The sequence below is a fragment of the Dendrobates tinctorius genome, unplaced genomic scaffold (genome assembly GCF_039654945.1).
Source record: "Dendrobates tinctorius isolate UK_male_01 unplaced genomic scaffold, ASM3965494v1 ptg000103l, whole genome shotgun sequence".
NCBI lineage: Eukaryota > Metazoa > Chordata > Amphibia > Anura > Dendrobatidae > Dendrobates > Dendrobates tinctorius.
In genome coordinates this window covers 5,302,521-5,353,936 of record NW_027361771.1, presented here as the reverse complement: position 1 = coordinate 5,353,936, position 51,416 = coordinate 5,302,521, and the positions used below count along the sequence as shown (strand labels likewise).

The 51,416-nt window shown below is 44.0% G+C and overlaps 1 protein-coding gene across 1 annotated transcript; it reads right to left on the bottom strand.

Annotated features, from left to right (window-relative positions):
- Positions 1–20,556: 20,556 nt before the first annotated feature.
- On the bottom strand, positions 20,557–51,055 carry FADS6 (fatty acid desaturase 6). The gene is made up of 7 exons (XM_073587985.1): positions 50,923–51,055; positions 47,234–47,698; positions 38,515–38,681; positions 37,767–37,947; positions 34,929–35,113; positions 32,802–32,981; positions 20,557–24,700 (listed from the first exon to the last, which is right to left on the bottom strand). The coding sequence occupies exons 2-7, from the start codon at positions 47,559–47,561 to the stop codon at positions 24,551–24,553; spliced, it is 1,191 nt and encodes a 396-aa protein (XP_073444086.1). The 5' UTR covers positions 47,562–47,698; positions 50,923–51,055; the 3' UTR covers positions 20,557–24,550.
- Between the last annotated feature and the right edge of the window lie 361 nt (positions 51,056–51,416).

Below are 51,416 nucleotides of genomic sequence, written 5' to 3'. Positions count from 1 at the left end.
AATGCGGCGTGGCATGTATGCTTTCAGACTGTTGCACTGTCGAGATGTTATGGAAGCCTAGGTTGCTTTGATAGCAGCCTTCAGCTGATCTACCTTGTTGAGCCTGGTGTCTCTCATCTTCCTCTTGAAAATACCCGATAGATTCTCTATGGGTTTAAGGGCAGGCGAGTTTGCTGGCCAATCAAGCACAGTGATACCGTTGTTTTTAAACCAGGTATTGGTACTTTTGGCAGTGTGGACAGGTGCCAAGTCCTGCTGGAGAATGAAATTTACCCTCCAGGTAAAGCTAAGTTTTGTGTTTTTACCTTATCTGCTTCGTGTTTGTCACTGTCCCCTGTGTTGTTCCATCTGCAGTGGTGATGCTAGCACCCTTGCCGGCCAGTCAACACCTTGGACTACTACTGAGCAACAGTTTCTCGAATTACCGCGAGACGTCGCGATCCCGCGAGAACGTATGTCATCGCAGGCATTTTCGCAAAGGATTACTGGGAATGAGAGCGTGGAGAGAGGCGGGAAGGCTGCGCGGGACGTCGGAAGGTAAGAAGAACACCATTTTTTATTTTTTTTACATTTCATCTTTTACTACTGATGCTGCATAGGCGGCCTCAGTAGTAAAAAGTTGGTCACACTTGTCAAACACTGTGTTTGAAGAGTGTGACCAACCTGTCAATCAGTTCTCCAAGTGATGCTACAGATCGCTTGGAAAATGCTAGCATTTTGCAAGCTAATTACGCTTGCAAAATGCTAGTTTTTCAGCGGGAAAATCACAGAAATTTAAAATGCGATTTTCCTGCGGAATGGAATTCCGGAACTCTCGCGGTAATTTCTGCGAGAGTTCCGCTACGTGTGAACCTAGCCTGACTGTAGCTTAGCTACTGATGGAGAAATAATTTCCTACAAAACTTACAACTCAACAAGCTCATTGATATTTTTAAAATGTAAACAGTCAGGTACCCCAAGGCTTTACAACTATCACCATAATGTTTTAGAGCCTTATTTCTACATTAAAATAATGATTTGGATGTTCATATTTCAAAATCATGTAACATAGTGTCGCTCAACATATATACATAAAGCAGTACCAGTCCAGTACCAGTACTAACCCAGATGAATTCATCCTCCCAGTTGTGTAGCTACAGTCCAATAGATCCTGGTGCACACTTTGGACTTGGCCCTCACTAGCATATTGGCCAGATGTATGGGCCCTTATGGCATTCTACTGTAGATCCTATAGACATAAATATTGGCCCTCATGTATTAATGTTCCCTGTCCTGACCCTTTTCCAATTTTGTTACATTCAGTGTCTGGGGGTTTCCACGTATACCAAAGGTCTTTCTTTTCCTTCTGTCTCACATATATGACTGTGTGCCATAGCTCCCAAGTGTCCCGGATTCCGCGGGACAGTCCCGTTTTTGCCCCTCCCACCGGCATAGCTCCCAAGTGTCATCATGTGACTCCTGACTCCTCTCCTCCTGTGACCTCATCACAGGTCCTGTGCGCACAGAGAAGAGAACTAACTACACCCTAGCGTTCATTGCAGGCTGTGAGGAGCTGCGGTGATCAAGTGCCTCAGTGTGTGCAGGACTCTGCTGTGCTGGTTGTCATAGTGCTGAATGAGTGAAGTTTATGTGTGGGGTCAGGAGGGGTTTACAGGGAGGATGTAGCAGAGCCGTGTGTGTATGGAGCAGAGCAATGTGTGTACAGAGTGGAGCCGTGTATGTACGAGGTGTACGGAGCGGAGCCGTGTGTGTATGGAGCGGAGCCGCCTGTGTATGAGGTGTCCGGAGCAGAGATGCTTATAGATCGGAGCTGCGTGTACGAGGTGTATGGAGCTGAGCCATGTGTGTACGGAGCGGAGCCGCGTGTACATAGGTCCCAACCTTCCCGATTCCCACGGGACAGTCCCGATTTCGGGTCCGTATCCCGCCGTCCCGGCTGGGAAGCTTTCTATCCCGCGATCGCCGTGTATGACCGCAAAATACAGCACTCTGAGCCGCACATCACGTTCCACCGGAAGTGACGTGCTGTAAGCTGACTGCCAGAAATGACTGCTGACCTCATTTCCGGCGGTCAGCTTATAGCATGTCACCTCAGGAGGATGTAATCGTTTGGGACACCTCGGGAGGACAGAGAACCGGCGGCGCATCAGCGCTGCATACAGTACAGCATGTCACCTCAGGAGGAGGTAATCATTCAGGACTCTGCGGGAGGACAGAGAAGCGGCGGCGCATCAGCGCTCCGTACCAGGCTCTCACTCTAACAGAGATGATCATCCCAGATCCTGCCTGTCTGTCACATGCTGCCGCGGTGCATGGAGCGACAGCATGTGAGAGCGAGACAGGCAAGATGGGATCTCATATGTTAGAGAGTGAGAGCCTGAGCTGGGTAATGTATGGAGAACTCACTTGTCCACCGGGCCGGGGGGAGGGATTGTTTACAGCCGGGCCAGAAAGTGACGCAGACAGGGCTTAGGCGCTGCACTGTGCCAGCCATTTCTTTTCATATCATCCTCAGTGCTTTGGATGATGTGGAAACAAATGGCTGGCACAGTGCAGCGCCTAAGCCCTGTCTGCGTCACTCTCTGGCTGTAAACAGTGTCTCAATTGGCTGTCATGCCTCAGGACTGAGAGATTAGTATATGGCCACTCACCTAGTGTCTTGACTGTCACTGTGATCTGCTTGGTGAGAGGAGGGGGCAGGTTGATGAGCACCACCAGGTCCATGTCCTGGTGCAAAAGAAACAATTCATAGTGATTTGAAAAAAAGTAGGTGAACATGCAAATCCCCTTAAAAGGCATACAATTTAATTCAATAATATGTTAAAAAACACCTTCCCAGTGCAAAAAACTGGCGAATGCCAAAATAGAAAAAAGACCTGGTCTAAAGTGCAAGGTATCAGTTAGGCCTTAGTATAGGGCTGTGCAGCACTTTAGACCAGGTCTTTTTTCTATTTTGGCATTTGCCAGTTTTTTGCACTGGGAAGGTGTTTTTTAACATATTATTGAATTAAATTGTATGCCTTTTAAGGGGATTTGCATGTCCCCCATGTCCTGGTGCAGTAATACGTCATCGATGCCGCTGGTGTAAAAGGGCACAGTCATCTCCTTGGTGAGCTCTTTGGCCTTCTTCTGCATCCTGCCCCTTAAAGCCTTCACAGAAAACCCCTCCTCTTTTACCAAGTTTGCATTAATACTTTAATTCGTTACTTTTAAATACATTTTTTTTCTGTTTATAATTATTGTTTATGAAACAGTGTGATCAGCAGTGCTAAATGGGTGCGGTTGGGGCGTGGATATAGGCGTGACTACTAAAATGGGTGTGGCTAGGGGCGTGGACTAAAATTTGCAGCAGCGCGCATAGCGCGCCGCAGCCTTTGTCCATCTTTGCCTTCTTCAAAAGTTGGGAGGTATGGAACACGTATCTAGCCCTGTGTCTCACTCGTTTTGTGTGCACTCCATTCTGTTGTGGTGGGTTTGGGTTTCACTCTGTGTATAATTGAAGGTGTAGTTAAGGACACTCAAGGTCAGCCGACGTTGAGTGGGGGCACCATTGTGTAATTTTAGGGTGCCAACCTCCGCAGTCAGGCAGGGACAAATCAGGGTCAGGTTAAGGATTTGCCTAGTCTGTATACGAACCTGTGATTTAACACCTCCCCTGGCTTGTTCATCCTTGTGTGAGTGTTAGGGCTCAGTCATAACACTATTATTATGTGCCTGTCATGGTATGCCTAGGTTACTTTAGGCAAAAACCCCGGGACCCCTGCGATGTCCCTCAGACTAGGGGAACCCTGTCTGTCCCTCTACCCAGGGTTTACACTGAAGGTGTGCCTGCCTGAGCCTCCACCCTGTCCCTGTCTCCTGTCCAGCCCTAAGCTGAACCCACCACCCTCCACCCAGTGAGGGGACCAGACACCAGACCCCACAAATACGTATGGACAGGGGTAAAAGAAACACCACACAGTTAATACACAAGGGAATACAATAATGTGCAAGGGCAACCAAATATATATATAACAGATTGGAGAAAGAACCACTGAGGGATATACTGCACCAGATATCAGACGCTCCAACACCACCACTGCTGACCGGTATTGCTAGTACTAGGCTAAAGCTATAGTCGGCGACGCCCATAGTCAGGACGAACTATTTAAAGACCAAGGGCGTGGCCCAGCCCTCAGCCAGCATGACAACCTGGTTAACCCTATCCCGACTGGAACAGAATACCCAACAGGGTATTACCGCTGTCTGCCGGACACCCTGGTGTGAACAGTGTCCGACATGACAGTACCCCGCCTTCTACGAGGGACCTCCGGAACCTCACCATGTCGAGGACCTGGCTTGTCCGGATGGCGACGATGGAACATAGTAACCAGTCGATCAGCATGAATGTCAGAGGCCGGCACCCATGTCCTCTCCTCAGGACCATAGCCACGCCAGTGGACCAGGTACTGTAGAGTGCGACGCACAACCCTAGAGTCCACCACTTTGGACACCTCAAATTCCAACGCGCCATCCACCAAGACGGGAGGTGGTGGCCCGGGGGAACCATCCACCAAACCCACGACCTTCTTTAGCAATGCTTTGTGAAATACATTATGAATCTTATACACAGCCGGCAACTCCAAACGAAATGCCACTGGGTTGATCACTGCGGAGATTCTAAATGGGCCAATGAACCTGGGACCCAACTTAAGTGACGGTATCTTGAGCTTAATGTTCCTAGTAGATAACCACACCCAATCACCCACACACAGGTCCGGACCTGGCACACGTCTGCAGTCAGCCACCCGTTTGTACCTGGAACCCACCTTCAACAAGCGCTGCTTGACTCTCCTCCAAACAGACGACAATTGAGCTCCCAACTGGTCCTCTTCAGGGACGCCAACTGAGCACCCCTGACGCAAGGTGCAAAATTGAGGATGTTGACCATACACACAAAAAAAAGGAGATTCCCCAGACGATTCCTGGCAATGGTTGTTTATTGCGAATTCTGCCAGAGGAAGAAACGCTGACCACTCTTCCTGATTGTCGGAAATAAAGCAGCGCAAGTATTGCTCCAGGTTTTGGTTCATCCGCTCAGTCTGTCCATTCGACTGAGGGTGGAAAGCCGATGAATAAGATAATTTGATTCCAAGGCGAGAACAAAAAGCTCTCCAAAACTTTGCCACAAACTGCGTACCTCGATCAGACACAATGTCAGACGGGACACCATGAAGTCTGACCACCTCGCGAATAAATATCTGAGCAAGAGTCTTAGCATTGGGCAAAGACGGTAAAGCAACGAAATGTGACATTTTGGAGAACCTATCAACAATTACCAAAATGACCGAGTTCCCTGCCGAGGCAGGCAAGTCAGTAATAAAATCCATGGAAATCTCAGTCCATGGCTTACTGGGCACCCCGAGAGGCTGCAAGCTACCAGCGGGACGGGAACGAGGAGTCTTGGCCCGTGCGCACGTGGTACAGGCAGCCACATATGAGGCCACATCCTGCCGGATTTTAGGCCACCAAAAACGACGCGATACCAGTTCCAGAGTGCTCTTAACCCCTGGATGACCTGCCAGTACCGTGTCGTGATGTTCGCCCAACACTCTAGAGCGTAGATGTAGCGGCACAAAAGATTTATTAGCAGGTAACCCCGGCGGTACCACCTCCTGAGCCTCGGCAATCTCTGCCTCAATCTCTGTCGTGATGGCAGATACCACCACACCCTTTTGGAGAATAGGCACCGGCTCTTCACATAACTCTCCACCAGGAAAACACCTGGATAAAGCGTCTGCCTTAACATTCTTCGACCCAGGTCGATAGGTAACAATGAAGTTGAACCGGGTGAAGAATAATGCCCAGCGAGCCTGTCTGGAGGACAGGCGCTTAGCAGATTCTAAATAAAGCAAATTCTTATGGTCGGTTATCACAGTAATCTGATGAACAGCCCCCTCCAAGAAGTGTCGCCACTCCTCAAATGCCAATTTGATGGCCAATAGTTCCCTGTTGCCAATATCATAATTATGCTCCGCAGGGGACAGCTTCTTGGAGAAGAAGGCACACGGATGCAACTTGGCCCAAGAAGGGCCCTGAGACAGTACAGCCCCCACTCCAACCTCCGACGCATCCACCTCCACGACAAACGGTAAGGAGACATCGGGCTGCACCAGAATGGGCGCTGAGGCAAAACTATTCTTGAGGAATTCAAACGCCTGTACCGCAGGCTCAGACCAGTCAGAAAAGTCGGTACCCTTCTTAGTCATGTCAGTCAGTGGTTTGGCAATCATAGAGAAGTTCTTAATAAATTTCCTATAGTAATTGGAGAAGTCAAGAAATCGCTGAAGCGCCTTAAGATTATCAGGCCGATCCCAATGTAGTACCGCCTGCACCTTTGCGGTGTCCATCTTAAAACCTGAGGCGGAGATTATATAACCCAAGAACGGTAGCTCCTGTATGAAAAACACACATTTTTCAAGCTTGACATAGAGCCTGTTCTCTCTTAGCAACTGCAGAACCTGTCTAACATGCTCTATATGTGTATCATGGTCGCGAGAGAAAATGAGGATGTCGTCAAGATAAATTATAACAAACCTCCCCAACAACTGAGAGAAGACATCATTAATGAAGTGTTGAAAGACCGCCGGTGCCATAATCAACCCAAACGGCATTACCAAACTCTCAAAGTGACCCTCAGGGGTATTGAACGCTGTCTTCCACTCATCCCCCTGACGGACTCTTATAAGATTGTACGCCCCCCTGAGGTCCAGTTTGGAGAACCACCTGGCACCAACCACTTGGTTGAATAAATCGGGTATAAGTGGCATAGGGTAAGGATCACGGACCGTAATCTGGTTGAGTTCTCTGAAATCCAGACACGGGCGTAAACCGCCATCCTTCTTTTTAACAAAGAAGCAGCCAGCAGCCAGAGGAGAAGAGGAAGGTCTAATATGACCCTTGCTCAGGCTATCCGCAATGTATTCCTTGAGAGCTAGCCTCTCGGGACCTGAGATATTAAACATTCTAGCTTTAGGTAACTTGGCCCCTGGTTTCAACCTAATAGCACAGTCATAGGGGCGATGCGGTGGTAGTTCCGAACAACCCTTCTCAGAAAATACATCCGCATAATCCAGCAACGGCTCCGGGATACTGGGGGTCAAAGCGGAAATACATGTAGCCAGGCACCTCTCCTGACACTCCCTGCTCCACTGAATTATGTCCTGGGTCTTCCAATCAATAACAGGATTATGCATTGACAACCATGGAAAGCCCAGAACCATCTGAGCCGGTAAGTTACTAAGCACCTTACAAGTTACCCGCTCTGAGTGTAATACTCCGATGTGGAGTTGTATATCCAACACACACTCTGTGATCTCCCCTTGAGACAACGGGGAAGCATTGATGGTAACCACCCGGATGGGGTTCGGCAATTTCTCCACCGGAAATCCCGCTGTATGCGCGAACCTCTCATCAATGAGATTGGCAGCTGAGCCACTATCAATAAATACTGTAATAGAGAGCATTTGCCCCCCAAGTACCACCCTAGCAGGGAGCATACACTGGGAAACCATGACGGAGGATACACAAAGGCTCAGACTAGACTCCTCCAAACCCTCTGAGCCTATCAGTTTTTCGCCGGCGCGCCCTTCTTAGGTACCAGGGGGCAAGCGTTAATAAAATGTCCTCCTTTGCCACAAAAAAAACAGAGCCCCTGCCTTCTGTGCCAAGGACGTTTAGGCTTGTTACTCGGTGACTGTGCTATACCAGCGATCTGCATGGGTTCCACGGATTCACCCGTGCCAACCTCACCGACCACTCCCCCACCTCCCGGAGGCAACGAAACCAGCGCCCCCTGACGGAGACGTCGGTCTATGCGTACTACAAGTGCCATCGCAGCCTCCAGAGAGGCAGGAGTCTCGCACATTAGGAGAGTCTGTTTAACCCTTCCAGAAACCCCATGCAAAAATTGACTTCTAAGCGCAGGGTCATTCCACTGCGTGTCCACCGCCCAGCGCCGGAATTCCGTGCAGTAATCCTCAGCTGGTCGATCACCCTGTAGCAGTGAGCGTATCTTAGACTCTGCTAAGTTTAATCTATCCGGATCGTCATAGATCAAACCCAGAGCAGAGAAAAAAAAATCTACAGATTCAAATGCCTGTGAGTCTGAAGGGAGTGAAAAGGCCCAGGCCTGTGGGTCACCACTCAGCAAAGAAATCACCAAGCCCACGCGTTGAGCCTCATTGCCTGAGGAATGTGGACGCATACGGAAATACAACTTGCATGATTCACGAAACACCGTGAACTTACCACGATCACCAGCAAATCGTTCAGGAAGGGGAAACTTGGGCTCAGCTGCCCTGGCTGCAGCCGGTACTGCAGGAGCTGACAGGCCTTGTTGCTGTACCGCCCCCCTGAGTTCAGTGACCTGTATGGATAGAGCCTCCAGCTGCTTGGTTAGGGAAAGTATAGGATCCATAGTAAGTAACCCCTATATTCCCTATCTATGCCTTCTTTTTTTTTTTTTTTTTTCCTTCTCACGTTATTATTTGGGCTGACTATAATGTCATGGTATGCCTAGGTTACTTTAGGCAAAAACCCCGGGACCCCTGCGATGTCCCTCAGACTAGGGGAACCCTGTCTATCCCTCTACCCAGGGTTTACACTGAAGGTGTGCCTGCCTGAGCCTCCACCCTGTCCCTGTTTCCTGTCCAGCCCTAAGCTGAACCCACCACCCTCCACCCAGTGAGGGGACCAGACACCAGACCCCACAAATACGTATGGACAGGGGTAAAAGAAACACCACACAGTTAATACACAAGGGAATACAATAATGTGCAAGGGCAACCAAATATATATATAACAGATTGGAGAAAGAACCACTGAGGGATATACTGCACCAGATATCAGACGCTCCAACACCACCACTGCTGACCGGTATTGCTAGCACTAGGCTAAAGCTATAGTCGGCGACGCCCATAGTCAGGACGAACTATTTAAAGACCAAGGGCGTGGCCCAGCCCTCAGCCAGCATGACAACCTGGTTAACCCTATCCCGACTGGAACAGAATACCCAACAGGGTATTACCGCTGTCTGCCGGACACCCTGGTGTGAACAGTGTCCGACATGACAGTGCCCCATCTTGGACTCCTTGCTGTAATAATGTCCCCATTTCTGTAATAAAGTCCACCATTTTGTCCTCTTCTTGTAAAAATGTCTTTTGTTCTACAGGTCTTTTCCAACACATTTAAAAAGAATAAACTATTTTTCCTTATCTTCCTTTCTTCCTACAACTTGCCAGCAGCTGACTTCGGCATGCTCACTGCGGGCGGTGCATGATATCACTGCCATATGCCGTCCTTACCGGGCATACCAATGTCAGCTGCTAGTCCCTGATTGGCTGGTGGGTCTCTGTGCCTCAATACATTTCAACTGAATGTGCCTCGGCTGCAAAACCAGCAGAAATAGGCACTAACATTGGAGGGGATCCAGGCCAGGTCACAGTCGCACCCTAGTTACACCCCTGCATCCTCCAGTAGATAGAATTGAAGTTCTCTGTACTGCTCAATGCTTCTCCTAAGTCCTGTGACTCTTACAATGGAAGGTATGCAGTTCCAGGGAAGATAAGACCTTTGAATTCAGTGATTGGCTATGCCAGTAATGGGTTATAGATGGGAATATACCGCTGCAACCCTGTAAACACGGATCAGTATATCAGTGGATAGGTGGAGCTGCAATTAAAGGGTTAGCTACTTCTAATAGAAACTTTTAAAAAATTGGCCCATAGCAACATCTATAATAATAAATGCCCTAAGCAGCTTCCGGTTGTAACAACTTCCGTCCAGTTGTAACCGGTGACGTCACCACACACACGCACATGTTAACCCTCAACACACCACACCGCCTCAACACACACTCCTCTCACCTTTCACCTCCACTCACGTCCACTCACTCTTTCACTCCACATACGTTCCTTTCTCTCACTCCGTTTCTCATACTCACACCGTCATCGTCGCTGCCCCGACATCTTCCTCCGCCGCCGCGATCCTGGATCCAGACGTTCTCCAGGCCGCCGACATGTTCTTGCGGCGACGCCATCTTGGATTTCGTGAAATCCTGCGATATTCAAGATGGCGTCGCCGCAAGAACATGTCGCTGGCGTGGACGACTCGGGATCCAAAAAGATGGCGTCGGCGAAATCTCGCGAGATTACGCCGACACCATTTTGGATCCCGATGTCGTCCACGCCGGCGACATGTTCTTGCGGCGACGCCATTTTGGATCGGCGAAATCCCGCGATAGTCAAGATGGCGTCGCCGCAAGAACATGTCGCCGGCGAGGACGACGTCGGGATCCAAAATGGCGTCGGCGAAAACTTGCGAGATTTCGCCGACGCCATTTTGGATCCCGACGTCGTCCATGCCGGCGACGCCATCTTGACTATCGCGGGATTTCACGATACTCAAGATGGCGTCGCCGCAAGAACATGTCGCCGGCGTGGACAACGTCTGGATCCAGGATGGCGCCGGCGGAAGAAGATGTCGGGGATCGTGGAGCAGCGGAGATGACGGCGTGAGTATGAGAGACGGAGTGAGAGAAGGGGTCGTATGTGGAGTGAAAGAGTGAGTGGAGATGGTGTAAGGTGAGAGGAGTGTGTGTTGAGGAGTGTGTGTGTTGAGGGTTAACATGGCAAGAGGCGTGATGCTATCGCATCCTCCCGATGCGATAGCATCGGGCCATAATCTAGTTAAAATATAATAGTTTAGAAAAACTTTCACCTACTCCTTCTCCATTCCTTACTGCTGCCAGTGTCCCCTACTGGTCTCCTGTCTTCCTTTTTTGATGGGGGGTCACGGGTGGCATGTGATATCTGCAGCTACTCTTCTGTCTTCCTCTTTTGGTGAGGGACATCAGGTGAGCACTGCAACTGCTTCATCTTAGCTGGAAGAGGCAGGAGAATTACGCCCCCACCAGGAAGAAGAAAACAGGATATGTCTAGGCATGTCCTTTTTATTTTATAACTGATATGTGCCTATTTTTAGTAGTGAACAATCCATTTAAATGGAATATGGCAGTAGGATTTCACACCACAACGCTATTTATATGAACACACAACTCTTTCAAAGGCAAGTCGAACAATACCTTTACATGGCCAGTCCATTCCTCTGTTATTCAGATACCAGCGTTTAAATGTATATACAAATGCGGCTGAAGGGCTATTTGCAGATTTGAAGCCTCTGTCACTCCAGCTCTATCCCTCACTCAACGCCGCCTCTTCATGATTGACTGACGACTTGCCTGAAGTCACACAGCATAGAAGTTGTCAGTCAAGCAGGAGGAGGCAGCTCCCGAAGAGAAGTAGAGCTGGAGTGACAGAGGCTTCAGATCTACCATCTAATTTGCTTATCAATTAAAACGCTGATTTTCAGTAGCAGAGGGACAAACTGGCCATGTAAATGTGTTTCTATGCTTGACTTTGAAAGAGCTACATACACATATAATTTATTTATTTTATAGCATTACCTACCTGTTACTGGAATTTGTTCTACCATGGACAACTGCTCTAACAGATGCTCATTTTCAAGTTTGTGAGTAGATTGACATGGAAGGGTACTTTGGTTCTAAAAGACGGTTTTACACATCTTTGTGAGCGAATGTCCTTGGTTTTGAATGCCTTCCACTGATCGATACCTTGAAATGCTGAATCAGGCTAGCAGCAGAATGCCAATCTCTAGTGCAATACCTTAAATAAAAGACAGTTTATTTTTATACACAGTAAGCACTTTTCTGTGGAGCACAACAAATACTCTCTGATCGTCTGATCCTGTGCTCCTTCTATACTGCTGAGCCCCCACAATGCACTAGGTCCATGATAATTCAGTACGCTCTTCCTTGAGCCTGATAGATTACATTGTGCTCCCGAATCTTGTTAACTATACAGTGCTTTCTCTGAAGAATGAGCTGTTGTATTTAATATTTCAGTCCATTATTCTTATTAATTGCTATTTTAGTAAAAACTATTTTGCTTGGACATCAACTACTTTTTTAAACAGGGTAAAATATGTTCTGTAAAGCTATCTAATGAACTAGGTAATTTAGTTGACAGCACCATTAATTACACAGAGCTTGACAGACATTATTGTCACTGTCCCCGATGGGGCTCACAATCTAGAATCCCTATCAGTATGTCTTTGGAGTGTGGGAGGAAACCGGAGTACCCGGAGGAAACCCACGCAAACACAGGGAGAACATACAAATGCCTTGTCCTTGGGTATTATTTGAACCCAGGACCCCAGCACTGCAAGGCTGCAGTGCTAACCACTGAGCCACCATGTCACCCCTAGCCTTAAGATACTTAAACCGAGAGGAGCTTTAGTGAAATATTTGAAAAGTATTTAATTCTGAACTGTGTTTTATTTGGCAATCTAGGACACATTAGTGATATATGTCTGTTGTTATATCTGGTTTTCAACCTTTTCACTTCCTCTAACCCCTGGGCCAATTCCCAAGGGACACTTTTCAGTGTCTCCTATGTGATGCATGCAGCAGTCTCACTGTCTTGAGTGATGCATACAGCTGTCTCAGTGCCTCCTACCTGATACACACAGCAGTCTCAGTGTATCCTATGTGATATGTAGCCATCTCGGTGTCTCCTATGTGATGTGCATACAGCAGTTTCAGTATCTCACATGTGTGGATGTGAGATACTGGATATAAATTTATATACATGGATACAGTGGGGGAATTAAGTCTGTCTTTGTCAGTGGGATAACTTACAAAATCAGCAAGGGATCAAATACTTATTTCTCCCACTGTACATATAAAGCTATAAAGCTGTCTCTGTGTATTCTATGTTATATATACAGCAGTCTGTGTCTTCTATGTGATGTATATAGCAGCCTCAGTGTTTCCTATGTGATATATTCAGCATCCTCGGTGTCTCGCATGGGCAGTGATTAATTTCCCACTGTGAAGAGACCTGAAGTGTAATATACACATGTGGTCAAAATTGTTGGTACCCTTCGTTTAATGCCAGAAAAACTCACAATGGTCACAGAAATAACTTGAATCTAACAAAAGTAATAATAAATAAAAAATCTATGAACATGAACAAATGAAAGTCAGACATTGATTTATACTGATGGAATATAGGCTGGACTGGACTGACAAATGTCTCTTTTTGGCCTTGCTAACTATGCTACTATATTTAGATTATTGCATTATTAGAATACATCTATTTTTAAAATAATATGATGCATGCATGTATAACTAGCTACCACACATGTAACATATATACATAGTTATCAAACATACTTTATGTGTAAGTCGTAAAAACATTTTAAGATATTGTGTATATTAGAAATATATTTTCTTATTCATGTAAAAAGCAAAAAACTGATTTTTTTTTCACAGATTCTGTCAGTGATAAAATTCGGTCAACAGAACTGCCCCATTGAATAACATTGGTAAGTGTGCTGTCAGATAAAAAAAATTGAGCAACGCCACCTCACCACCGCCTGAGCTGCCGCCTCATCACCACCAGAGCTGCTGCACCCCCGACCTTCTGTCTTTTCCCCACTATCCCGTAGAATGTAAGTCCGCAAGGACAGGGTCCTCTCCCCTCTGCACCAGTCTGTCATTGTAAATTTGTTGTGGAAACTTGTTTACTGTTAACGATGTCTATAACTTTGTATGTAACCCCTTCTCATGTACAGCACCATGGAATTAATGGCGCTATATAAATAAATAATAATAATATGATAATGTGAGCGAGCCTTTAAAGGGAATCCTTCACCAAGATTTTGCTGCGTAATATGAGAGCAGCATAATGTGGGGACAGAAAGCCTGATTCCAGCGATATATCACTTACTTGGAGGACTGTTTGATGTAATTTTGATAGAATTCCTGTTTTCTCTGTTCTAGATGTAGCCATGTTAATGATGCTGAGCTCGGCCACACCCCTGACTGTCAGCTTCCTGTGTACATTGTACATTGTCAGCAAGTTGCCAATCAGTGTTGTAGGCAGGATTCCACAGATTAGCTGGACTGGCCTGCACCTGAGAGCTAGTCAGACAATGACAATCTCCTGCTTATAAAACACTGAAACTACAGCACACAACCTAACAAATTACAAATCCCTATGATGATGTTTCCTTGCCCTATTTTATGCTACTCTCAGATGAAATAGCTAAAACCTGCTGACAGATTCCCTTTATGGTGCACAAAATAAAACTTCTGACCTATTCTGGAAATGTTTCAGAAGATTGTATCTCTTAGGTCCAGGTGAAAAGACAAAGGTGTTTACCATAACCATAAGCAAAACCAAAAGAAACGAAGTGGAGTATAAGATGGTATACTTGCAACATGTAAGGACATGTTCACACTGGCCTTAAACAGACAAAACCTAAGATAGAAACAAAATGAACATATACTCTGCTGTCCTACTTGGTCCTTATTCACATTGAGATAATTTTTGACACATGGTAAGGTTTTAATACTAGGAGGTTATGACCATCCCGATTGGGTGCACCTTGGCACTAGTGGTATGGCTTTTACACTTCTTTTTCAAATCAAAAACAGTGTTTACTAAGTACCCTGTATTGCTCTTCACTTACAGCATGGTATATGTTCTTTTTCTTTCTAGCTTAGGTTTCACCATAACCATAGTCTGTAATGGCTGATCGTCTAACCGTGCTGAGAAAGACATACGGGAGGCAAAAGGACACAACTCTGAAAAATACTGTCTTTGACCATGAGACCCCAACAATGCTTTCTTGGGACATGGCAGAAGAAAAAGAAGACGACAAGGCTGGCAGAAAGGAATCTTAATCTTCCCGATTGATCCAGTGTAACAATATATTGCGACCATAAATGGGAACAACCTCCACTCTGAGCCCGTTAAATCGCCATCACTGATGCTACAGAGACTCTGCGATGCTCACTGAATACTAAAGAATCACATTTATGAGCCAATACTAAGGTTGTGCCATAAAAGAAGACATATTGAAGGCTTCTAATGATCAGGAATTGCCTAATAACACATCATCACACAATGACCTTTCCATTTTATTTTCTCATGACAAGACCAGTATTTTATAGAGACGTGTTCCTTGAAATGTTTTCCATGGAATTCAATCTTCTGTCCCATCTCCTTTGTTGTTGTCTATACATTCTTTAGTTTTCCAGTTTTCTATTAAGCTAATTTTTCAGGTATATTTTCGGGAAACTGGCTGATGACCGATATTGCTGTAATGACTGCTTGTCACATTGTTTTCCAGACCCCTGTGCTGCTAATTTGTTGGGTTATGTTGCAACACTTTTAGAGATGAAGGTCTCACAGCATATATAAATGCATATTTCCTATTCAGAAACCTAGGAAAAATGGGCTTTGGTATGATCAGATGTTGCATTTTGTAGCGAATAAACAAAGTGTTTTTGTAGTTTTTCACCCATTCAAATGAATATGGAAAAAATGTATAAAAAAAACAGATTTTCCTGCAAACTCTATAGTATTTTTTATTAGATTCTTCTGCTTTAACCACTTAACCCCTCAGCCATTTTCCGTTTTTCCGTTTTCATTTTTTGCTCCCCTTCTTCCAAGATCCATAACTTTTTTAGTTTTTGGTCAATATGGCCATGTGAGGGCTTGTATTTTTGTGGGACAAATTGTACTTTTGAACAACACCATTGGTTTTAGCATATTGTGTGTTGGAAAACGGTAAAATAAATTCCAAGTGCGGTGAAATTGCAAAAAAAAGTGCAATTTCACAGTTGTTTTTAGGTTATTTTTTTTACCATGATCACTAAATACTAAAACTGACCTGCCATCATGATTCTCCAGGTCATTACGAGTTCACAGACACCAAACATGTATACGTTCTTTTTTATTGAGGTGGTGAAAAAAAAATCAAAAATTTGTTAAAAAGGGCGCCATTTTCTAAGACCCGTATTGTCTCCATTTTTCATGATCTGGGTCTGGGTGAGGTTTTTTTTTATGCGCTCCAAGCTCCTGTTTTTATTGATACAATTTTGGTGTAGATGGAATAATGGGCAATCAAAACATTCTATTTTATTGCAATGTAGTGGCAACCAAAAAGCGTAATTCTGGCTTTTTTATTTTTTTTTCTGGTTACGCCGTTTAGCGATCAGGTTAATTTTTTTTTATATAGATAAATCGGGTGAATCTGAACGTGGTGATAGCTAATATGTGTATATTAGTTTTTTTATTGTTTTATTTTGAATGGGGCAAAGGGGGGGTGATTTGAACTTTTTTATATTTTTTATTTTTTAATCTTTTTAAAAACATTTTTTTTTTTACTTTTTGCATGCTTCAATAGTCTCCATGGGAGACTAGAAGCTACAGTACTTTGATGTCCTCTGCAGATCAGATCACCTTTGTGTAGCAGAAATGCAGACCCCATGGTTGTCATGCCGATCCATCAGTGACCCGCGATCATGTGATGGGGTCACCGATGGGTGGAGCCAGTCACATGCTTTTTGTAATCGCGAGTTAAATGCTGCTGTCAGAGCTGTGGCTGGATCACGATTTTGTATAGATCAGCTGTCATGTGCCCAGAAAGGCTCAGCTCCAGAGCCCACACCAAACAGGGGGATTCCGATATGTGAGTATTATTACGGCATATGTCAGAAAGGGGTTAAATACTGAACTTGTGCACATACCCTAAAAATTTTGCCAAGGGTAATAGGGGTGATCATATTGGTTGTCCATCTCTCAAACCTCGAAAAATAATATATATTTAGATTTTTTTCTTTCAATCACAAAAAAAATCTACAAATATTCTTGCACATTGCTTTGCAACTTTTTGCTATTTTATACCACTTTCACCACTTTAAAAAACTAAGTGTAATCTTTGAATGGTTAGCTATGCAAATAAGGTTTAAACCAGTATAATGAATTGTAACATTTTAAAAATCATTATTAGGGCTCGCTCACACAAGCGTATAAACCGGATGATTGCCATCTAATAGAAGAAAGGGGTTGCACTAGGACCCATATTATTCAATAAGACAGAGCTGATCTGCATATTTTTTCTCATCTGTATTAGGACTGAGAAAAAAAATGTGCAGATCTTTTTAAATAAATTATATGGGTCCCCTATTTTTCATAACCAAGTAAGGTAAAGCAAACAGCTGCGGGCTTATATTATCAGACTAGGATGGGCCAGATAACCATGAACTTTCCCAGCCTATTAATATCAGCCTGCAGCTGTATGCTCAGCCTTTTATGGTTATTAAAATAAGGGGGATCCCACATCCCTTTTTAGGGTTCCCTTTTTAATAAACAGTAAAGGCCAAGCAGACAGCTGGAGGCCAATATTATCATGCTGGTAAAGTCCAGCATAATAAGATCAGCACACAGCTGTCTTCTTTCCCTTGGCTGTTTATCAAAACAGGGGTGACCCCACGCCATTTATTCATTTAAAGGGAACCTATGGGCAGGATTGTGCTGAGTAACCTAAAGACAGTATCAGGATGGCGACGTTATACTGCTTAAAATGACACCTGGGTTGATGAAATCCATCATGTGGTTGTTGATTAATGTTTATTTGCATTTTTCAGTTAATGAGATACGTGCTTTGGGGCGGCCTGTGGGGGGCTTTATGTGGTGCTCTACTTACATATTCATCTGTATGGCTTCGGACAGGTCACTGATCCCTCACTGACCTGGCCCCTATTTTACATACTGAATATCTTATTGTTTGGAGAAAAAAAATTACATTCCTCATGCAGGCGGCAGCGCCTGTGCAGTAGCATGATCGGATCTATAATGAAATGATGTTAAAAACACATTGCATATGAATTGCATATGCTTGTCATACGGATGTCATACAGATGCTAGTTGAAAATCGCATTGTACTCTCTTGACACTCCTCCTACTTTGCTGCATCAACATTGGACTGATTTTTTACACACCTTGTGTGACTGAAGCCTAATTTAAAAACACAGGGGCCAAATGGGAGAAATGCTGGTCAAAGCAAAATAAAAAAGTGAGGTGACAATATGTAATATGGTATAATTGTAGAAAAAAAAGACATGGACCGCACAAAAGCTTATACATATACCTAATGTGGCAAAGCAAAAAGTTACAAAATTGAACAGTTAATAAGTTACTGTTGGATGTTTTTCTGTATTCTAGCACCACCTAGTGGAGATAAACTGTACACTATAATACAATGTAGAACTGAAGTCACAGTAGATGTACCATCCCTTGCCACGTTAATAGCTGGCATTGTTACTAGCAGTATAATGTACTTTGGTAACATTATTTGAGTGTAATGAAATAACACAATATGTGTGTCTAATGGATAGACTTTTGAAAACTCCAAATAAAGCAAAAACTGATCAACACCTATGAACAGAAAAAAACAAGTGTAAACAGGTTACAAGGTGCCATGACTGCATAATATACAAATAAAAGGATACAATGGCACATTGTAAGCGTTAGGATGTAAGCAAACATTGAATATATGAAATTTGAACTGCATTACTGCTCTTTCGAAGATGCTTCTAAAAATGATGGTACTTCATGCCTTTTAAATTTGTAGGTTTTTAACCCAGGCATGATATTAGGTCACATCAAAGAATTGTATGCCTTGACGCGGCTGGTGGGCATATGTGAATTGGCTAATTTATGCGTTAAATCAGGGGAGGACATGGACAGCTTGGGGCTCCTGTGCAAGAAATGTGTTTGGTCCCCCCTCCTTTTATGGTGACAAAGCTACATATATATATATATATATATATATATATATATATACTGTATATATTTATATAGCCACACACACACATGTGTATATATATATTACATAGTCTCCTTTATTATGTATATTACCGTCCCTTATTATACAGTGCCCTCTCTTGTTATGTGCAGCTCCATACCTTTCATATTAGATCATATAGAGCCCTGTCTTTATTAAATACAGTCCTGTCTTGTTAGATATATAATGCATTGATGGCTGATGGAGCATGGGAAGGCTTCTTTCCTAATGGAGGAAATGATGGACATGTGGTCACCAACTGCTGCATCATCAATCATTTTATATCTAAGGCCTGTTTCACACTTCCGTTTTTGTGTCCGCCAAACGGATCCGTTTCCGTTTTTTTGACGGAAACTGATGCAAACGGATCCGTTTTTTTAAAAACGGATCCGTTTTTTTGACGGATCCGCGGTAACCGTAATGGAAGTCTATGGGACAAAAAAAACGGATCCTGCAAAAAATGGCGGATCCGTTTTTTTACGGAAAACAACGGATTTTGACGGATTTGAAAAAACGGAAGTGTGAAACAGGCCTAAGGGGAACTAGCCTGAACAGGTGCATACCAAAAAACAACTTGCATATCAAAATGCGAAAATGGTTGCACTCAATCGTGTTAAAGCATGTCTGTGAAATACATGAAGAGTGAATAGCAAAATGGCTTTGAAATTTAGGGAAAATACACATGAGCACAAAATTTGGCCAAATAAAGTGAGCTCATCCACCATCATCAAGGTAATCTCTTGAATTTGATGGGTCCCTGACCTAACTGCCCAGTATGAACGATTACCTATGGCTAATCTCTGAATGAATGGGAGAATATAAACACCTCTCTCTTTTTCTGTTACTTATATGCTAGCTTTCTGACTGAGCACTCCGACCCTTCACCATGAAATGATTTTAATTACATCTAATCACATAAGGTTCCGACCAACCCATGAATGTAGGCTTTACTAAGAGAGGTGTTTATATTCACCCATACATTCAGAGATTAGCCATAGGTAAGTGTTCACACTGGGCAGTTAGGACAGGGACCGATCCAATTCATGAGTTTAATGATGATGGTGGATGGGCACCGTATTTTTCGGACTATAAGACACACCTAAGTTTTAGAGGAGGAAATTAGGGGCAAAAAAACTGAAACAAAAAATGTGTTCAATTCTGTACTTAACCCCTTAAGCCCCAAGGGTGGTTTGCACGTTCATGACCGGGCCAATTTTTACAATTCTGACCACTGTCCCTTTATGAGGTAATAACTCTGAAACGCTTCCATGGATCCCGGTGATTCTGACAATGTTTTCTCATGACATATTGTACTTCATGTTAGTGCTAAAATTTCATTCAAATAACTTGCGTTTATTTGTGAAAAAAATGGAAATTTGGCAAAAAATTTGAAAATTTCGCAATTTTCCAACTTTGAATTTTTATGCCCTTAAATCACAGAGATACAGCACACAAAAAACTTGATAAGTAACATTTCCCACATGTTTACTTTACATCAGCACAATTTTGGAACCAAAATTTTTTTTTGTTAGGAAGTTATAAGGGTTAAAAATTGACCAGCAATTTCTCATTTTTGCAACACCATTTTATTTTTACGGACCACATCACATTTGAAGCCACTTTGCTGGGTCTATATGATAGAAAATACCCAAAAGTGACACCATTCTAAAAACTGCACCCCTTAAGGTGCTCAAAACCACATTCAAGAAGTTTATTAACCCTTTAGGTGCGTCACAGGAATATTTCGAATATTTAAAAAAAATGAACATTTAACTTTTTTTCACAAAAAAAAAATACTTCAGGTTCAATTTTTTTTATTTTACCAAGGGTAACAGGAGAAATTGGACTGCAAAAGTTATTGTGCAATTTGTCCTGAGTACGCTGATACCTGATATGTGGGGGGAGGGACCACTGTTTCGGCGCATGGCAGAGCTCAGAAGGGAAGTAGCGCCGTTTGACTTTTTCAATGCAAAATTGGCTGGAATTCAGATCGGACGCCATGTCGCGTTTGGAGAGCCCCTGATGTACCTAAACAGTGGAAACCCCCCACAAGTGACCCCATTTTGGAAACTAGACCCCCCAAGGAACTTATCTAGATATGTGGTGACAACTTTGAACCCACAAGGGCTTCACAGAAGTTTATAACGTAGGCTTCACAGAAGTTTATAATGTACAGCGGTACAATTAAAAAATCATATTTTTTCCACAAAAATGATCTTTTCACCCCCAATTTTTATTTTCCCAAGGGTAACAGGACCCTAAAAGTTATTATGCAATTTGTCCTGAGTACGCTGATACTCCACATGTGGGGGTAAACCACTATTTGGGCGCACGGCAGAGCTCGGAAGGGAAGCAGCGCCATTTGACGTTTTTGGCTGGAATTGAGATCAGACACCATGTCGCGATTGGAAACCCCCTGATGTACCTAAACAGTGGAAACCCCCCACAAATGACACCATTTTGGAAACTAGACCCCCTAAGGAACTTATCTAGATGTGTGGTGAGCACTTTGAACCCCCAAGGGCTTCACAGAAGTTAATAATGCACGGGCATGAAAATAAAAAAAATCGTATTTTTTCCACAAACATGATCAATTAGTCCCCAATTTTTTTATTTTCCCAAGGGTAACAGTAGAAATTGGACCCCAAAAGTTATTGTCCAATTTGTCCTGAGTACGCTGATATCTCATATGTGGGAGAAAACTACTGTATGGGCACGTGTCGGGGCTCGGAAGGGAAGTAGTGACGTTTTGGAATGCAGACTTTGATGGAATGGTCTGCGGGTGTCATGTGCCTTTGGAGAGCCCCTGATGTACCTAAACTATTGAAACTCCCCACAAGTGACCCCATTTTGGAAACTAGACCCCCCACGGAACTTATCTAGATGTGTGGTGAGCACTTTGAACCCCCAAGTGATTCACAGAAGTTTATAACGCCCAGGCGTGAAAATAAAATCATTTTTTTCCCCAAAAATGATATTTTTGCCCCCAATTTTTTATTTTCCTAAGGGTAAAAGGAGAAATTGGACCCCAAAAGTTGTTTTGCAATTTGTTCTGAGTAGGCTGATACCCTATATGTGGGGGTAAAACACTGTTTGGGCGCATGGCAGAGCTTGGAAGGGAAGGAGCACCATTTAACTTTTTCAACGCAGAATTGGCTGAAATTGAGATCCGACACCGTGTTGCATTTGGAGAGCACCTGATGTGCCCAAACAGTGGAAACCCCCAATTCTAACTCCAAGCCTAACACCAACACACCCCTAACCCTAATCTCAGCCCTAACCCTAGCCCTAACCCTAACCCTAGCCCTAATGGGAAAATGGAAATAAATACATTTTTTTTATTTTATTATTTTTCCCTAACTAAGGGGGTGATAACGGGGGGGTTTGATTTACTATTTATAGCGGGTTTTTATGTTTGGCAGCTGTCACACGCTAAAAGACGCTTTTTATTGTAAAAATAGTTTTTGCATCACCACATATTGAGAGCTATAATTTTTCCATATTTTGACCCACCGAGTCATATGAGGTCTTATTTTTTGCGGGACGAGTTGACGTTTTTATTGGTATCATTTTCGGGCACATGACATTTTTTGATCGCTTTTTATTCCAATTTTTGGGACGCAGAATGAACAAAAAACAGCGTTTCATGAATTTCTTTTGGGGGGTGCGTTTACACCGTTCCGCGTGCGGTAAAATTGATAAGGCGGTTTTATTCTCTGGGTCAGTACGGTTACAGCGATACCCCATGTATGTCTTTTTTTATGTTTTGGCGCTTTTATGCAATGAAAACTATTTTATATAAAAAATTATTATTGCATCGCTTTATTCTGCGAGCTATAACTTTTTTATTTTTTCTCTGATGATGCTGTATGGTGGCTCGTTTTTTGCGGGACCAGATGACGTTTTCAGCGGTACCATGGATATTTATATGCGTCTTTTTGATCGCGAGTTATTACACTTTTTGTTTGGCAGTATGATAATAAGTCATTATTTTTTGCTTCGTTTTTTATTTTTATTTTTTAAGGGGTTCGCTAAAGGGGTTAACTAATAGGACATTTTTATAGGGCAGGTTGTTACGGACGCGGCGTTACCAAATATGTGTACTTTTATTGTTTTTTTCTTTCCAAAAAATGAATTTATTGGGGCATATTTATTTTTTTTCTAATTTATTTAGCGATTTTTTTAAAAATTATTTACACTTTTTTTTTTTTTAACTTTATTAGGTTGTCCCAGGAGGGACATCACTGTCCTGTGACAGATCGCTGATTTGTCACATCACAGATCACTGTGACAGATCAGCAATCTGTCACCGGCATAGACGCAGACTTCCTCATGCCTGCGCTTTGCAGGCACTGAGGAAGTCAGCTCCCTACAGGCCCCCGAAGGTCCCCGTCGCCATCTTGGATCCGGGGACCTGTAGGGAAAGAGACCCCCGCAGCAGCGCTGCACATTGCGCTGCCTTGGGGGGCTCAGGGAAGCACGGAGGGAGCCCCCTCCCTGCCGATGCTTCCCTTTAACCCCCGGTACACCGCGATCGTGTTTGATCGCGGTGTGCAAGGGGTTAACGTGTCGGGGTGGTCCGTGACCGCCCCTGACACATTGTGCCGGGTGTCAGCTGTGATAATTAGCTGACACCCGGCTGCGATCAGCGGCGTTCACCACGTGGGCGCCGCTGATCGCTGTGACGTACTATCCCGTCCCTGGGAATTAAGTCCCAGGGCACATGAACGGGATAGTACCTCTGATGGCAGAAAGGGGTTAATATCCCCTACCTGGTAAATATAGTCCCCTCATCTCCATCCTGATACACATGGCCCTTCATCCCTATTTTTCACGTTTGTTGTACTGTGTTTCTCTGTGTTTCAGTCTCTTGGTAGTGTGAACACTGTCTTACCGACTTGTTTCTCTGTATGTGCAAGGCCCATGCGTCTATTCAAATAGTTTTTTGCTTTTGCAAGTTTTTGGGAGGCCTCCACCCCTCTCTTGTGGGCCATGCACATATAAAGCCGTCTCACACAGCATGTCCACATCAGACATTACCTTTCAGAATCCTGCTCATATAGGTACTGTTCACATAGTCAGATTTTAAATACATTGGTTAGGACTGCTCTGATGGATACACCTTGGCGTTTGGTGGAGCGGCTTAGTATACATGTTTTGCAAAAAACGTATCAACTAAATACCCTGTTTTGTTATCATCTTTTTACTAGCACTTGCTGTTTATTGTTAGATATTTTTTTACAGCAGAGTATTTTTTCATGTTGTTGTACTGTGTTTCTCTGTGTTTCACCCACCCACCAGAACCTCGTCTATTAACTTTAGTTTCATCAAGCCAAATTGCCCATTTCCAATCTTCCACTGTCCAGTTTTCATACTTTTTTGCAAACTCCAGGCTACACGTCTCATGACAATATTAAAGCTGAGACTTCTTCACCTTTTTTCGGGCCACCATTCCAGACTTGTGTAACGTGCATTGCACGATGCTTCCATGGACCTCTTTGATCTGACTATTATGAAGCACTGACCTGATGACACAGTGACCACCACTGGCTTCTGCTAGAAGAATGATTAGTAAATTGAATAATGAGTTTGGTTAATAGTTGACAGGCTTAATATCCAGGTGGGCTATACAGACAGTCCAATACACACAAGTGGAGTAGATACAATGTAATCTACAAATATATTTGACAACTCTTTCTCCTCTCCGGTGTGGACAGAATATCAGGATGTAAACAAAGCCAAGAAATGTAGTGTACCATGTATGCAGAATATAGTATCAGCTAAATGGACTTCAGTGAAATTCCACCAGATGAGCAATGGGGGGAGCCCAGACCATCAGCTCATTATAATTGCTGATAAACAGGTGGAGACGTGACATATATGTGTCCTCGTGGTACGGTAAATTATGATCATACACGTACTTGGACACCAAAGGCTTTACCTGTAAAAACAAGAATATAACAATAAGGGAGGGGGGAATTATTTTAGGGTTTTGCAGTATTTTGACATAACAAAAATTGCTTATTTTTGCATGTTATTTTTGTGCCTACATTTACTAGATTTTACTATCTTATGCTGATGCTGCTGTTACAACTTTTAAAAAAATGAATGTAATCTGGGCATGGTTAGCTATAGAACCAAGGCAAAAGCCAGAATTATGAATTACGACATTTTAAAAAGTTGCAAGCTCACTCCAGTAGGGAGTGGAAAATCAGTAGTAGACAAAAGTGTTGTATCTAAAGATGCCGCAAATTTATCAAACATAATGTAACAGATTTAGCAGAAATATTGGGAATGCAGCCACAGGAAAAACTGACTTAAAAAATTTCTTACATAATGAATTTCCCTCTAAGAGTATGACATTATATAGGTGTTATTTATCTGCAACGTATCGCATACACAAGAAAATAAAAACAAGCAGATAAGATTTTTACATCTATGGCTTGGATCACATTTGTACTAGTGTTGCCATTTCCTGTTCTATTATAGGAGCAAAAAACGTGGTGCCCGATCAGTCAAATGATGGACAGCAATGATGCCAGGTGGACCTCACTAACTATCAGAGCATCTAACACAGATGTGAATCTAAACTTAAGCAGTTCATCTTGACTGGTGTTCTTACTAATCCATTCACTACCAAAGATGCATGGTTCATACACTACATTTAAATTATGTTTTGAATTCTACAATTGGCACCTGTATCTATGGAACAACTTCCATTTGTTAGGAACGGCAGAACGCACTAAATAATAAATAATAGTAAGTGCGTTCGCCGCCCGGGGTTCACCGTGCAAAGGTGTTACGCTGCTGCTACGTAATGGCAGACACTCATTATGGTGGTATAACACATGCGGGTTGAACGTCACCCGGTGTGCACTAGGCGGACTCTGCCACTTCACAGAGGCACCGAAGAGGTAAACACCAATGTCGAGCCTGTTGAACTCACAGGTCTCAGCGGAATGCACGCATGGTATATGGTCACAGGACTCGGGCCCAAGACACAGGGTCAGCGTCCTTCTAGACCTACCGTGCGTGCGGCGTCGCAACCGCGGACACCAATAAGTACTGCTGACTGCAGCGCGGCGACAGACACTGCCGCTGTACGACAATGCCCGGTAGCAGGCACACTGTCGGACGCTAGTACCGTGGATGATATGCACTGTGGCCTGTAGCTTGACACTGACTGGCGCTGACTCTATCACTAGTTCCCTATCTAAACACACAATATCAGAGGGAGGGGAATCTTAATGAGTCATTTGCAAGTCCATGCATCCGTCATCATTCACACAGGTAGCAAGTAGTCTATACTAGCGCATGGCCAAGCGGCCATGCAAACCTTTTATAGCCGGGACCTTCCGGAAGCTTCCAAATCCCTGAGATGGACCAATCAGATCTGGAGAAGGACCTGTGCATGTGACTCCCGTGAGATCGTCTCGTGAGCATGCTCAGTGGAGCGATGGACGAAAGCCTCTGGAGTGGCTTGCTACTGAGCAACCTGCGTTGCTATTGCTGGCACAAAGGTGGCAGCAACAGCCAGACCCACAGAGCTGGTCTGAGCAGAGTGTCGGGAACGACGGGGCTGCTGAGCAGGCTCCTCTGCGGTCGATGGAGAATGGGAGACCGCTGAATGCAAAGCTCTGGATTCCCGCTGTGCAGCTGCAGGAACCCGACACCTAACATTACCCCCCCTAGGGCCCCCTCCCCTCTGAGCCTCGCTACGCCCAAATGCCTCGATAAGGAGTGGGGTGTGGATGTTCTCCACTGGTTCCCAGGTCCGGGCCTCTGGACCATGACACTTCCAATCCACCATATAAAACTTTTTGCCACGCACCACCCTACATCCCACAATGGCGTTGACCTCGAACTCGTCCGAAGACAAGTCTGATGTCCCGGCAGATGACTCGGAAAACCGGAACATTTGAACAGGTTTGAGAAGGGCCACGTGGAAGGCGTCAGAGATGGCCAAGTGTGGTGGAAGAGCCAGACGATAGACCACCGAGCTGATCCGCTCAAGGATTTTGAAGGGACCAATGTATCACGGCGCGAACTTGGAGGACTCGGCTCGCAGCCTGATATTTCGGACAGAGAGCCACACCAAGTCGCCAGGGGCAAAAGTTGGAGCGAGGCGCCGATGTGTGTCGGCGGACGCCCTCATTTTCTCAGAGGCTCGAATGGCATCCTGGGTGCGATCCCAAATGTCGCGAGCCTCCCCTGCCCAGTCTGCCATCCTGGAATCAGTGGAAGACACTGGCATCGGGACGGGGACACGCGGATGCTGGCTGTAATTAAGAAGGAACGGCGTCTGACCAGTGGAGTCAGCCACTCCATTATTCAGTGCAATTTCGGCCCACGGTAGTAAGGATGCCCAGTCATCCTGCCTGGCCAAGACAAAATGTCGCAGGTACGTGACCAGAGGTTGGTTGGCTCTCTCAACCAACCCGTTCGTCTCGGGATGATAGACGGAGGACAAGTTTAGCTCGATACTGAGTAGATTCCAGAGCTCCCTCCAAAACCGAGATGCAAATTGGGGACCTCAATCACTAACTATGTTGTCCGGCATACCGTGTAAACGAAATACGTGCTTTATGAATAGTGCGACGAGACCACGAGTGGAAGGCAGCCGCATGAGTGGCACCAGATGCACCATTTTAGAAAAATGATCGATGACCACCCAGATGACCTTGCTGCCACCGGATTTGGGCAGGCCGACCACAAAATCCCTGCCAACCATCTCCCAGGGTCTGTCTGCCACCGGCAGGGGATACAGTAACCCAGTCGGCCTCTGCCTAGAGGACCTGTTCTGAGCACAAGAGACGCATGCCTGAATGTATTCTTTCGTGTCCCGAGCCATGTGCGGCCACCAATAAGACCTTGCCAAGAGTTCTGTGGTCCGCTTATTGCCAAAGTGACCACCCACCCTGGACGCGTGTGCCCACGCGAGAACCTCTGGCTGCAGGCAAGGAGGGACAAAGGTCTTGCCCGGCGGTACTGACTCGAGAGCGACCGGGGCCACGGTCCTCAGACTCTCAGTGGGAATGATTAACCAAGGCTCAGCCTCCTCCTCCGCCGAGACCACCGAGCGAGAGCCCGGACGTTCTTCTCACCGGACAGATAGTGCAAGGTGAAGCGGAAGCGAGAGAAGAAGAGCGACCACCTAGCTTGACGAGAATTCAAGCGCTGGACTGTTTGTAAATAGACCAGGTTTTTATGGTCAGTGTACACCTGAAAGGGGAATCGGGCTCCCTCCAGGAGATGTCTCCACTCGGAAAAGGCCAACTTCATTGATAGCAACTCCATGTCCCCGATGGAGTAGTTCCTCTCCGCCGGTGAGAAGGTCTTTGAAAAGAAGAAGCAGGGATGCTTCCAACCTTGAGCATCCTTCTGGAAAAGGACTGCTCCTGCTCTGACAGATGATGCATCCACCTCTAGGATAAAGGGTTTATCCACATCGGGACAGTGGAGGATAGGAGCGCCAGCAAAATGGGTTTTAAGAGATGAGAAGGCCACGGAGACCTGTTCTGACCAAACCTTGGGATTGGCTCCTTTTTTGGTGAGGGCGACCAAAGGAGCTACCAGTGTGGAGAAGTGGGGGATGAACTGACGGTAATAATTAACGGACCCCAAAAAGCGCTGCACCGCCTTAACAGAATGGGGCTCCTGCCAGTCCATTACCGCCTGCAGTTTGGCAGGATCCATAGCCAACCCCTGGGCCGAGATGATATAGCCCAGGAACGGCAAGGACTCCTGCTCAAATTAGCACTTCTCCAACTTGGCGAAGAGAGAATTCGCCCGCAAACGGTCGAAGACCTTGCAGACGTCTCTACGGTGAGAGGCCAAATCTGGAGAAAAGAAGAGGATGTCATCCAGATATACTCTCCACCTCGGTGGTGGTCTATCGCGAAAGCCATCGTTTACGAAGTCTTGGAAGACAGCAGGTGCATTACAGAGACCAAAGGGCATGACCAGATACTCGTAGTGGCCATCCCTGGTATTAAAGGCTGTCTTCCACTCGTCTCCTTCGCATATGCGGATCAGGTTGTAAGCCCCCCGTAGATTATTATTATTATTATTATTTATTGTTATAGCGCCATTTATTCCATGGCGCTTTACATGTGAGGGGGGTATACATAAAAACAAGTACAATAATCTTAAACAATACAAGTCATAACTGGTACAGGAGGAGAGAGGACCCTGCCCGCGAGGGCTCACAATCTTCAAGGGATGGGTGATAATACAGTAGGCGAGGGTAGAGCTGGTCGTGCAGCGGTTTGGTCGATCGGTGGTTACTGCAGGTTATAGGCTTGTCGGAAGAGGTGGGTCTTCAGGCTCTTTTTGAAGGTTTCGATGGTAGGTGAGAGTCTGATATGTTGTGGTAGAGAGTTCCAGAGTAGGGGTGATGCGTGAGAGAAATCTTGTATGCGATTGTGGGAAGAGGAGATAAGAGGGGAGTAGAGAAGGAGATCTTGTGAGGATCGGAGGTTGCGTGCAGGAAAGTACCGGGAGACGAGGTCACAGATGTATGGAGGAGACAAGTTGTGGATGGCTTTGTATGTCATGGTTAGGGTTTTGTAATGGAGTCTCTGGGCAATTGGGAGCCAGTGAAGGGATTGACAGAGGGGAGAAGCTGGGGAATAGCGGGGGGACAGGTGGATTAGTCGGGCAGCAGAGTTTAGAATAGATTGGAGGGGTGCGAGAGTGTTTGAGGGGAGGCCGCAGAGCATGAGGTTGCAGTAGTCAAGGCGAGAGATGATGAGGGCATGGACTAGGGTTTTTGCAGATTCTTGGGTGAGGAATGAACGGATGCGTGAAATATTTTTGAGTTGAATAGATCTAACTTATTGAAGTTTTGAGTTGAGTAGATCTAACTTATTGAAGATCTGGGCCCCTCGCAACCTGTCAAACAACTCAGAGATCAAAGGAAGAGGGTACTTGTTTTTCATTGTAATAGCATTGAGACCTCTGTAGTCAATGCAGGGATGCAGCTCTCCACTCTTCTTCTGTACGACGAAGAAGCCTGCCCCTGCTGGCGACACTGACTTCCTAATAAACCCTCTTGCTAGGTACTCCTGGATATATTGTGCCATCGCCTCCGTCTCTGGGAGAGATAGAGGATACACGCGGCCTCTAGGTTCCACGCCTGGCAAAAGGTCTATCCGGACAGTCGTAGGGGCGATGCGGCGGAAGCGTCTATGCTGATTTTTTAGAAAAGACGTCCGCGTACTGCTGGTAGTGTCTGGGAAGCGCGGAGAGATCCGCGGGCACTTCTGTGGAGGCTACTTGAACGCTGCCCCTCATGCACCTTCCCTCACAGTCCTTGCTCCAACCCAGAATACTCCCTGAGGACCACTCTATATGAGGGAAATGGCAACGGAGCCAGGGGACTCCGAGAAGCACCTGGTCGATGCCCTCTGGCATAATGAACAGGGACAACGTCTCGTGGTGAGATGGTGGGATTGAGAGCCCAAGAGGTGCTGTCTGGTGGGTGATCTGGGATGGTAAGGCCGTACCGTTGACCACCCTGACGGTCACGGTGTGAGGAAGTAGCACCACCGGAATTGCGTGCTTTTGGGCAAAGGCCGAGGACATAAAGTTTCCTTCTGCCCCGGAGTCCACCGTGACCTCTACCTCCCAGGTGGAAGCACCGCTATCTAATGTCCCTCGGAATACCGGTTTGGGGGAAAAAGTTTCCATATCAGATAGACCCCCACCAACCACCACTGGACATGATCGTTTTTTCGACCGCTGCAGACACCTGTTAGCTGGGTGACCAGACTGTCGACACTGGTAACAGTGTGCGGAGCTTCGTACCGGGTGTGGCTTGGGACCGGTGCGAGACACCTCCATGGGTTCTGGAGGTATCATTTCCAGATCGGGGGGTTCAAGAGGTTTAGCGAAGGTGGGAGCCAACCTAACTTTCTGTCTGGATTGAGCACGTTCCAGCCCGCTCTCTGTGAAACGAAGATCAATGTGGGTGGAAATAGCAATCAGCTCCTCCAGACTTACGGGGACCTCCCTGGTAGCTAGAGCATCCTAGACATGCTCCGCCAAACCTCTCCAGAACACAGGGACGAGTGTCTTATCAGGCCACTCAAGCTCGGAAGCCAGTGTCCGGAAACGGACGGCATAATGGCTGACCGAGCGGGACTCCTGTGTTAATGCTAGTAACTGGAGAGAGGTGTCGTGACTGACCCGTGGTCCCAAAAAGATCTGCTTTAGGGACTTTAGAAACTGAGCAGCGCTCAGAACCACGGGGTCACCACGCTCCCACAGTGGCGTGGCCCATTCCAACACCCTGCACGACAGGAGGGAAACGATAAACCCCACCTTAGCCCGCTCTGTAGGGAATCGCGTGGCCAGTAACTCAAGCTGGATAGAGCACTGGCTCACGAAACCCCTACAGGTGGCGCTGTCACGAGAAAATTTATCAGGCAGCGGGAGACAGGATAATGTAGGCGTGGACGGGGACACACGAGAGACAGCCTCTGCGACTGCCTGGGCAGCAGCCACAGTGACCTTCGCAGCTGAGGTGGAACCCTCGAGAGCCGGCAACCTGCCCTCCAGCTGCTGAACGTACTGCAGTAGCTGCTGCTGGTCCGCCATTACTAGCCAGACCCTGGTGCTAGTATAATGTTAGGGACGGCGGAACGCACTAAATAATAAATAATAGTGCGTTTGCCACCCGGGGTCCACCGTGCAGAGGTGTTACGCTGCTGCTACATAATGGCAGACACTCGATATAGCAGTATAACACACGCGGGTTGAACGTCACCCGGTGTGCACTGGGCAGACTCTGTTACTTCACAGAGGCGCCGAAGCGTTAAACACAAATGCCGAGCCTGTTGAACTCACAGGTCTCAGCAGAATGCACGCACGGTATATGGTCACAGGACACGGGCCCAAGACACAGGGTCAGCGTCCTTCTAGACCTACCGTGCGTGCGGCGTTGCAACCGCGGATGCCAATAAGTACTGCTGACTGCAGCGTGGCGACATACACTGTCGCTGTACGACAATGCCCGGTAGCAGGCACACTGTCGGACGCTAGTACCGTGGATGATATGAACTGTGGCCTGCAGCTTGCCACTGACTGGCGCTGACTCTATCACTAGTTCCCTATCCACACACGTAATATTAGAGGGAGGGGAATCTTAATGAGTCATTTGCAAGTCCATGCATCCGTCATCATTCACACAGGTAGCGACTAGAGTCTATACTAGCGCATGGCCGAGCGGCCATGCAAACCTTTTATAGCCGGGACCTTCTGGAAGCTTCCAGATCCCTGAGATGGACCAATCAGATCTGGAGAAAGACCTGTACATGTGACTCCCGATCTCCAACGGGAGATCGTCTCGTGAGCATGCTCAGTGGAGCGACGGAAGAACTTAGCCTCTGGAGTGGCTTGCTGCTGAGCAACCTGCGTTACTATTGCTGGCCCAGAGGTGGCAGCAACAGCCAGACCCACAGAGCTGGTCTGAGCAGAGCGTCGGGAACAACGGGGCTGCTGAGCAGGCTCCTCTGCAGTTGATGGAGAATGGGAGACCGCTGAATGCAAGGCTCTGGATTCCCGCTGTGCAGCTGCAGTAACCCGACGCCTAACACTATTACTATAGCCCTATGTCTGGTTAGAGCTTAACACAGTGATAATTACAGTGCATCTCCCAGAAAGTAATAAACTCCAAGCACTGAATAGACCAGAATTGGTTACCATCAGTCAGAATTTGGCCCAGAAGCTGATATCCAGCATGTCAGGGTAGAGGACAGACGTTTGGAGAAATAAAGGTCAACAAACAGAGTAAATATTGAGTCTCTGTATAAACTTGATGTATTTCACAGTAAAAGTTTAGAAAATTATAAAATGCTTATAATTGTTCTTCAGTAACCATAGCAATATCTGCCTAAAACTTTTAAAATACTGAAGCAGAAAACTTTGTGAAAACCAAAATCTGTGTCAGCCTCAAAACTTTTGGGCACGATTGCACTTTCTCTCTGTACAGTGACATACTGTAAATTGTGTTTTAGGGCCCACATAGAATTGTTACTCACCTTAAGGCACATATGATCTGACAGATGTGGGAAAAGATGATGTTCCACATGACAACTGACAATTGAGTGTCCAAATGTCCAGTCCAGGACTTTGTTTCGGGACAGGTTTAGCACTGCATTAGTCATGAGCTGGAGGCGACGTGGGCGGTTTGATGGGGAAAACATTGGAAGACCAATATGCTGTAAGAGAAATGTAGATTAAAAAACAAACAAATATTTGGTTTTTGTATTTCCATCCATAAATTTATACATAGAATAAATAGTTTCAGAATGATCAGTTTCTTTATTGCACGGTGACTAATGTCAAGTATCGGCACAAACACAAACCAGAAGTGGAGCTGCTGGGATCCATTACTGATGCTGATTTTGGTACACTGATTGTAAGTCTTTGGTTTTACGATATGGGTAAGTTGTATGTCTTTCTATTTTGCAGACATCTAAAGGTGTTTTTTTTCAAACTGAAAACCCTTTAAGTTTCTTAAAAACACTTCCCTCCTAAACTTTATTGAAACCTATCTATAAATATAAAGGGTTCTCGTCTTTCCTGCGTGTTATACAAATTAGGTTCTTATGCCTCTCACAATACACTTTTAGTCTCTTCTTTGGTTAGGTGATGACTTAATGTACAGCTGGCTTCAAGACAATTAAAGCACGCCCTTCATCTCTGCCTTACAAATACAGCCATGTGCAAAGAGATTATATTTCAACCATTCCCTTATATAAATTGTGTATGATCTCCTCCTATAAATAACTAATAGCACCACAAGAGGACACGGAAACAATCCAGAACTGCTCTTTCCTTACACTCCTTAATGTGTGTATGAGGAAAAACCTTCAGGAATATGATAAGAGTATTGCATAAATAGCAACTCTGCGATAATATGGAGAATAGCATGGAATATTGTTGGAAACCCAATATTCCCTACTGTTGCCCCGCAAATCTACCACCTTTTGTTTACAGTAACACTTTAGGATAGGTTCACGTTAATATAGTGTTTTCCGTTGAAGACTACATTGGGATTTCTGTCGGAATCCCTAAAAGACTGTATTCCAATAGGAACAACCAGCTCGCCCCTCTATATGACTGAGATCCTCGGCACCGGGGAAGCCAGTCCTGCTAGACATAGCGCTGTAGATCCAGTAGATAAAGCTCCTCCAGATGAAAATCCAGGTTAAAAAATAGAACTTTATTCCAGTGTCATTAAAAAATGAATGACATGTTCCGTTTCATCCAGCAATGTAGTATAAATTTCCCACGCATTTCTGACTGTAAACCAGACCTTAATCATGGATCAACTGACTAAGGACTGGTTTACAGTCAGAAACACATTGGAAATTTATACTACATTGCTGGATGAAATGGAACATGTCATTCATTTTTTAATCACACTGGAATAGAGTTCTTACTTTTACACCGATTTTTGGCTGGAGGAGTTAAGTCTATTGGATCTATATTCTGACAGGAACCCCAAAGGAGTCATTTATTTGAGTGAAGCCAATTGAGTCAATATGAACACTAAGTGACCTCTGTCCTGGCAGCATTCGTCTTTTCTAGACATGCGCAAAAATGTGGCAAACCACTGTCTGTCGACTTTACAGTTGCAAACTGCATGAGTTTGCGTTAACGATGAGGTGGTATCTGGGATCCTGTGAGCTGAATATTCCTCATCTAGACTTAAAGAGAACCGTTCACTGGATTTTTTACATTTAAACTGAGCACCTCCTCCAATTGCCGCAGTTTTACTGATTCTGGAACAGTCTTTTTATTCCATGGCCTTTCATTTCAAAGTTATACCTACCCGTAAAAATGATCCAATTGTTTCCTTCAACCACCTGGGCATATAACACAGATCATCTTTTTTTCCCCTCTATGACAGTTCTGTGTTATACCCCCAGTTGGTTAAAGAGAAAATTTGCGTCTTTACAGCTGGGGGACATAACTTTTCAATGGAGGGGCACAGAAAAAAAAAAACTGCTCCAAAATCAGTGAAACAGCAGCATTTAGAGGAGTTACTACATTTAAATAAAAAAAAAAATCCAGTGACGGGTCCTCTTTAAGGCAGCCATCACTGGTGTCTTTTCATGAGACATATATTATGTTGATGTTCCATACATGCTGAATATTACCTGAAATATATTGACATGTATAAATGGTATGGCTAACAGAGCCCTGGAGAGGAACATGCACCCAAACGCTGATGAATAACTCAAGCCTGAGACATGGATTAGCAATTGAAAGTGACTCCACAGACCAAAGACAATCCAGAAGAGACTGCGCAGTGCTGGGACTAATGGCATCTGAGTTACATATTCTGCCAATGAAAAAAAAAAAGAAAGAAGTTTTCATATTTATTAATTTACAACTGACCAGGGGACATCAGTTTTATGCAGAAGAAAGGACAGTTTATGAATCCAGGAAAGGGTTTTTATTCTTTACCATATGAGTATTCAGAATTTGATTTGGTCTCTGACATAAGAGATATTAATAGCAGATACAAAAGCAACATTCAAACTAATGTTTAGACATCTATCTCCATTTTCAATAAAAATATCTCAGTAGCAAAAATGCTGTAGTGTTGTCCAAGTCCTGCATAAAATTTGACGGGGACTGTAACATACGGAATCTTCACAGTCTGTAATGTGCATTCACTGTTAGAATTTGCTGTTTTTACATTCCCTGACTGCTTAAATGCACTTTAAAGTGTATTCTCAAATTTGAAAATTATATTTTATCCATGGGATAACGAATAACCTTCTGATTGCCATGGCCCACAGCTATCCCAAGAACTGGGACCCTGGCTGAATGGAGTGGTGGTCTACCATGCGCACTGCAGCTCCATTTATTCTGATGGGAGTGCGGAAGACCAGCCGAGCACAACACTTGGCAAGCTTCAGAAGTCCCAATAAAAGTAAACGGTGCCGTAGTACGCATTATTAACCACCGCTCTTGGTTCAGACCCCAAGCAATAGGAAAGTTATCACCTATCCAATCAATAGAGGATAACTTTCAAATTTGAGATAACCCTTTTAAATGGTCTCTTTGGAGAGAAGAGGAAGAGAAATTGGTTGGCATACAGGTGGAGAATATTTGAATTAGGATAAAAATGAAGGTGATGTATTTTGGGTGGTGCTACTACTTCACTAGTTTATTACATGTAGAATCTATTACGTCTCTATGTATATTGCATAATTTGCATATTCATTACCTAAGTCTAACAAATGAGTCAACTGCACAGAGAAATGTTCAAAGTATGCAAACAGCATATCATGATGACTACTAGCATTTACATGACTGCCCACATTTATAAAAGTCTTCAGTATTCTATTAACTAGAATGCATTGACTACTTAGTGACCAATTTATTGTGACCATAATGCTGATATAAATTCAGACCATGGTACAATGAGAATAATCAGCTTTGTAATATATCTTATTTGAGAAATGTGCTTCTTTCTCCTGGACTGATCATTCAGTCACAATGAATGGCTAAAATCTGTATTCAGTAAAGTTACCATTACTGATATAGGAAATGACAGTTGGTGCTTTTAAAATTGTATGAAGATGAGGGAGGAGCTCTAGGCAGACACAGACATCCTGCTGCGAGTTCTCCTGAAATGCCAGTTACAGTTCTTTTTAAGTAATATGAAAGTCTGTATTCAGTGAAGACAGATTTAAACTGTGAATTGAGGATTTTGAGAATGAATAATCAGTTCAGGAGGAAAGATAAACAGATTTCTCGAAGATATATTACAAAGTTTCCTCTTTTCATGTGTACCATTGATTTATGAAAAAATAAATAAAATGACCGTTACTCTTTAAAGGGAACCTGTCACCACTTTTTTGGGCTACCAGGTAAAAATATCATTCAATTCAGTGTCACCTATGCATTACACAAGTACTTTTGATACCCTTTGACTTCCACGTATGATCCATAAATACCGTTTTTATTCCTCCCGCGCTGTGGTCGGTCCTGTCTGATGGGCGTGGCTTATTGTCTGTCTCTCCCCCCCCAGCTTGCTCTACGCATTCCTTTCGGGGAATTTTTACGCTCGCGTAGAGTTTTGGCGTGAGCGCAGTCAAATGGCCTCTCGCGCGTGCGCAGTATGTTTTGCCCAACTGTGGGCAAAGCAGAAAAACAGTATTGCACGTGCGTGCGCCGCCCTACGCAATTGCTTTCTATGTACCAGGCCATAGAAAGCATTCGTGTATGCCATTTGAATGCGCACTCGCCAAAACTCTACGCGAACGCAGAAATTCCACGAAAGGAATGCGTGGAGCAAGCTGGGGGGGGAGACGGACAATAAGCCACACCCATCTGACAGGACCGACCATATTAACATACAGCGCGGGAGGAATAAAAACGGTATTTATGGATCATACTTGGGGAGTCAAGGGGTATCAAAAGTACTTGTGTAATGCATAGGTGACACCAAGTTGAATGATAGCTTTACCTGGTAGCCCAAAAAAGTGGTGACAGGTTCCCTTTAAGGTGCTCTTACACATTACAAATCTGTCAAATAAGGGGAAACAATGGTAAATTAAAAATTTTTACCCTATAACTGTGCAGAATGGGCAACCTCTTTTTGTTAATCTGGAGAACTGTGCTTGGGATCAGACCAATCAGCTGCTGACCCCTATTTCTTTCCCCTCGCACAGCATAACTCTGACATACAGACAGCGGAATACTATACCATCATCTCCACCCTCATCTCACCTTCTCCTATTTTACTCAACCAGTTTTGTAATGACTGAAGCTGATTTTGAACATTTACACTGGGCCTAAAAGTAGAAAAAGGGGATCGACAGGGTGCTGAATGAAAATGTCACATTCCTAACATATGTTACAAAATGTTATAAATTCACACCTATTTCTCATTATGAAAAACAGAAAATTCTAATCAGATTATGACTTACTGTCAATCATATTGTATGCATAACAGATATACCAGGTAGATAGGTACTTACTAAATCCAACAAGTACTGTGATGAAAGGTAGTGCAAGTGGTGCCACAAACATGTAAATGCCACAGCTAAGATATGGAACTTTCCAGGTGCTGGAATCTCCCAGACCAATAATGTTAGTGTATCCATGATGTAGCTTGACATGTCCTTCATCTCCACATTGAACTGGTATACATGAACACACCTTAAAATACAGTTAAGTGTAAGTAACAATGTAATACTAGAGGGGCACTTAAAGGGAATCTGTCACCAGATTTTTGCTACCTCATCTGAGAGCAGCATAATGTAGAAAAAGAGACCCTGATTCCAGCGATGTATCAATTACAGGGTGCAGCAGTTGTGATACAATCAGAGTTTTTCCATGTAGCAGAGCTCTGAAAGCTAACCATGTCCACACTACAGCTTTCTGTGTACATTTTACATTGACAGTAAGCTGCTAATCATTGGTGGTGGTGTAGTAGGTCCAGGATGCATGGGAGCTGTAGTTGAGGGTCCACACAATAGTGATAATCTCCTGCTGATAATACTCATTGTATCGAAACAATACCACTCAGCCTAATAAGCGACACATTGCTGAAATCAGTGTCTCAGCCCCTACATCATGTTGCCCTTAAATTGCATAGCAAAAACCTGTAGACAAATTCCCTTTAAGCCAGACACTCAAACACTTCCACTAACAGTTGCAGATAATTACTTCATGTCACTTGTATCACAACTCAATATAGATTTATCTTCTAATTATTCTCTGTACCTCAACAAAGAATGTGGCCCACAATTTGCCCATAGTGCGGGATTGGCACAGCGTGCGATGACTTGCCATATGACTCCCTTTAACCGAGAAGACGCCATGAGCCAGGCCAAGAAAAACGATGCCCAGTGCAGATAATAAAAGACTTTGGGATCTCAGGCACAGGAAACCTACAAAAGGAATATGAGCATGTTATAGCCTGAAATAAGAAGTTCAGCTGAAAAGTTTTACATCCCAGAAAAACAATAAGATAGATGATAATATGTAGAACTCAATATGAAGAATTAAACATAAAGTAAGCAGCTAATAAATAAACTGCTATATTGATTGTAGAAGGAGAATGTGAGAGAACAGCGTTAATTTACTGACTATGGTATTCATCTTGTCTTGTAACCCCTGCGCCATGCTGATCAAATAACACTGATGGGCGGTGGAAGTTTCACCCAGGGCCGGCGTTAGGGGCAGGCAGACCAGGCAGCTGCCTAGGGCCCCCGCGCCCCCAGGGGCCCCCAGCTAGCGGCACATCACACAGCTGCTATAGGGCCCCTAGATGCAGGGGGCCCGCTTTCCCCCAGTGCCGACTCCCCCCGCCACCGCATTGAACTATACCGGCGACTGCCAGTACAGTTCAAAGCAATAATGGAGGAGAGAGCGTCAGCCAACGCTCCCTCTCCCATCATTCCCCGCTCTGCCACTGACACAGCGGGTGCGCGATGACATCATCGCACTCTCACTGTGTGCCGGCAGAGCAGGAGACAGGAGCAGCCAGCAGCGCGGGCACAAGGAGAAGGTGAGAATAGTTTTTTGTTTTTTTTTAATATATCAGTGTGAGTACTGGACTGTGGGGCCATTCTGGGGGGGAGCGGCTATATGCTATGCTGGGCTATACTCTGTGCTGGGCTATATACTATGGTGGCATTGGTGGGCTATATACCATGCTGGGCTATATACTTTGCTGGGCTATATACTGTGCGGGGCTCTATACTATGCTGGGCTATAAACTATGGTGGGCTGTATACTATGCTGGGCTATATACCATGCTGGGCTGTATACTGTGCTGGGTTATATACTATTGTGGCATTGGTGGGCTATATACCATGCTGGGCTATAAACTATGGTGGGCTGTATACTATGCTGGGCTATATACCATGCTGGGCTGTATACTGTGCTGGGCTGTATACCATGCTGGACTGTATACTATGGTGGGCTATATACCATGCTGGGCTGTATACTATGGTGGGCTATATACTATGCTGGGCTATATACAATGCTGGGCTGTATACTGTGCTGGGCTATATACCATGCTGGGCTGTATACTGTGCTGGGCTATATACTATACTGGGCTGTATACTGTGCTGGGCTGTATACTGTGCTGGGCTGTATACTATGCTGGGCTGTATACTATGCTGGGCTATATACTGTGCTGGGCTACATACTGTGCTGGGCTATATACTGTGCTGGGCTCTATACTATGCTGGGCTGTATACTATGCTGGGCTGTATACTATGCTGGGCTATATACTGTGCTGGGCTACATACTGTGCTGGGCTATATACTGTGCTGGGCTCTATACTATGCTGGGCTATATACTATGCTGGGCTGTATACTATGCTGGGCTCTATACTGTGCTGGGCTATATACTATGCTGGGCTGTATACTGTGTTGGGCTGTATACTATGCTGGGCTGTATACTGTGCTGGGCTATATACCATGTGGTGCTGGGCTATATACCATGATGGGCTATATACCATGTGGTGCTGGGCTACATACCATGCTGGGCTATATACCATGGTGGGCTGTGCTATATACCATGGTGGTGCTGTGCTTTATACTATGCAGCTGAGTTATATACCAAGGGGGTATATTTTACATTATAATCTATGGGGGAGGCTGTGTTATATAATATGGGGGCTTACATTATATTCTATGGGGAGGTGGGCAGTATTTTATTCTATTTGGGGCTACATTATATTCTATGGGGGCTGTATTATATTTATTATATTCTATGGGCGGTGATTGCATCATACTCTATGAGGGGGCTACATTATACTATATGAGGAGGCTACATTGTATTCTATGGGGGGGCAGCATTATCTGTGGGGGCTAGATTATATTGTATGGGGGCTTTATTATATTCTATGGGGGCTGCATTATACTATATGAGAAGGGCTACATTATACTATATAAGGGGCTGCATTATACTCTATGAGGGGGTTGCCATATATTCTATGGAGGGGCTGCATTATATTCTATGGGGGGTTACATTATATTCTGTGGAATAGCTGCATTATACTCTGAGGGGTAGCTGCATTATGCTCTAAGGGGTGGCTGCATTATACTATAAGAGGGGGGCTGCATTATATTCTATAGGGATTACATTATATTGTATGGCGGGGCTGCATTATACTCTGTGGGGTGGCTGCATTATGCTCTATGTGGGCTGCATTATACTGTATTGAGGACTATGGAGAATACGTTATATGATGAACTATGGTGTGCATTATACTATGGGAATTGAATTGTACTACATGGATGACTATGGCGGTGCATTATACTATATGGAGCACTATGAGGAGTGTATTATACTATATGGTGGACTGAGCAGTGTATTTTAATATATGGAGGACTATGGGGAGTGTATTATACTATATTGAGGACTATGGGGAGTGTATTATACTATATGGAGGACTGAGGAGTGTATTATACTATATGGAGGACTATGGAGTACATTATATTATATGGAGGACTATAGGGAGTGTATTATAAAATATGGAGGACTATGGGGAGTGAATTATGCAATATGGAGAACTGAGGAGTTTATTATACTATATGGAGGACTATGGGGCACATTATATTATATGGAGGACTATGGGGTGTAAACTGTAGATGTGCTGCTGATAACATGATACTGTATGGTGATTTGTTAGTGATCCATTAGTGATTGTTCTGTCCCCATCATTCTTTCTCAGACGGTGGAAAGAGGCCGGGAAACAAGTGTTGAGCGACTTCAATATTGTCGATCACACTCATTTAGCGGCCTGAACTTAGCGCATATAAATACAACCGAAATGCTTCTGTGTGATGTGCAATATGTTAGCTTTTGGGGCCCCATTTTAATCTTTGCCTAGGGCCCCACTTTGCCTAAAACCGGCCCTGGTTTCACCCATAAGAAGCATCACCCATAAATCTAAATCCGCCATCATGACGCAAACACTGTTTCTTGACTTTCTGTACTAATCCAATGGAAAAACAATATGTCCAACTCTTCCCAGGCCTAATTTCATAAAGTAATGTTCAATGCAACTGCAGTGTGCATAATATTGGAATCCAAAACCAGTAAAGTTATAAAAGAGTGTATTAATCTCATAAGAAGCATAGCACATATCATCTAAATCCACCATCATTAGGAAAACAATGTTTCTTGACATTCTGAATTAGTCCAATGAAAGAGCAATATGTCCAGCTCTTCTCGGTCCTAATTTCGTAAAACAATGTTGACTGCAACTGCTCTGTGCATAATATTGGAATATAAAACCAATAAATTATTGATGGTGCCAACTTTTTTATCCCCAGCCTGTCAGGGTATTGAGAAAGTGGAACCCATAGCCTGTCAGGGTGGTGGGAAAGTGTTATCCACAGCCCGCCTGGATGATGGGAAGGTGGTAGAAAGTGTGTCCCAGAGCCTGTCAAGATGATAGGAAAGGCGTTGCCCACAGCCTGTCAGGGTGGTGGGAAAGTGTTACCCACAGCCTGCCTGGATAATGGGAAAGTGTTACTCACAGCCTGTCAGGGCGATGGGAACGCAGCACCCACAGATTGTCAGGGTGATGGTAAAGTATTATCCACAGCCTATTAGGGTGATGGAAAAGCGTACCCATAGCCTGTTAAGGTGATGGTAAAGTGTTACCCACAGCCTGTCAAGGTTATGGGAAAATGGTGCCAACAGCCTGTTAGGATGGTGGGAAAGTGTGTCCCACAGTCTGGGAGGAAGAGGGAAAAGCTGCACCCATAGCCTGTTAGGGTGATGGTAAAGTGTTACCTCATCCTGTCAGGGTGAGGGAAAGGTTAGGCATATAGAAAAGTGTTGTATACAGGGAAAGGGGGATATGGGAGAGTCAGTTCACCGTTGGAGTCTCTTCAGGAAAGCAGAATCCTCACACAGTCACCCTGGTCCTGGGCGTATACAAAGGCAATATAGAAAAAAATTTCTCCAGCGAGGTAAAAGTAAAACTTCACATTTATTTATAGCACATTAAAATGGTATATCAAAAGCACACTAAGGAATCAGGAGGGACTAATGACCAACATGTCTCAACTGTGAGGTCTTAATCATGGATACCAGTATTGAGGCGCCAAGTGACCTCACGGAGAAGCCCATCTATGAGTCCAAGAAGGAGAGGGTATTGTGGGATCCATAAGATATCTCCAGAGAGGGGACATATCACCCTCACATTGAACATATGGGATTAATTATAGCTGGAAAAGTGAGAAAAAATAGAACTTCGACCTCCAGTGAAGTAGGACTCCACATTGAACATATGGGTTTAATTATAGCTGGGGAAGATAATAATAGCTAATTATAACTGGAGAAGTAAGATAGAACTAACACTTCAACCTCCATTGAAGTAGGGGCCTCCAGTAGTGAACAGGTTATGACAACATGAGATTTTCTCAGGGAAGAAGACCGAGATTCATTTATGCAGAGGCCGTGGAGTACACTTTCCAGGCATAAGCTTCCTCTGATCAAAACATGGCTCACAGAACCTTTGAAGTCAGTGGTTAGTGATAAATATTGGGTTTGCATCAATCCAATATATATGGGAGATATATTTTCAGTATCATAGTGAGGGGACAAATATAATGCATTCACTTACAACACCATAAGGCCAGCAGAACACCTTCAACTTAATATCTCACCAATGGATGGTGCTCCCCAGGCCATGTTTCATTTCTATAGACAGGTAAAATCACGATAAGAAACACAACGACAATATCTACAGCTTGTGACCTCTGGGGCGAAGCTATCCTGTAGGTTGTGGATCTCATTAAGTTCTAAAATACCTAGTACATCCCACAACCAGACCTCATATGAGCTCACCTTGGGGGAAGTACGTGAGTGTAAACTTGATCTAGCAAAAATAAGAAATTGGGTTTTGTATTCTGTCAGTCCTGGAAAGTACAGCTTACAGCTCTGTCCACTTTCCTAAGGAGTAACTCCCTCCACTAAGCTCTAAGCCTTTTCCGTCACATAAAGTTTAGTAATTTTCTTTGGTTATCCGTTTTATTTTATGTAATTGTATACACCATATTGTTTTGTTCGCATTTTGTATCATCTTTGTATATTTTTATAAACACTGTCTACCTTTCTGGATTAAATACATAAAATTGAATAGCTCTGTTCCTTTTGCTCTGTAAATCACACCCTTGAAACCATATGTACACTACATGTAACCCGTGTACAATCATCCTGCCTTAAGGATTGGTGGTGGCATCTAGTAGTTCCTTTTAGTTATCATGAAATGGGCAGCGACTGTACCGGAATATATATATATATTCTATGCATTGGATTCGGAGGTCAATATACCATATGCTCACTATGATTTCCCCAATAACTGGCCTAGTGGTGGAAGAAGCCGTGGCCTCGTCCATCACTCATCAGTTAATTGAGTAATTGTCTTGACGATTGGAGGCAGTGAAGAGGGGTGACGGGACGAGCCGCGTGCGCCCCATCATGTGTGTTATGTATTTGTATCATGCCATGTTGTCTATGTAATGATTACTGTGATAGGGACTAAGATAGGGACAGTTAGCCGTATAGTTAGGGTTAGCCGGTTTGGGTAGTAAGGGTGTCATAGTGTTTGGGACACTAGGGGGGCACTCTAGAATAATAACAGTAGTAGTAATTAGCTGGTTTAGCTGGAGTAGAAATAGTTAATTGGTTTGGCCAATGGGGTGGTTTATGGGAGGAGTTTAGGAAGTGAGTCTGGGAAGACAGTTCTAGAAAGTGTGTAGAGAGTTCTGGAGAGAAGTGGAGAGAAATCTGTGAGAAGTGTGCATTGTGTTAGGCCTAGTGAAGAACGGAATCTGGGACGAATCCTCTGTTAGTATCACGGGTCACCTTCCGCAGCGTTCGGGGGCCTACGGTCCATATAAGAGTTGCAAGTGGCAGCTGGATATTCGCTCAGGAAGAGGAATATGAACGGGGAGCACTTGGAGATAGCTAGTCGGAGAATTCTGGAAGCTTCGGGCTTGGATACCAGAATGCAGAACGGGAAGCAAACGGGACAGACCAGGGAGAGTGCATGAGAAGAGAAATTGTTGTACAAGGAGAATGGTTGGACTTAAAAAAATTCTGACCCCAGTAAAGTTTATTCAGAAAAGAATCAAGACTCTGAGCGTGTTTGTGCGTGCCTACGGAGGCCCGAGGTGCTGCGGAGAGAGAAGATTCCTGTTCAGCCGGTGGGTGCAGCATTACACGCACAGAACACATCACCAGACAAACACCCTATTTTTGTAGTGACGGAGCACTCGGGTGCTGAAGAGTTAAAGCCCCTTGTCACAGCTGGCACCCGGGTCCTCCGTTACAGCATCGGAGTTGCGTCCCCTGACAAACTGGTCAACTGGTGGCAGTGGTGTGATCCCCCCTTCCTGGCTATTATCCTTGACAGATGATAACACAAGATCGACCATTTACAATAAATAATGTCACAGCTGACCCTGCTCCCCCCCCTTCACAGTGAACTTTGCAAATGCTCAATAGATGTTTCAATACATAAAATAGGGTCAGAATCTGTTCATTGTGGCTTATGTATGTATGTATGTGTTGTTTAAGGCTAGTTTCACACTAGCGTTACCAGGCGCAGCGCACGGCCGCCGCTAAGCTCTGCCACGCCCCCTCCGGTCAGCCCCTCCTCTGATCGCATGAAGCTGCATGCAATCAGCATACCTTGTATTTAGCGTTGGGTAAGCTGGCCATGTGCTGGTATGATTTTGCCGGCGCTTGTGCCCTTTTGGTGCTGCGCCCAGTGCACAAAAATGCACTGTTGCATTTTTGTGCGCTCGGCGCAGCGCCAATAGGGAGTAAGCGCCGGCAAAAGTGTACCAGCGCACGGCCACCATACCCCTTGCTAAATATAGGGTACGCTGATCGCATGCAGCGTCATGCGATCAGAGGAGGAGCTGACTGGAGGGTGTGTGGCCGGGGCGGAGCTTAGCGGCGGCCGTGCGCTGCACCCGGTAACGCTAGTGTGAAACTAGCCTAAGGAGACACTGAGAATTGAGAGTCTAAAAAAATCCCTAGTGACTAGTGTGAAAATTGTAGAATTTATATTTTTTTCTTTTCAATAAAGATTGTGATGTCGAAAAGAATTCCAACAATTTTAAAAACTACATTTAACACACAAACCTGAATTACGGTACACTATAGGTCATTTTTTGATGACATATATTTTAAAAGGATCTGTCATGTATCCTGAGAGTTTATTCCCTGTATAATTCTGGAACACCTTCTCTTATGACTTTGCATTGTGACCTTTTCTCGTTTGTGTCATTCCTCCAAAACAATTATGAATTAGAGGGGTTGTCCAAAACATAACTAAAATTAATAGTAATCTCTAACTATTCCATATATTTAATTAAATATTCCCTAAACTTACCTCTCTACTCTAACTTCCTATCACTTGTTTTCTTACATAAGATGATGTTTAGTTTGAATCTACCGGCATGCACTTGGAGATTATCAAACGAGCAGTCAGCATGGGTCAGGAACTGCGGTCACTGCTGGAACTACCCTTAATTTAACTGTTATCAGGGATGTCCCGTTTCAGGGGTTGGTCTACTCTCTGCTGTACTGGGCATTCATTGATCAATATTGATGTATGCTCAGTATGCTGTCCTTGCTCGCCGCGGTGTTACTTTCATTGAGCACTGACAGAGCGCTCCCTCAACGGCTCTAAAGAGAAGTGATGAGTTTGACACTTTTTTATAGCCAGCAAGGAAGTGCACTGTTGTCAGGGAAGAGCTGTCTTGCCAGCTTGTCACTACTATTTGTAGCAGGCTTGGGAGTGCACTGTCAGCGTGCAATAAAAGTAACAGATTGGTGACGTGAGATAGCATACTGAGCATGCACCGGTATTAACAACTGTTGCGTGTTTAGTATAGCAGAGAATAGCCCAGGCCCTTTAAGGCTTGTCTCTGATGACCATTCATTTCAGGGTGGGGACAGCTGCTGTGGCAGTGACTGAAACCTCTGCTCCATGATGACGTCTCATTTTAGAATCTCCATTGCATACTGGGAGACTCAAACAAAACATCGTAGGATGTCATGTAAAAAAAAATGCAGATGGGAAGTTACAGTCGAAGAGTAGGGATTTTTTAATCGAAGTACGTTAGAAAAGTGCTTAGTTTAAATAGTTACATATTAATATTACATTACAACAAAACCTTTGTCAACTAAGTGTCTTCATTCCCAATTTTAAAAGGGGTGTGCTCCACATTCTTACATTCTTGACACTTTTTGGACTGTGTTAGACTTTTTTTAGGGACACACTCTTAGAAGAGATACTTTCCGGAATCTAAACCATCTTTCCAAAAGGATATAACTTATATTGTGGGAGATTTTTTTCACCGTTGCATTGCTCCATTTGTATTTTGGGAACAAATTAAGAGCATAATAAATATTTTTTGTTGGCTTCCTATTACAGTAATTGCGAGGTGGTACTTACCAATAGGTAATAGACAGAATGCCAGTCCAATAATACTCCAGTCTATTCCATGTCTTTCCCACCAGTTGCTGTTTTTCCATACTACCTGCACCATCTGACACAGTTCCCCCATTGTGCCACTCTCATCTTTGTCTGTATTTTTGGGTTTTGCCAATGTATCCTTTACACAGTCTGTGCCACAGTCTGGTGAGTGCCCTCTGTCCCCTACTGTCCTATGAATCACTGAGCATTCTTCTGACTGATGAATCTCTGATTCCTCCATGTTGGATCTTTGAAGACACTGACCATTCACTTGTCTGGGGCTAATCTCCTCCATTTCTTCTTCCATTTTTTTTCTTTTAAAGCAAACACAACAAAGACCCAGACTGTAGCAAATAACTTCGAGTAGCGTATGTCACCTCGCTAACAGGTGAGTGTTGTGAAATGTGATTTGTTTGCCTTTCAAATTTCTTCTTGTGAAGTTTACTGAAATAAAATAGAATATTGGCATTTAATCAAAAATGTAATGAATAAGAGTACATATTTCTAAGGTTACAAGTTTTCAAAGAACACATTCTTATGAAAGCCACACCTCATGTACAGAAGGTTTTCATGTGGCACAGTTTTCAGCAAAAGGGGTTGTCCATGACTTTAACATTGATGGCTTATCCTTGGGGAAAGGTCAGCAATGCCCGATCAGTTGGGGTGCTACACCTGGCACCCCACCAATACACTGTTCCTGGTGTAGGAGGTGTTAGGAAAAACACAGCTCCATTGACTGTATAGTGGGAGCGGTGGGGTACTGCACATCCACCCTCAAATGATTTGAACAGGGGGCAGATATGGAGTAACTGGCCGTGGCCACTGTACAGTTGACGGAACTGTGCTGTACAGCTCTGTTACTGAGCAGTTCCTGCTGCTGCCAACACTGGGAACAGCTGGCCGGCGAGGGTGCTGGGTTTCTTACCCTCACCAGACATTGATGATCTACTTTAACATTGATGGCTCATCCTTAGGATAGGTCATTGATGTGTGATCAGGCAGAATGGTGGCTCAGTGTTTAGCACTGCAGCCTTGCAGCGCTGGGGTCCTGGGTTCAAATGTTCTCTATGGGTTTACTCCGGGTACTCCGGTTTCCTCCCACACTTCAAAAACGTATTAATCAGGAACCTATATTGTGTGCCCGAGTGGGGACAGTGCCGACAATGTCTGCAAAGTGATGTCGAATTAATGGCGCTGTATAAGTGAGTAAAATAAATAAATGTGCACTCTGTGCAGTTGCATAAGGGTCCACTAAGTAAAAGGGCTGTTGTGACCTTACATGCAACTTTCTAATATCTATTACATTATTTACTATTACATTGAAAAGACTGAGCCAACTAACTCAACTACTCATAATTATTTGTGGCTTGTTATAGAGACAGAAAAAAGGTGCGCCATTCAAAAGTATTTGAAAACTAGGAGCCCATGTACTGTTCACGTCTCTGAGCCCTCTACTGTCTGCATCATCTTTTATCCACTTTATAATATATATACATTACCATAACTATGGTACATACACAAAACCCCCATTCCAAAAAGGTTAGCACGCTGTGTAAAATGTAAGGAAAACAAAGATGCAATGATTTAGTAATCTTTTATAGCTATATTTTATTCACAACAAAACATAGAATACAGACTGGAAGTTGAAAATTAGATATTTTTCCATTTAGTTTAAAAAAACTGCATCACTTAGAAAATGATGGCAGCAACACATCTAAAAAAGTTATGCCAGGGACATGTTTTTATTATGTAGCATCTTCTATTCTTTTGACAACAGTCTTTACTTTAACCCCTTTACCCCCGAGGGTGATTTGCATGTTAATGACCAGGCCAATTTTTACAATTCTTTCCACTGTCCCTTTATGAGGTAATAACTCTGGAACGCTTCCATGGATCCCGGTGATTCTGAGATTTTTTTTCATAACAAATTGTAATTCATGTTAGTGCTAAAGTTTCTTCGATATGACTTGCTTATATTTGTGAAAAAACTGAAATATGGTGAAATTTTTGAAAATTTTGCAGTTTTTACATTTTTAATTTTTATGCCCTTAAAACAGAGAAATATGTCACACAAAATAGTTAATAAATAACATTTCCCACATGTCTACTTTACATCAGCACAATTTTGTAAACAACATTTTTTTTTGTTAGGAAGTTATAAGGGTTAAAAGTTGACCAGCAATTTCTCATTTTTACAACAAAATTTACAAAACCATTTTTTTAGGGACCACCTCACATTTGAAGTCACTTTGAGAGGTCTATATGGCAGAAAAGTGACACCATTCTAAAAACTGCACCCCTCAAAGTGCTCAAAACCACATCCAAGAAGTTTATTAACCCTTCAGTTGTTTCACAGTACTGCACTTTCCCTAGCATTAGTGTACATTCAACAGCAAACAGGCATAAAGCATTATTTACAAGGTAAAACATTAACCATTAATATACAGGGACAAATGTGGGGAATAACCAATCCTTGTGACCCCTTAGGCTGGTTTCACATTCGCGCATTTTACATGCAGCGCATGGTGCCGCTAAGCCCCGCCCCCTGCCCGCTACCTGCCCGCCCCATCCAGTCATCGCCTTCTACTATCACACCAAAATCCTACTAGCGCACGGCCAGCGCACGGTCTGCGCACCCTATGCTAAGGATAGGGTGCGCAGATCACATGCAGCCGTATGCGATAGTAGGAGGCGATGACCGGATGGGGCAGGCAGGGGGCGGGGCTTAGCGGCGCCGTGCACTGCATGTAAAATGCGCGAATGTGAAACCAGCCTTACATGTGCACCTACACATCGCTCTTATCATACATGTGTTACAATTTATTTACTCAGTGCAGTGTTTCTACACATTGTTTTTATCCTAGGTTTTGTCTGTTATTGGCCATATTGTGTATGTGCACCTACACATCGCTCTTATGCAAACAGGTGTGTCTGCCTCTTTTTTGCTTCCATTACAGTCATTTGACTTGAAAATTTGACCCTACAGATTTATTAATGCCACTTATTTTATTAGCCTTTCGCTAACCCTGCCCCAGCTTTTTTGAGATGTATTGCTGCCATCAATTTCTGAAAAAAAGTTGTTTTTTTAAATAAAATGACCTGTGTTCTATGTTCTGCTGTGAATAAAATATGGCTATAAGAGCATTCAAAATCTCTGCATCCTTGTTATCTTTATGTTTTAGACAGAATCTTAACTGTTTTGGAATTAGGGTTACATTAAAAAGACTAAACTTTTACCATTTTTCTATAATGTTATATCCCCCTCTGTTCACACTTGAGTTGTTGTTTTTGCCATTTCACTTGAGCAATCAGTGGGTGTCTTTGGATCGAGTCCCCTACTGATCAACAATACTAAACAAGGCAATACTTAAATATTAAACTTCTAGGTATATAGATGGAAATGTAATAAAGGTTATACCTGCCAAAGAAAAATCTCATAGTTTCACATCAAACAGCATAGATGAAACGGTTGTCACTATTATTTGGAACCCTGATCTATAATTGTGGTAATAATCAATGTTACTGGCAAACTTGATTTATTCCAGGATCACTATTTCTACAGTTCTGCCAAGAAGGCACTGTCATTAGGCGAAGAATACAGAACATACCGTGCATCGTAATTACACATCAGGTATAGAGAAGTAATGACTCTAAAGGAAAGTTCTCACCTTCATGGACTATATGGACACTCAAAACTCCTGAGGACCCTAGACTCTTCGATCTGCACAAGTTTCTGTCATCCCTGCCTGTTTCAGTCTCTTGTCTGACTTGTAGGACAAGATAGAATAGCAGGGAGGGGACATTGCAATTAGTATGATAAAGACAATGAATCATGGAAGCTAATTAACATGATAAACAGACTCAGAAAGCTAAATGCATATTTATATAGTAATATATAGGAAACGTTACTGGCTCATAACATATTGACTAATATAACACAAAGGATTTGCTTAAAAAACCATCAGAGTTCATATGAAGAGTGAAGACCAGACACTGTATCTCGTAACTAACAGCTTTGACCTACTTTCTTCTGTAGGTGCAATGTGTCATCCATAGATGACTTCTGATCCAGGAATCTTATATATATATATATATATATATATATATATATATATATATATATATATATATATATATATATATAAAAACGAGTGCATGTGTG

Excerpts from the sequence above, each read along its gene's own strand:
- FADS6 (XM_073587985.1), bottom strand. The coding sequence starts at position 47,561 with ATGGAAGAAGAAATGGAGGAGATTAGCCCCAGACAAGTGAATGGTCAG. Across the intron at positions 35,114-37,766 it reads CACAGTACTTGTTGGATTTA|AATATGTAACTCAGATGCCA; the intron begins GTAAGTACCTAT and ends TTTCATTGGCAG. Across the intron at positions 32,982-34,928 it reads TACATGTCAATATATTTCAG|CATATTGGTCTTCCAATGTT; the intron begins GTAATATTCAGC and ends TTTCTCTTACAG.